Source organism: Phaethon aethereus, assembly GCF_964289735.1.
Source record: "Phaethon aethereus genome assembly, chromosome: 12".
Classification (NCBI taxonomy): Eukaryota; Metazoa; Chordata; class Aves; order Phaethontiformes; family Phaethontidae; genus Phaethon; species Phaethon aethereus.
In genome coordinates this window covers 16,071,513-16,141,903 of record NC_138588.1, presented here as the reverse complement: position 1 = coordinate 16,141,903, position 70,391 = coordinate 16,071,513, and the positions used below count along the sequence as shown (strand labels likewise).

Genomic DNA, 70,391 nt, shown 5'->3' with positions numbered 1-70,391 from the left:
AGTCAAATTGTCTAGCTTCCCACTGAAATCCATTAAAAATTGTGGTTTTTGTCTCATTTAGGCTATTGAAGAGGAAGGAGGAGATCCAGATAATATTGAAATAACTGTTTCTGCTGACACACCCACCAAGAAACCAACTAAAGGCAAAGGTTAAGATCTGTTGACATACGTTATGTTCTTAAGCGGTTTTTGTTGCATATGTCGTCTTAAAGAAGTCGTCTTTTCAAGTGTGGCCTGTAGGCTGGATACAGTTGTGACTTTACTGTTTACGTCTTCTGTCGTGTAAGACATCTTTTGCCTTACTCATCTGTTTTCAGTCACTGTATATAGGCAATGTATAGGGATTCTGGATATGTATGTAAAATAGGTGGGTTAAGAGATGTGTTATGAGGTAGTGGCTGTACTGCTCAGAGATCCTGGAGACTTGTGCTGTGTGTGCAGAGGCAGTGTAGAAGATCAGTGGGATTTTTGGAATATGCTGTGTTAACAGAGGTCCTGAACATGGAGTGTAACAGGTGCAAAGCAGATGTAGGAACTGCTGTGCAGCTCTGGTGCTGGAGATGGGTATCTCTGTAGTGTCCGAGAGTATCTGTGCAGCAGCAAAGGGAGAACTTGGAGGTTGCTTAGCCATGAGAAGATGCTGGACCTAGGCTAGTGATGAGTATACGATAATATGTGGTAGGGGGTCACTGCCTGAATAGGACTGCATTGTGTGGGTTTATTAGCATACTTCTTACTGAAGACAGGATTTAAAAATATGAATTTCATGAATGGGCTCTGAAGGCTTACTGTGTAATGTTTAATTAAGAGATTTTAGTTTTTCTGTTGTGAAAAATTATTACTTAGATTCTATACTGATCTGTTTGGAAGTGATTGTGTTGGCTCTTTCGCGTAAGTATTTAAATATTGTATTGGGAGTTTGGATTCTGGGGGAATTTTGTTTGGCTTTTTGTTTTCTGTTGTTGTGGGAGCATCCATAATCAAGTAATACTGGGAAAGGAAATGTCTGGTTTATGTATAGCATTCTTCATTGAGCATATATGCTAAGAATGTTCATGTGCTATAGACACCTATTCTGGGAATGATCAGTCTTATACTGCTGTCACTTGTCTTAGGCTGAGGTGGTGGAATTGATTATTCAGGCTTTTGTCTGGTGCTGTGAATGGGGAATTTAATAATCTATGTGCTTACAACGTTTGAATAACTTACCTGTACTTCTGACACACTAGAAAAGTGAGAGGAAGTAAACTATTTCACAGTGTAGTTTCATTTTCTTCTGTGACTTTATTCCCTACCCTGGAAATGTAACTGACGCTTAAGAAAACTACATGGAAGCTAAATGAGGAAACGCTTCCACAATTTTTCATGTCAAGATCTAAATGGCTACTTGTTCTGCTGTGATGAACACTTATCTGCTGCTTTTCATTCCCCTATTCTCCAAACTAATATCACAATGTGGATAATGTTCTTTAACTGGCTTCTTGTTTAGTTATACTATTTCGCTTCTGCAAAGCCTACTGGTCATGTTGCTGCCTGAGGCAGGGCTTCAGTAACTGTTCCCTGCCATCTTTTCTGTGGAATTGAATTGTAAGGCATACATGGCATGTACGTTCTTGGTAAACCTCAAAGTAAAATAAATCATGAAGTTCTTATCTGCTTACTTTGCAAGCTCAAGAGTTTTTTCCTCATTACTACTTGGATTACAAAAGTCTTACAAGCAAATTGTTTGCCAGAGGTATGAGAGGTTCATGCTGTATTAATTTTCAAGTGTGGAACAGAAAAACTCACTAATTTCTCTAGGGAAGATCTTTTTTCATTTTGCTGGTTTACTTCTAACTGTATGAAAGACTATATTCTTTCTTTTTAACTATTCCTTGTATGAGTTAACTGCTGATTCTAATGTTACTTCCCTCTCTGGTGCTTTCTGCTGAAGTATTTTACTAGTAACCAGAAAGTATCCCTCAAGATGTACGTATTTAGCACTTCAAAAATCCATTCCCTAATGTGTCACTAGGAAACTTCCAAAGGTCTGTGGGAGATGCATGCCCATCACCTGAATTCAGCAGAACTGAATTTTCATTTAAAATGAACTATCTTGATTCTCTTTGTGCTTGTACATGCTCTTCACTATAAGTAGTGTTGCCTCCTTTACTGATTTTGCTGACCGATTTTTTTTAGGCCTTTTGGTAATGCTTGCTCCCCCCGCCTCACCTCATAGCTTCAGACTAATACTAATGGGTCTTTAATTATTTTCCTGCTGTCCAGTGGTAAGATTAACAGTACTACTAGTCCTATAGTATTTTTTCCCCATGCTATTATTGCTGTAAAAAGGAGGGTAGGAATATTAGATATTTGTTGGGGTTACAAAGAAAATAGAGCCTCAGAAAAGGCCAGGGAGTAACACATAAACCTCCTCACAGCAGCCAGAGAGGTGAATGGGAGGGAGGGAGAAAGGAAGGAGGTTTCCCTTCTGAAAAATCATTAACTATGTCAGATGAATGTCTCTTGTAGCCAGTTTTACTGCAGCTCTTCAGGTCTGTGGAAAAAGTGAGATGGCGAATTCCCTAGCACTGTCTGTTAGAAAAATTTGATCTGGAATACTGATGCAGGCTGAATTAGAGGGGGAATAGTGTGTGTGAGTATATTTGTTTTCCCTCTCGTTGCTTTTTTGTGTGTTGGTTGACAAAAATGGAAAAGAACAAGAATGAAGCGAAGAGTGAGACTTTCATAGAACAGGATTTTGTAATGGCCTGATAAATTGGTCTATCAACAGAGGATATACTGTAGATTTTTACTGTACTGTGACAAGCTTTTGATAATATGATACAAAGCCAATTTACTATGAGATGGGAAAAAAAAATCTGTAAAACACTGAGTAGAAGAATAAGGCCTTGACTCAGCTGGTTTGAACGTAGACCTTCTTTCTCTCTTAAAACAAACAGTAGCTTGCCAGTATCCCATACCATGTTCTGCAGCATAAGATACTGTATGAAAAAGGAGTCATATTTAAAATAGGGCATTTACTGACTTGCCCAAAACTGAGCTAACACATAGGGAGCCAAGTGGATCTTCATCGTGAAAGTGTATAATTGGAGGATTTTTTTATCACGACTTAAAGAATGCTTGCAGAAGGATTCTGTAATCCAGCAAGAATCCTTGATGAATCCTGTATGCAAAGTTAGTAAAAGTCTAACACTTTTTTCAGAGCTAATTTAATTAAATATTTGGGTTAAAGAAGAACTGCAGAACAGCTAATCAGAAGCGCTATATAGGTGAGAGCAGTTGGTTTTGCCAATTAAAGTTTGAAAGCTTGAAGATGGAAAAAATACCAAGTACTCCATGTCTAATCACCTCAGCTGGGCCTCTGCACCCTGGAATTTAGTAGCTATGGACAACTTTCTCTTTTTGTAAAAACATAATAGTTTTTGGAAAAAGCTGTTCTTTTCAAGCCTGAACATTCTGATGCTTATTCTGGTATCTAGAGGAAGTTACTTTACTGCTAGTATGAAATACTTTTCAAATGTTTCTGATGTGAACATTCCTTTGAAGTATCTGCAGTCAAAAATACTGTGGCATATTGACACATCATAACTTGGTGATTGAAAGTTACTTTTCTGCCAAGTTTTGGAATTAGTGTGGATGAAGAACAGATTTTAGGCTAATCAATTTTAACCTCAGAGTATAAATGTGAGCAAAGGTGTTTATTTGCTGCTGCTTCAGGTTTCTAAGGCCAGTTAGGCACCTTGTTACTTCGTGTTCAAAAAAGGTGTGGACGTGGTGCTTCAAGACATGGTTTAGGGAACATGGTGGCGCTGGATTAATGGTTGTACTTGATAATCTTGAAGGTCCTTTCCAACCTTAGTGATTCTGTGATTGTGTGTCTTAAGTACCCCTCTAGTTTCTGGCTGAATTTCTAATTTGACAATGTTGTTTCTTAGATCAAATTGCTGACAACTGTCAGTGGCTTATACTGTTGCCCAAATCATTTTGACTTCCTTATTAAAACTGTTTAGTTACTTAAAAAAACCCAAACACCTAAGTTGTACACTGTTGGCCTTCAAAAGAGAATGGAGTGGGGGAAATAATCTGCCATGATGTCCTCTGTCCTTTAGGAATATCGAAATAACTATTTTACCAAACTGTCAGTTAATTATTTCTTTTTCTGAGTTGTTAACATCCATTACTATAGTTCTGTGATTTGATTTCTGGAACACTGTGCTGCGCAGCGAGCTTGCCCAGAGGTAGATCGTAGCTCTCCTGCCCAGTGAATCATCATTGGAGAAAGATAGGGATTCTCAACTGCACTGAAAATGGGCGTCTTATGGCCATATTACATACATACACACGTAATCTGTGTGGTACTAGTGCAAATGCCTTGATTTTAATCTTGGATAACCACAGTTTTCAATGTCTTCTAAATAAATATTTTTCAGAATAAATTTTCTAAATGAGACTTCTTCCTGAGCTGCTTTAACCTGCTTTTTAAAGTTCTTACTTATGGCAAGCAGGGAGCTTTTGTCACTTCTTTTCAGTGGCTGATTCTGTTGACCTGCTTTGCAGTTGCTGAGTAAAATAGTAGAGGTTGAAAAGTGACTTCTCCATATGTTTGGGGGAGGCTTGCCCTTGCACACAGTGCTGTTGCACAGTTAATTAGGCCTCTTAATGTTACAAGGCATGTCTGTCTGTCTTGAATCACAAAGTAGGTTTGTAATTTATTATTATTTCTGGATATCTGACTGGTGGTGTTCAATCACTCCATATATCCCTGCAAACTTCTAGAGTATTTCTGTCAAGATTAACCCAACTGTTGAGACCCTACTCTTTCTGAAGTGCTTTTACTCAAGAGTAGAGTACATTATAAGGAAATGAATACATTCTCCTCTTCTGAGGAAAAATGTGTATAAATTTATTTGTGAAGGGAACACTCCCTTTAAACTAGACTTCTTGCATGTTGATGAGTACATGATGTAGAGAAAAGGATCTCCCTCTGGAGGGAGGGAATTACTAAGCTAAAGTACCTGAACTCAATATTGATGATAGAAATGTAAAATATTGTAAGTTGTAGTCAACATTATGAAAATAACATGCAGACTGAACCTTAGAAACACTTCACACAAGTGGTTCCAGTATTGGAAAGTTGTTTTCATAATTTAAGTTATGATACATCATGCCTTATTGAAGCAAGATGTAAACAATGTACAACAAACTGTAGGTAACGCTTCCATGTGCCTTCAGATAGGAGGAAGTAATCTTGCCAAATACTTCCTAAGTGATTTCATTAAGGTGAGGGTGAGTTGATATCTCTGAGCTGCACTAGAAATTGTTATGAATGTTCAATCACGTGATTACAAATGATGGCAAATCTTATGAGCAAGTCTGTGATTCTCTCGAGAGATTCTGACTTTGCAAAGCACATCCTTTCTAAAAACCATAAATGCCTAAGAGCAATATCCTGCAGACACTGTAGAAGACTTAAGTATTCTTGTTACCCAATGATACCATTTAAGAGTACAGAAATGTACGAGGATAATTTACTCTTGTTAATATTGTGGCAAATTATACTATTCAAATTGCAGCAGACCTCTTAACTAAATAATGCTATAAAGAGTTTATTTCATTGTAAAGATTTTCTTTCCTGTTCCTCCTTTTTGTCTCCTGTCCCGTGTTTTTGATGAATCTTTAGCATCAGGTACAACAGAACCCTGTTGGGGGTTTCATCAGCAATACCAGAAGAAAGGCAAACACTAATTCTTCCAAAATTTTGTGATGAGTGTCACAGTACTTCTGCATGAGGTGCAGATGTCTAGTTTGTTTAAGATTTGTCTAAAATACTCTTCCATAATTATGTATACATTCAGGTAGCCCGAATCTCTCATGTAGAGGACCATGAATAGGTAGAACAAGCTTATGCTGCAAGGTAAGGCTTGTAAATGAGATGAAAGCTAAACCTGCATAATGTTAAACCAACATTTTAAAGATGTTCTAAATCTTCTACTTACTTCTAAGGAGAATATTCATTCTCTATATAAATAGTCTGTTGCAATTTTATGCTGTGTAGCAATTGTGCTTGCCAGAAAAGGGGTTGAGCATGGCTTGTAAAGGAGTGCCATCATTCCAAGGTAAATTAGTATTTGTGGTGTTAGGAATCCAGATTTGTGGTGAGTGCTGCCTACACCACTGACATTTTTCAATAGCCACTGCATGGATAAACCTGTACATAAATTTTTTATCATGTATTGACAACTTGTATGACTTGAGACCTGCTTATGCCTATTGTTCAATTGTCTGCAAGAAGGTCCAGCAGTTCTGACTGTAATTGTTAACATACCTTTTAATCCTAGTTATTTTCCTCAAAGTGATACTGGTCTTGAATAAGTTCACAGAAACAGTCAGTTTCTGAAAGGTGTTTGTTGCAGTCTGACTTTAGTTAGTGAAATCATGAGCCAAGAGTGTATTTTGGTAGCCCATTGTGGATGAGTATCAGCGTGGAAAAGTTCTTCCGAATTTTTCTGGATGCTGGCTTTTTAGCAAGTTCCTGTACCAACATCCGAAAACTATCTGTATTGGAACCTTGAAGTGCCACTTTTGAGCAGTGTGAGACTAATCAGATCAAGGCAAACTGAAGCACAGAACTGAGAGGGAAAGCAAACTTAGTACCACTTTCTGTCTTGAAGCTGAAAAGTAAAGGTCATTGTTCAGGTCTCCTCATGCCTTGGTACTCAGAGTAAATGGGACTTACTGCAAAGAAAAACAGACAGGCTAAAGAAAGGCTGATGAAAACATGTATTCCTGTTTGGCTTAATCTAGCAGCAAACAAAAGATATGGACAGCTTCATTACTTCCTCTTGATGAGGACATGTCAATAAAATATAGTTGTCTAGTTGCCGTTGCAGAATGGTGGGACTAACTTGAGGTAGCTTTGTCAATTTTTTTTTTCCTCTCTCTCTTATGAAGTCTGGGTTCTAGTTCACCTGCCAGGTTTCCTCAGGCAAAATGAATGAATTAAATGGCTTTCATGATAGTACATGCTATATAGAAGGCAGACATATTTATCAACTGCTGTGTGCGTTTGTCTGCCTCTGTGTATGCTTTTATGCTTAACTCCAAGGAAAAGCTTGGAGTTTCAGGCTTAACAAACTAAAGAAATGAAAGGTGAGAGGGGTAAAACAGAGAACAGTTGAATGCATGTAGAAACCCTTGTTGTGTCTCACTGCTTTTTATTTACATTGAAGACATCCATAGGTGTAGATTCACAGAATGCTAAAATAGTAGTACAAAATTTGGGTTAGACTTCCTTTCAGGCATCAGCCATGATGCATATCAAAACTGTCCTATCCAGTGTAAGTGCAATGCCCTTTCTGAGGAAGTTAGCTTCCCTAAGTATAGCTGTGTTGCTGCTTTTTGCACCAAAATCTCACAAATTGATTGTGCTACAAATCTAGAACGGGAATGTTTTGTTTTAAATGAAGTAAAATCATCGGCAAGATCTCTTTATGGCTTTAGATCTGAATGTTTAGATCTCATGTTTTGCAATCATAGATGTAACTTCTGCCATGGAGGCTAGTGTGCATCTGAACTCAAAACAATATGCTGTATATAGGAGTACTGTCAGAGTGCCATATTTCAGTGTAATGAATAAAACCAACTGGAATCTTAATTAAAACTAAAACAGTAGTCTGTTTTCTTGCCCTGTACTTGACCAGATACCAGCTTTGAATGCAATTTAAAAACTGTGGAAACTAGTCGCTTGATGAAAAGTGACTATTCCAGGTAGCAGAAATGTCCATACTGTATCAAACTTTGGCGTATGTTTTTCTTTCCTATTCCTTTTGAATATCTATAGAATTGATTTAGCCATTCACTAGAGGATGAAGGTATGAGGGAAGATGTGATGTCAAAAAATTAAAACATTAAGTGCTGATCATGACTGCCATCTCATTTGCATGTTGAATTGACACTGACTTTCAGTGGAAGATAGTAAACCTGCTTCCTAACAGAACTGCTTTTGTACCTTGAGCTACTGAAATCCATCACACAGGCTAATCTTTGGTAGAATGAATCAGAGAGACAGATGCTATACTAAGGGTATATTTCTGTGGAGATATTTATACCTAGTGTTCTTTGGTCTTGTTTTTGCAGAAGATTAAGGAAACACAATAGGTTCCAAAGGGAGCTGGTTTTAGTTGTCATTTCCACAGAGCCATCTTTGTTAGAGAAAAGTGAGCATGTGCTGGAAGAATAGAATTATTCAATGTACCCTTAGTACAGTAAAGAATATGTAGAAAACCCAGGTGCTTCACCTGACTCAATTCTTCTGCTGATTGTTCCCTCCAGTGAGGAAAAGCACTGAAAAAGGTGGCTTGGAAAGGCTGTGCAATTGCTGTACTTACGGATACTCAAAAACACAGCTAGATGAAACCCTGAGCAATCCGATCATACTTGGAACTTAGCTCTACTTTTGAGTGGGAGGTTGGGTGGACTAGATGACCTTTAGAGGTCCCTTCTAACCTAAATTGTTCAGTGATGCTAATTATCCTATTAAGTCAGGCCTTTTCGACGTCTTGGGTCATAAAGTCTAGTTAAATCCAGTAATTCTAGAAATGTACACTTTCATGTTCTCCTGAATTCCATTATCACTGAAAGTAGAAGGATTGGTATTAAAATCACTTTACTTGGATGTAACTGCCTGTTTATATGCAACAGCATTGATTGTTCATGCTCTCTCAGCTGACTTTTTTTTCTCCTCACTGTAAAAATACTAAGTTTTGGGAAGGTCATATTATAGTGAACAGTTCAGATAAACTAGAGCATATAGAGACTAATAAGCTAAGGCCCAACACATAATCAGTAGTGAAAGTAAGTCTGTTCTACATAGCAGCTCTAGTTATTAGCATATCCTATTGTTTCAGGTAAAAAGCAGGAGGCTGATGAATTAACTGGTGATGCTTCAGTTGAAGATGATTCCTTTGTCAAGGTAATAAACATAAACTGGGAAAAAAATTTACATACTTTTAAGTTCAATGTTTGGCTTTATTTACCAAAAAAAGCTTCCATTTTCTTTGCGCTAATTTATGTGGAAATTGAGAGCGTTGTTTTTAGTGTGTTCACAGCTGTGATGCCTAAGGGTGTCAAGGTGTGGAGTTTTTAAACATGCTATGAATTTTTATTATGAATGTGATACACTATGTTGCAGAAACAGTGATTCGAGCAGTGATTTTTTTCAGAATATAGCTAATGCCCTTAGTTATGCCAAATGTTTGTTGTTGACACCAAAAGGAAAGTGAATTGGAGACTCAAGATGCAAGTGATCAAGATGGAAACGATGAATTAAAGGATTTTAAAGAATCTGCTGAAGATGAGAACTTGAATTCTAAAGAACTACCATCTGCAGAAAAGAAAAGATACCATGACCTGGAGCCAGCAGAGACAACGGAAGATGCAGAAAAGGATTCTGAAAGTCAGGTACTTTGTTGTATTTTACATGCATTTTTGTTGGCAAAATGTACATTTTTCTTAGTGTGTCTGTGTTACTAGGAAGTCAGAACTAGCTTGTCAGTTTGTCTTGCTTATCTCTAAAAGATAATTTGGTGCTTTTTTCTTCCTGTTCTTCTTGACTTGTGTTTTGAATTGTCCTGAAACAAATGTGGCATTGATTGATAAAATCGGTTTACACAGAGTTCCCAAGTTGTCCTTTTCCCAGGTACTAGTAGTGACATACTGAACTGAAAGATGCAAGTCATGAGAACTGCTCATTGATGTTCACCTTACTGAGTGTATATACACTTAACTAAAATGTTTTCTGAGTTAACTGAATCTCTTGACTGTCTGAATGTTAGTGTCTTACCAATAGTTTGCTGAGTAAGCCCCTGTTATGTTCTCATAGGAAAATGAAGGTCAAGACGTAGAAGATTACACTTTTCCAACTGTCCATGTAAGTTCCGGATCAGTTCTGTTAAGCTGATTTTCATGTCTATTTAGTTGGAAAAGATCACTTTAGATTGTCTTTTTGCTCCAGCATGCATCTTACAGTCAGATGATGTAAAACAATAAAGGTAAACAGTATGGGAACCTTTCATTAATATTTTTTATAATGCAGATAATTGTGATTTCTAAATAAGGTGTTCTATTTAAATGCAAATTCCTGTCTGCAATTTGGGAGTATTCAGTGCATAGACTTAACAAGGAATATTTTTCAAACTCTCTTAAAAACACTTCAGAGGGCTGTGCCAAATGCTAACATAGTATATACAGCCTTTACAGGAGTTTAGAAGTCTTGCTTTAATATAGGAATTTGCCTGTGGAGAATGTTGAGTGGGCTGTTGGTTGGGGTTATTTTGTTTGTTTTTATTAATACTAACATCTGTAACATCTTAAAGTTCAGAAATTCATTCTGAGTTACGTGAAATTGATGTCTGAAAAGGGACATCTCCTACAGCATGTCTTGCTCAGTGAGGTTAATGATAAATAAAAATGAAACTATGATTTTAATAGGTATTTGCTTAAGTACTTAGTGGAGGCAGTCTACCTAGTTTCTGACTTCTGTCCTAACCTTTTAAAGCTAATGATGGATTGCTTGCATTTCACTGAAAGTAGTAACCAGCCATGTGATAGCAAGACAAGCAACAGCTTGGAAACATCCTGTTGAGTTAAGGGGAGAGAAGAAAATAGGTGTGTGTTCCAACCAATTGCAAACTGCAAGTGTTGCAGATAGATACCAGTGAAGTTTTGCACAAATTCTCAGTGATTTGACAAGGGAGGCGCACAGGCTTGGTTTCTAGATCATCTATCTTTTCTTTGGAAACAGTTTTCAGTTCGTTAATTTGCCTTCATACACTAAAAATTCTGTGGAAAATATGAACTGTTCTGCTTAAAGTTTTAAAGTAGGAGACATTTACTCTTGACTTCTTTTCTTGCAGGATGGTGAAGATGAAGAAAATGAGAAAGGTATGTTTAAAGTTTAATAGAGTTCAGAGGTCCTTAGTCTGGTAGAGCAGGCAACTTTCTCTTGTAATGTTCAATCTCTTTACTAATACGGTTTGTCTCCAGTATTAAGTACCAGTTGTGTCCTTTATTAAGCTCAGCGCCTGGAATCGTTGGCAGTCAGTGGATTTATTTCACTCCTGAGAGTTATTTTACTCTTAAGAGTTGATTACAGTACTTATCAGTTACTGTGGTGGATGTATAATATAATTGTAATACTATGATTCTTAATTAAAAAAACATAGTATTGAAGGACTCTGATTTTAATATACGGTAAGTCTTGATGCAAAAGCTTCCGACTTGCACTGCAGTAACTGATGTTTAATTGAGGGCAGTGATACTCCCTTACACTGAACTTGAACACCCAACAAATGTATGGACCATCATATGCTTGGCTTAATGTCACTTAGAGGTACCAGTTGTATATAGGATGGTAAAATAAGTGTTTGGAACGCTGTGGAGTGGCTACATTTTTTTTAAGCTGTGCTCATTAGTGAAACTACAGAAGGAATGTAATGCATTTGGGCAAACAGACTTCCTGGACAGAAGTCTTAAGGATTCTACGTATTGTGGACTAGAAAGGACATGGAACACCATCACTTTACACAAGATGGAAAAAACACACTACTGAAGTTACAGGATAAAACTACAGACTCCACGTTTACGAGGGACCCTATGGCCGAAGTGTCTCATCTGTGCAAATTCAAGAATACGGTTGGAGATGCCTATGAGGGACTGAGATGGAAAATCCAGTGGATGAAGACAGAACCGTTTGTCTACGAACTCTGGATTAAAGCCCACTCCTCTGTTTTCTGCAGCAGCCTTGTACAGCTAACTTGACCACCAAACAACTCCTTAGAAAGGAAAAGCAAAAGAGAACACCACTGTGGAAGACTGAAATTCTCCGAGACTGTAATTCTTTCGGATTTGGGAAGGTTAGAAGTCCTAGAACCAGGAAGATTCAAAGACAGATTAAATCAAACTGTGAGCGTCCAAAGCAACTATTTTCTTCTGGAACGCTAAATCCTAAACTGGAAAACGGATACTTCTTATGAAGAACGGTTATCTCCAGGATGGAACCATATTCTCCCTCCTAATGTTTTGGTATTTGTCTCTAGAAAATGTATTTTGCCATGAAGAATAAGTGATCCTGGGTAAAGGATTTATATTTGTGTTAATACACCTTGTGTTTTTTTTCTAACCTTCCATCAGTGCTAATAACTGGCTTTGTATTTTCTAGGTCCTATTCTAGCTTATGCATATGAAATTGTTTAAACTTCTTGTTTTGCCATATTTATTCCTGTTAAATCCTCTTAGATAAAGCAGGTTCTGGTGATGGTACACAAGAAGTATCTAAACCTCTTCCTTCAGAAGAAAGCCTAGCTGAGGCTGATCACACGGCTCACGAAGAGATGGAAGCTAACACCTCTGTGAAAGAAGCTGAGGATGATAACATATCGGTTACAATCCAGGCTGAAGATGCCATCACTCTGGATTTTGATGGTGATGACCTCCTAGAAACAGGTAAAAATGTGAAAATTACAGATTCTGAAGCAAGTAAGCCAAAGGATGGGCAGGATACCATTTCACAGAGCCTGGAGAAGGAAAGCAAGGACTATGAGATGACTGAGAACCATAAAGATGGTAAGAAGGAAGACTGCGTGAAGGGTGATCCTGTCAAGAAGGAAGCCAGAGAAAGTTCAAAGAAAGCAGAATCTGGAGACAAAGAAAAGGATACTTTGAAGAAAGGTCCCTCGTCTACTGGGGCCTCTGGTCAAGCAAAGAGGTTTGTTTTTCTATGTCAGTTCTTTACGATACTGAGTACCAGCATTCAATAAGATCACTCTACATTAAGGGGGTAGCAGCAAGAATCTTATAATTAGTATCCTATGCTCCTGCCTGTAGATTTTTTTGACCGCCATAAGTTATTTTTTTAAAATTCAAGATCTTCGTATAGACACTATGTCCTACTGATTGCATTGTCGAATTGTCAGCATTTATTTATTTTTTTCAAATTGACGATTTTTTTAAATGTCCTTGTGATGATGGTAATGAACAGCTATCAGTTCTAAGAACACAAAATGAAGTCAAGTCCCCGTCCTGAAATCTGGAGAAGATTGCCATATATCCACTGAATAGAGTTGTCAGAAAATCTAGATCTTCAGGCATCTTGGGGAAAATCAGTGCAAGAATCCATAAGGGAATCATTTGTTCAAACATACAGTCTAGCCCTTTTTTATTTTTATTTTTTGAAATGTTAACTTGTCTATTAGTGTTAGTAGTATAAAATGCAGTACTTATCAAATTCTGTATTTTCAATTTTCTTCTGATTTTGATTTGCTTCTCTAGCTCTACTAAGGAATCTAAAGAAAGCAAGACAACATCAAAGGATGATAAAGGTAACTATGACAAATTAGGGTAGTATTGTCTTGAACTGAATGCTTTCCCGTTTAAGAAGTAGCTTGCCGCGTACTAAAATGGCTTATATAATTGAACTCCTCCATCTGTAGTAAATTATGCTAGAGGTACAGTAGTCATTAGCTATATGTATGTCTTTTTTTTTTTTTTTTTTTTTTTTCCTCCCCTCCTCCTCATGCCGGATTCCTTGTAAGATCAAAAATACTTATTCTAAAGACTTAATGAAAATATATTCTCCTATTTCAAAATACTTCTGGGAGCAAATTCCACTTAACGTTTCCCAAGTCTTTGTTTTGATGAGAAGGTATAATTTTCAGATATGACTGCTGTAATTTAGATACAACAGTTTGGGTTGATGTTATACTTGGAACAAGTAAAATAGAATTGCAAGTACTTAAACATAGTGCCAGTGACTTTTTTGTCTTAATTCTAGCTCATTGTTAAATAAAGTGAACTCTCAACCAAATATAACAGCTGAAACGCCAGGTAGCAAAACTGCAGTTGTGGCTGTGTAGTGCATTAAAGCTGGACCTATTTGTCTACCTTGGAGTTTCCGTAAAACCCTGTATTATGATTACAGATTCACAGAGTGGAGCTCAAGAGCACGTTAATGTCGCCAGTTATACTGGTGCTTCATAGTTGAACAAATACGTTTGTATAAGCTTATGTGCCTCCTTATTTTGCGCCTACTAGCTCTCTGCCAAAAATCTTTGTCACAGAATCTCTTGCATATCATTAATGGATGAATGGAACTTTACCTGATAAATTTCTGAGGAGAAATTTGTGACAGACTTAATTCAGTGTTCTGTAGATGCATGTCTGTTCACAGTAGTTACATGCTTACAATGAAATTACATGAATATACAGCAAATCTGCTTTCATGTAGCATATGTGATAACTGTAACTATCATAAGCCTGTCTTAAAATACATAGCCAAAGCCAGTATAGTGGCACTTCACTGATATTCTAAGTGTATCCCACTTTATCAAGATATCTAGGATTATTAAGATAATCCTAGTTTGACGATGACTGAGACTTGTTGCCTTATGATCTTAGTTCATCTTGATGCATTGAAGAAGGAAAAACTACCTTTTTTCCTCAAATAGGTGAAATTCCCTTTTAAAACTGTGCATACCACCAGATTTTCCAGCTGTTCAGCTGGAGATCCAGTTCTGGTCTTGCCTGTATGACTGGCTACATTTTAACATACCCAAAAGCATTTCATACATTTAGCAGCAAACAACAAGCTGAACTAAATAATATAAGACTAAAAGATTTTGGGAATAAGATCACATGAATTTCTTGAGTTTTTAGTTCTATGTTATTGCAAAAATGGCAAATATGGCGCAGGGGGAGGGTTGGTCTTGAAGACACGTAATGTTTCTCTGGCTTTTCTTTAGTATTTTCCTTAGCATGTGGAAAATAATTTTGGTGGGTTGCATCCAGTTCTACATGCAGCAGTATTTTTAAAAAGTTGCTCTGGATGGAGGATAGATACTTCGAGAAGTTGTGGAAACTGACCACGTTATTCTGGAGGCTAGGATTAACCAAGTCTCTCTAGCTTCCTTTCTGCCGTCTCTTTGGTAATGTGACTAGTGTAAAGATGTACTAATGAAGAACAAACACTGGGTGCTAAAAGAACTTTCTTGTATGGAAGTTACCGATAAGAAACAGAAGTTGAAGCTTACTGTACACACCCAAATGAGGGGTAAAGCATGCCTTTAACAAAGAATTGTATGATTTTTCTAGCTCTGTCGTTTGGGTATGAGTTAGCCAAGCTTTTGGTCTCAGTACATGGGTAAATGAATGAAATCTTATGGCATATATTTTTTTTATATAGAAGTCTTTTCAAGAAAGGTAACCGGATAAACAGTTACTTAAAGGTAACAGGCTAAGTTTCTCTTTTCAGCAACAGTTTAGTTCAACGTTCGTGGTACCTCTTGTCTCCTTAATTTTTTGGCTGTTTTGTAAAACTTCTTTCAGGAAGCGCAAGCAGTGTTAGTGGTAGCAGTGGAAGTTCAACTAGAAACCTGTGGGTTAGCGGACTGTCTTCCAACACAAAAGCTGCTGACTTGAAAAATCTTTTTGGCAAATACGGAAAGGTATTTCATGGGGTGTGATAACATGCGTGTTGTGTGTGTCTCTTCCCTCTCTATTCAGTTACAGAAATTGAGTAACGCTTGATTTAAATAAAAGTCTGAGATGAAATGTCTAACAAGTGAAATCTAAAAAAAACCCCAGTACTTTCAGCATCTAAAGTAAGAGTGCATGCTTATGGGAAGGAACCATATGTTAATTTTATAAGAAATTTTTCTTCCTGTTGAGGTAAGATTCATGCAAAAGAAATGTCATAAATATGACTGGTCAGGACTGGCTTTAAAAAAAGTTTTTAAATTAAATAACGATGGCTCTGTTCTGCAGTAACTGTATTTAACCATGAGTCTAAGATAATGTGCTAACCAGTAAAATTATAACGTAAACAGTCTTTATAGCACTTGCTGCTTTGGGAGACTGTTTTTAAAATGTGTTCTGAGGACTTAACAAACGGGAAAAATAGGTTTAACAAAAAAAACCCAAACAAAAAACAGTTAATGCCTGTTCTTTTAGGGACTCTTTTAATGACTTAATGAATTTTTTTACAGGCTGCTTAACATAAGTCTGTTTTCCTGGATTTTGGTTTAATTTAACGTACAAATTCCATAGAACAATGCAGAATCCATATAAGCTAAGTAGCCTTCTGAAAACAGTTTTTGTTGCAAAGGAGTTGCTGATTGCTGTGTGAATTCATAGTGTTTCTACAAGCCTGTGCAGTTAGGATGTTATTGCATCTTGGGAACTAGTTAGAACCTTAGCGCTGTGAATATCAAGTATGTGTACTGATTTATCTGATATCTGATTTTTCTAGTGAATTTAGTAGGTGATTTTATGTAATGCGTTCACAAGTGTTGAAACCAGAGAGTGTATTTTTTTGAAACTTCAAATTCTTTGGCCATTTTTTGCTGTAAAGTTACTTGGTACCTGTATTTACTTAGCTTCCCAGTTTTAAATTAATTGGGAAATATTTAATTTCTAAATGACTGTATCATTATAGGCTACTAGAAAGATAAAATTGTTGCATTAGAGCATGACTACATCAGGAAAACTTGCTACAGTAGTTACAGAAATTCGAGCAAGGACCAGGAAGTCAAATCTTAATGTTTTCTCAAAAAGCCAGTGTCAGAGAGCTGGCAGCTAAAATTGCTTAATTAACACATTTGCTAGATGCCTTTGAAGAACTGGCTCCCTCACTAAGATACTGCTTATACCTTCCTGCCATTAATTGGCAGCTGCTGACTCTTTTGTGGGGGTTCGTCTGTCAGAGATGGACTGTCAAATTCAGATCAGCAGTGTTTCTGTGAGTGAATTCTGACAGTAACTGTCAAAAGAAGCATTTGGATGATGTGCATGGGGTTGTGACTGGTCAAAACAGGATGTAAGCATTAATTATGCCTTGATGTGCAAGTTGGGGTAAAGTTCTCAAAACTGCAACTTCCTGTGGAGTTACGTGCTTTTGAAAACTTGGAGCGTCAGTCTTTCTAGTGGGGTGGGTTTTTTGTTGTCGTTGGGGTGGTTTTGTTTGTTTTGGTTTTTATATGCTAGGATAAAAATATTATTGGAATACCATCACTTCCTTACTAGAAATGTCTCTCTCAAAACCTAAATTTTACCTGTTTATGTAGGTGCTTGGTGCAAAGGTGGTCACAAATGCACGAAGCCCAGGGGCAAAATGTTATGGCATAGTAACAATGTCTTCTAGTACAGAAGTGGCTAGATGTATTGCACACCTTCATCGAACAGAGCTGCATGGACAACAAATTTCTGTTGAGAAAGTAGGTTTAATAAGATGAAAACGTTTCCCAAAATAGACCATCTTATGCAAGAATCTGTATTAACCCATTTACTTCTGGAAAAAATACAGGTGAAAGGTGATCCCTCCAAAAAAGAGTTGAAGAAAGAAAGCGATGAGAAATCTGGTTCAGGTAGAAGCATGGGAGACAAGAAGAGTGCATCAAGTGATAAAGCCAGCAAGTAAGAAATTTCACGTGTCTTCTGAAGTTGTGAAAAACCTTTAAGTTTAATTTTCCTCATGGCATTTGTGTGTTTCTTTCCTAACAAGAACTCCATCAACCAAAAAAGAAGAAAAGAAATCTGAGAAATCTGAAAAAAAAGAAAGTAAAGAAGCCAAGAAAACAGAAGGTAAAGATGAGAAGAGTGATAATGGAGCAAGTGGCCCTAATCAAGAATCCACTAAAAAAACTGAAGAAAAGAAAAGAATAAGTATGCAATATAGCCATGTTTCCTCCTGTTGAATCTGTGTGTCTGACTTGTTTTAGGGGCATGTTCTTGCTCTTACTGGAAACCAGACGATTAAACACCTGTTCTCTTTTAGACTCCAGTAACCTGTATTACTTTAGAGCTGATGTTAAATCTTCCGTATTTTATATTGCCACTTAATTACAGACATGTGCTGGTATGCTTCTCCTACCAGTTACACTTCAATTTAGAGCTTTAGAAATTTCACCAAGGAAAATCTGTAATAGGCAACTAGGGATGTGTATGTGTGTGTTAAACCTTTTTTTTCCTCTCTTTTTTTTTTTTTTTTTCTTCCCCCTTCACTAGGTGGTAAAAGCCCAGGTCAAGTTGTAGTTTTAGACCAAACAAAAGGAGACCAAGGCCACACTAGGACAGTTAGAAGGGGAAGGTTTGATAAAGTAAGTATCTGTAGATTTGATGCAATCCTTATCTGATTTGATACTACCTTACAGTTGATATTTATACTGAAGAGTTAATAAACTATCACAAACTGTTAAGCTTAGATAGAAGCTTTGTATGCTTTGGGATAGCTAAGTAGTTAATGATACTTGAACATAGCATCCAGAAATCTCCCTAAATGAATGAGACTTCTGAAATAACCACTGTAATCTCTATCTATAGCCACAGATATTGAGGAACAAAGAGCGTATTATCCAAGATAAAGTGAAATTCAGGGAATACAGGGGTAGAAAGGATATCTTGCCTTTTGAAAAGATGAAGGAACAAAGATTGCGAGAACACATGGTTCGATTGGAAAGAATACGACGAGCTGTTGAACTCCGAAGGTAGTAATTCAACTTTTTGCTAAAGGTTATTTTATACATTAATTGATCAGATACTATATTTAGAAATCTAATTAGAATGCACTATGTTAAGCCTTTTACTCAGATGTTAAAGTCTGGGACTCTACCTAAACAGTATCTTTATATGAATTAACAGACTCCAGGTTTTTTGTTTAATCTTTCAATAGCGCTATGTGCACACATAGCTTAGTGGTTGGGGGGGGTGGGGGGGAGGATACCTCATACGTGTTGCTGCATGCCAGTTTTTGTTTTTTTTTTTAAAGATGAGAAGTTGACAGGGAGTTGTGGCCAAAAAATAGCATTTGGGGGGGGCGTTTTTTGTTTGTTTTGAAACAGAGACCTGTTGTGTATCTCGATGACAAATCAAGCATAATACAATGTTGTCCCTTTAAATAAAAAGACTAAATGGCTACACTGTTCTATTCTGCTCTTTTCATGTGGCCAGAAGTTTAGTTTAGAAGGATAGTTAAATGATTTGTGTTGTTAGCTGGATTTCCCTAAACAAAGGAACTCCCAGCAAGCATAAAGGTTAAAGGAAGAAATGCCTTTCCTGCTGCTTGTAAGCTGTACTATAGGGGGTGAGAAGAAAGCAAAATGAAGCTGTTGATAAGTGTACCTAACCTGTGCAAGTCATGAGTGGTTATGTTATTCTGTCTTATTTTTGGACATAGTAAATAAATGTTTGTTAGCTTGAGGAGGGTAAGAGTTAAAATAGCAAGTATTTTTAAGATCCAGATCCTATCTTTGTTAAGCTGTTATTGTCTGCCAGATGACAACGTAGAAATATGAATCCAGCATAAAATACATAACGGATGATGATTCTTAATGTAACTTTTCCTAGTATCTGTTGTCTCTATAAAGGGTTCTGTAGAATATGCTAAAACCAGCTTGGCTACTTGGGGCTAAAACGAGTAGGCTTCCGATGCCAGGACTTCTGTCAAGAGTTTACTCTCAAGTACTTTTGTTAATGTCTATGTCTAAGGTGATGTTAGTTTTGGAGGAGAAGATTTTTCAGATGAGTTTCTGCTACCTCTTTTTTTCTTTTTTTTTTTTTTTTTAATTAGGCGAAGAGAAATTGCTGAGAGGGAGCGTCGTGAGAGAGAACGCATACGAATAATGCATGAACGAGAAGAATGCTTGCAGAGAGAAAGGGAACGATTAGAAATTGAAAGGCAAAAACTAGAGCGGGAAAGGATGGAACGGGAACGTTTGGAAAGAGAGCGTGTTCGTATTGAACAGGTGTGTATATTTATATTTTGGACTGTAGTGCAATATAATTTTGGAATATATCTCAGCTTGCACTTGCAGTGAATTTTTCTCCACTCTTCCAGCCAGGCCATAAAAGAACCAACCAAACATTACATAATGTACATGTACACCAATAGTAATCTTTATCTTGTTACTTGACTTGCGAGTAATTTGATGGCAAATTCTTGCCACTGGTTTATGCAGTGGTTGTATGTGTCTGTCTCAAACTGAAGTACAGCAGATCGTACTGCCTATACTAATCTTCCATACTAGATTTTTTCCTAGAGAATGTCACTGCAAACTTAAGGAGATGTATTTCTGGGCAACAAATACAGTAGCAACACAAGAAGTTACCTGGAAGTATTTCTGTCTAAGATCCAGTAGCTTCTCCAGATCTGTTGTCTGCTTTTTTAGATAGCATTCCTTATGCTCTTTAATCTTAGATGCTATCCAAGGATTAACTGTATCGGATAGCCTTTATTAGAAAACTATCAACTTTGTATACTTGCTGACTGTTCTATAAGTATCTCTAATAAAGAGCTATTTTGTTTGATGTGTTTATTCACCCTTCCCTTTCATGGTAGGAGCGTCGGAAAGAAGCAGAGCGTATTGCTCGTGAAAGGGAGGAACTTCGTCGTCAACAGCAGCAGCTTCGTTATGAACAGGAAAAGAGGAATTCTTTGAAACGTCCACGTGATGTCGATCACAGGTAATCTAACTCTCAAACCATTTTTTTTACAGTGCTTAGTAAAAAGAAATAGCTACTAGCCTTGTGTCAGACTTGTTTCAGGGACAAATGCATTTTCAAGTCTTCACAGAAGTGGATTTCTAGTATTCGTTTATTTTGACAACAGTTTATGCCAAGTGTGAAACATAACCTTATCTGTAGGAGAGAGTTTTGAAATAAGAGAAGGATCCAGTGAATTAATTCTTACTGTACAAAAAAAGCATAATGCAATTCAGTGCATTTGCTGAGAAGAGCTGTTCTTCTGCCTTGATGGTTGAAATTTCTAACTTCTGCTTCATTAAGAGTTCACATTTTTGGTAAACGGATGGTTCAGGAAGTCAGTGTGACAGCTTTTAATTTTTACTGAAGCTGATGATCTCTATAATTTGCCGTCTGAGACACATGAATTGAACTAGCTTTGATCTTTATTTGATTGTAAGAATCAGAGTGAGACCATAGCCACAAAACTGACGTATCAGTGGTACGGTGGAAGGTAAGGGTTAGTTGTCATGGTAGATATAGTAGCAGAACACTTAATATTTCTTCACCAGAGGAATAAAGTCAGCTTCTTTTTTCAAGGCTACTGATTTTGCACTTTAGATCACATTCTTATCGTAGAGACTCTGTACCTGAATGTTTCTAGTGAGCAAGGCTGTGACATTTCCTACACTACTCTTTCCTGAGAACTCTGTTCTGATTTCTGGGTGTTGGGTTTTTTCCCCACTAGAAGGCAATTTATTTTTCCTAAAAGGCTATTTTCAAGGCCAAATTTTGCTACAGTCTTGTTTTTGTTGTTTTCGGTTTTGTTCTGTGTTTTTTTTTTTTTAACTGCCCAACATGGTATACTATTGCTTACATTTTATTGCATTTTTTTTTTTTATATTTTGCCTCTTAAATTTGCACGTCCAACAGAGGGATGTTTTGGCTTTTTTTCTGAAGTTATTTTGTTCACTACTATTTAAAGAGTCTACCTTTTTGTTAGTGGCTTTCCAAATGTCAAATGAGCATCTTTAAAACAAGACAACTGACTTTTAACAATTTTCTGCGTATCAGGCCTTGATTTGGATACCTGTAACTGATGAGGGTTCATTTGTTCTGCTTAAAGGAGAGATGACCCTTACTGGAATGAGAATAAGAAGATGGCTCTTGATACAGATGCACGTTTTAGTCATGGTTCAGATTACAGTCGCCAGCAGAACAGGTTTAATGATTTTGATCACAGAGAACGGGGTCGATATCCAGAAGGTGGTTCTGTTCCATCATCTTCTTTTGATAGGTAAGTTTAGATAATAGGGTAGGTATTTACCTGCCAACATCTCTGTGGATTTCACTCTTAACTATTCAAAATTTAAAATGGTGCTAAATGCTTTTAGAGTTCTGATGCAATAGAATTGCAGTAGCGTCCTGAAATTTCTTGTGTCTTCAGGACAGTCTGCTTATATCATGGAATCTAGTCCACTTTTCTCTGAGAATTTTAAATTAGCTGCCTGTTGGTCTTTTTTGAGTGACATCTTGAAATAATTTTTTTTGATTATTCCTCTTTCACAGCTAGTTGTAAGTGGGTTCCAATAGATTAGATCTGTCCTACTTGGTAACTTACCTCCTTAAGAAGCAAGGCTAAAAGCAACCGATTCAATGAGTGCATTTATGTGCACGAGTCGCATTCGTTAGGGTCCATGCAACTGTGCAGTAAATGCTGTTTCCACATCTAACTTCGTGTTTCCACTGAACATCTACGATAGCCAGTTACAAAGTTAAGACCACATAATTGTAGCTTCTGGTCTTACACTTCTATACTGCAATGAACTAGAATTGTATTTTCTAGCTGACTTGAGAAATCTAGCATTCCTTCTGCTTCGTACTAGGCAAAAAGGAGGCCCTACAATTGCTTAAATTATACTGACCAAAATGTGAACAGATAAATACGTAAAGAAATGTTAAACTGGCTGTGAGAACTCAAGCTCAAAATGACAATTGCAGAAATAAATATAATTTGGGGTGGGAAGAATCTTTGAGATATATACCACATATATAGTAATAAACACGTAATATAAAGATTAATAATATTTTTGTGTACTCATGCGTGTACTGACATGTGCAGAGAAATGGGAAAACGAGCGACAAGCAAATGACTTTTTCCTACTTCAACAACTTAGGCGAGAACGTTTCGTAAATCAAGGTGAAGCAAAAAAGACTCGCCCAACAGCACGACGGGAAGAGCCGGGGTTCGAGAGATATCCTAAGAACTTCAGTGAGTCTAGAAGAAATGAACCACCACAACCAAGAAGTGAACTTCGAGATACAGACAGACGAGAAGTGCGAGGAGATAGAGATGAAAGAAGAACAGTGATAATTCATGACAGACCTGAAATACCACATGGTCGGCATCCAAGAGAGCCTGGTTCAAATCCGCCTAGGCAAACAAATTGGAAGAGCGAGGGAAGCATGAGCACAGACAAACGGGATGGCAGGTAAATTTGCTGGCTAACCAACAAACTAGTGAAGGTGTTGATTCCTGTAGAATTTATCCATATTAGCAGTTTCTCAAGAATTGATGTGCAAAGAGAGAACAGACCCCCTCCTAAAGAATGGCAAAGTCATTTTCCAAAAACATTAGAAAAAAATTGTGTATAGGTTGTTACAGACGCTAAACCTCATCTGTAAACTTGATGCTGACTCCCAGCAGTCTATTCTTAATCATGTGTAGCAACATGTAGTAAGGAGGCTTTTGTGCAAGAATGCAGATGTAAACAAATAACATGTAAGCTCTAATTATTTAGAGCGCCACGTAGATGTAAAAGAATGTTTCTAAGAAGCTGAACCTGAAAAACAAAATGGAATCTTTGAAGTTTAAATGTGCTATGATTTGGTACCAATTCTATTAAACTGAAACAAAAATTTTGATAAAAGTAATTTTTACAGAGGTGAGAGGCCAGATCGATCAGGAAGAGAAGTGTCTGGACATGTGAGAGGCGCACCTCCTGGTAGCCGTAGCAGTGCTTCTGGGTATGGAAGCAGGGAAGGAGAACGAGGCGTGATGGGAGAAAGAGGTGGAGGACAAGTGAGTCATCTTCTTGTGTTTGTATGCATGAGAGACTGGAAAATGAAAAATCACACTGGAAAAATGACCATATAGCATCCCATAAATCACTAGCAAGCATTCTGGCTATTTTGAAGTTACTTTATTTTGAGGGTTCTTTTTTGTTGGGTTTTTAAATAAGCCAAGAAATTGTAGAAAACATACCAAATTCTTCTTAGGTCTAGCATCTCTCAGGCAACTGAATGAGTTGGTGATTAGGCTTTTAAGAATTTGTTGTCATCCTATGCTTTCAGGGTATTAACCTTACACTGCCTGCACTTCTACTGTGGTTTGTCACTGTAATCTGCAATGCGCTACTGAGAGGAGGAACCTTCTGCAAGACTTGTCTTTAAAGTCTGCAGACTAAATGCTCTGTTCTACTAGATCCTGAAGCTTTTGAAAAAAACACCACCAGTGTTTTTCTTTCTGGAGCTGTATAGAACACACTTGTCAGTGATCATATGAGATCAGGGCAGAATTGGGAGTAAAGTAAGAGTTAATGAACTTCACTCCCTGCATACCCACACAGTCATTATTGCCAATTAGTGCCTCTTTGTTACTGAGTTATTTTTAGCAGGACTCTTGTAAGCATGGGTTAGCTGCCTATGGACCGAAATCTTAAAAGATGCTTGACTTTTGTATGTTACATATGTAAGCTTAACATTCTTGAAAAGCATGTTTCCTGTTGATGATGAAATACACTTTTCATTCTGAAAATTACTATCACTTTATTACTAGCACTATAATGAGGACAGACATGTTGTTGAACGCCATAGTCGTGAAACTGGACCAAGAAAAGAATGGCATGGACCTAGTTCTCAAGGAAGTGGGTATCATGACACAAGGAGAATGGGAGATGGCCGTGGAGGAGGTGGCATGATGTCTCCACATACAAGGTACAAAAATTATTCCTTTCTCTCAATTCCCTCCTGAGCTCTCAAAGCTTTTCGTTATGCTTAGGAAGTAAATAGTTTCAGCGCAAGCAGCATTACTTTCTGTGGATGGGTTGCTGCTGCACACCATAGAAACCATCTTTCCATGCCAGCACATGGCCCCAACAATTCTTCTGTTGCTAGTGGCAGTATTGTTCAGCCGCACAGAAGCAAGTAACTTGCAGTCTTGCATGGTTTCAAGTTTTTTTGAGATTTTAACAGTTGAGTGATATGAGAAGTAACAATGTTCTTACCTGTAAACTGAGAGTTTAGATACTTACGATAATTTTTTTAAAACCTTTGTTTCCAGTAACTCTTCACCAATTAATAGAGTTGTACAGATCACAGGCAATTCCATGCAGAGGGGAAGTGGCTCAGGATTTAAGCCATTTAAAGGTGGACCTCCACGAAGATTCTAAGATCTACAGCTGTTTGGTTTCAAGATAACTTATTGAAATCTCTTGTAAACTTTCTCTGATTAAAAACAGGAAATCTTGTCTGGAAGTCCTGGTTAAATTTTTTTAATTTAACATGATTACTTTCCTCTCTATTTTGGAGGCATTTTAATAGTTACGTTGTAATTTTGGATAGTTTTTGTGTATCTTTGATAAGCATTTTCCCTGGGGCACTAGAGCTGTGTAAAAAGAACAAATTGGAACCAAAATATTTGTTAATCTGTATAAAAGAATAGTTTGCAGCTGTGTGCTAGTAGTTTGATTTACCAACATTAGCTCTGTGGTGTCATGCTTTAAAGTTAGCTACTTATCACAACATACACAACTATAAACCTCCATTTTGAAGGTTGTCCAGGCTATTGTCTCTGCTTTCTAATTTGTAGATAAATAAGATTGTTCTTTCATTACTGGGTATTATGTAACCTATTTTTGCAGAAGGTACTGTTACATTGAGTGCATTTATGTGTATTCTTGCAAATGTATTCTTTTGAAATAAACCTTCATATTCTGTATAGCTTCTAGTAAGTGTTTGAAACAGTCTTTGGGGAAGGAAGACAGAATTAAACAGACATGTTGGTATAGCAAATCAAAACATGGGTGCCATTAACTTCCACCTAAAACTTCTTTCATAGTCTCCTTCACTGTTACTGAATTGAAAATCTAGACGCACCTTTGAAAGCGCAAGAAAGATTAATACCAAAAAATATCGGAAGAGTCATGGGAGGCCTAAAGAAATAATTTTACACAGTTGGCTCTTTATGTATAGAGAAGCTCTGGCAGAACTTTGATGCAGGTTATTTAAAACCAGACTACCACAACTGATCTTTGCTTGTTAGTGCTTGGGGAATCCTGTAGATGCAGTCTTGTTCAGGTACACCTACTGTTCAGTGATGGAGTCTCAAGCAAAAGGGATGCATCTTCTTAAACTTTGTGTTTAACGTTGAATGGCCTGTGTTAAATCTGCCTTGACCAGGCCCCATCAGAAATGGTAGGTAATCAGCGTAAAACTCATCTATCAGCCAGTCAGTATATAGATACAATGCTGCTGTTCAGCAAGTAAAAAAAAAAGGCAAATTAATCCACTACACAGCTTTACCAAATTGGATAGTTACAGATTACCTTGCAAGTAGAACATAAGAAGAGCTTGTAAAATAGTACTTGAGTAAGAGCTGGAAGTTTTTACTGGTCCAGATTCTCTTTTCTAACTTAAATCATTCTTTAAGGCAAGAGCCAGTAAGAAGGTGCTGATGTTGCACATGGATCTTTGCTGCCCTCAGTTACAGTCTGTTTGCTGTGTGGAAGAACTGCTAAGTATCTGCAGTGTTCCAGAAGAATGAAGTAGCAGAAAACTAGTTAAACTGAATGGTTTTCGAGTAAGCAGCCTTTCAGGAAAGATGGGAGGAAAGCGAAACCTGGTATAACAGCAATTTCTATACTTAATCCTTTGGTTTAAACCTAAAGATGTCAGTTGTGAATATTCACAAAGAAATATGCTGTATCAGCAAATATGTCAGAACACATTTATCCATTAAGTAGCTTATCTTGATGCATTTAATGCATCCTCTCTGTTGTTCAATTCTTGTATTTTTCTTCTAAGAAGTTCACTGAGGTTCTTCTGCAGGAGTTTCCAAGAGAAAGTAGAAGTTAAGAGTGCATTTCCAAAAGTATGTATCCATTGGGTTGCAGTACATGCTTCATTAGGTGTGACAACACATACAAGAAGTATTTGCTATAAGATGAATGTGTAGTGGCTAATGGATCAAATGAGAAATACAAAAGCTTACCACCTTAAAAGACAAAGCTATAGAAATACAAAAATAAAACTCGATTTGTGACTTGGTATCTTTCCTACAATAAGCAGGTCTAGATGTACATTCCAACCGATAAAAGGTATAAATAGCATATCCTGATTTTTTTGCTTAATTAAATGAAAATGTGATATATTTAAACAAGTTAAGATGATGGGGGAAAAAATCTGATTGAAAACAAATTGCCAAAAACTTTGAGTTTATAAAATTTAGATCAGCAGAAGTCTATAGTTTTCTTTTCCACAGTGAGATTTGGTTTTTTATTTCATCCAACCTTTATTACTGTAAAAGAACTTAAATACCTAAATGAAATGTTTGGTTAAGTTTGCTTACTTAAACTTATCTATATACAATGAATTTCAGAAGACTGATAACCAAAGTAAATCTCAATAGGGTAAAGACCTTAAGCTATAGAGAAGCTGATAACTGGAGACATTTTAAGAAAGATAACAGAATTTAACAGTTTTCTTTTGTGGTACACAAGGAAAGAAGGATATTACGATACAGAACTGTATCTCTGAAAAGAGTTTAAGTGTTCAAAATTATTTTAACCATTTACAAGGAGAATGTTTCTGTGTAGTCTTTAAAAACACTTTAATACAATATTAACAGTTAAGGCTTTTAAAATGCAAAACATGCAGTAGTTGAACTTGTAGATTACAATGTTGGATAATGGTGTAACATCATGATGAAAAGAATTTGTTACATTGGTACAAAAAATACTGTATGACTAGATTTAATCATGTCATGCACTTGAAAAATGCAATTTTTTTTTTTTTTTAAGATTTCACTTCTCCCCTCTCCTGGTAAATCTATAGTAGCTTGCATTAGCTTTTATTTTCGCATTTCCTTTTACAACTAGATTTAGAATCACGGTTAACATTAGGTGACTAACCAGCTCACAACTAAACTGCTTATTTAATGCAGCAATTGCACAATTCTGGTGAGTCTAAGAAGCAGCATCTTGAAGACATCACTAATCTGGAGGTCTTTTGGAACTTTTATTAAAATACCTAATGTTTGTTTTATAATTTCATTGCAAAATGACCCAGTCAAGACAGTTAACGTGGTAACAAATATTGGACTTAACACTGGAGAACGAGGGCAACTTCTGTAGCATTCATTTTTGTATGTTTCTTTAATAAGCTTTCATCTATATGTAAAAGGTTATCAGAAGTTGTACAAATAATAGCTATACATCTATTCACTAGATAAAAGGCTAATCAAATTATTTATTAACTTTAAGAACTTTTCACTGAAAGCTATAATATGAAAGATAAACTAAACTCTGTCATTTAACATTAAAGCTCTATCAGGTTTTTGTGGGGGAACTGACGACAGTATTTTTCCCTCCCTTACAACTAGTTTGTTTGTGAGGTTCTCACATTTTGTGACTCTTTTCTGTAAGGATTAGTACTGAGCAATTAGCAAGAGATTTAGAATTTATTCCGGTCAGACAGGACAAGATACTTGATACTTTCAAGTACCACTATCAAATTTTTTGAGGTTTGACCTGTAAACAGTCATTAGACACTGCAAAAATGGGGGGGGGGGGGGGGGGAAAACATTCACAAGTGACGTAATTTGTCCAGTACAATTTGATAACAATGTGGGGGGGAAACATTAACTGCTTTCTTTTTGTACCAGAAGCAGAGTCCTGCTTATTTAATTAATGTCTGTACTGTAATTGTGTGACCAGTCACACTCTTTAACATAACGTAACAGCACTAGTGATTTCAAGAGTTACCAAAATACAGGTAAAGAAACACTTGCTACAACACACTTGTCTCTTGAACTCGTCATACCTATAGCCACTTTTTTCAGGGGTTCTCAAAAGTTATTTTTGCTTGCTAGCCTCAAAGAGAAAGCATGTAAAAAATCCAGAAATGCAAGCATATTGCTGTAAACTGAGTGTATGAAACACAAACATGTAATTACCACAACTATTAACATGGTAAAAAAATGCAAATGCTGAATTGTAAAGAGTTTAAAAATTCACAAGCAGGTTCACCGTATCTATCTGCACTGGTCTTTGAAGACAAGCAGCTACTACACTTTTCCAAGCCAGAGAAGGATTTTATTTCCACAGCAGTATTTTTTTCCTCTAGTAAATACAACTCAATTGTAGAGTGTACCAGGGCTGCAACTGGCCAAAACCCCCCTACTGTTATTTACTCACCTCACATACAACCTGCTTCCGAACTTTGAATCTGAAGGAGTGGACTAAAACTGAGTTGTAAACAAAACCAGTAATTAATACAAACCAGCTCCTTGTGGAGCTGCAATAACAAAAGCCCTAAAATTGAGACCTGTTGATGCCCTAACACCAAAATACTGAAGAGAAAAAAAAGTTCCATTAGAAATAGGCATAACATGCTAGAAAGCTAGCAAAGCTCAAGACACAGATTCAAAACTGAGCTTGTTTTTTCTTCAAAAATACACCACCTTTCCTCTTAAAGGGAAAAAACAAACAACATAGCATGCATTGGTCTGAGATTTTTTTCAGAAGACTGATACTGGTGATCAGCTTCCCCTACGTCCTTTGGACGCTCCGGCTAAAAAGTTAGAAATACAGATTTGTGGTTCATACTTTCTCTTTGCAGAGCTGATATGTTGGTAATTAACTATTTAAAAAGTTAATTAATTATGAAACGGGCTTGCATAAGTCTCCACTGAAATGTCATGTTCCTCCTCATGGCTGTATCTGGTAGTATGAAGTTGGACTGGATAAACATTTAATAAAAAAAAAAAAGATGCAGGACAAGCATTAAGTATCACAATACTGCTCCAGAATTTTAAAAGGACCTTAAGACACATTCAGCCACCGCTACTTACTGTGACTACCTGTTAGCTATTGCAATTCTCATTATTTTGTTTAGAAATAATTTTTTTCCTAATATTTATTAAATCCTTCCAGTGAAATTTCTACAGCATTGGTTTGCTACTGATGAAGCAGTTTGTTAGTTCTAAAAGGTGACTGCAGCATATATAGCTAAACACAACATTCTCATACAAAATAAAATGTTAAGGTGTTGGGTTTTTTAATAATATGTTCCATATAGATGTATTACAAGACAAGAAAAACAATGTGTCAAATCATTACAACTCTTCAGAAACTTTTATGCATTTTTTAATTTCCCAAGACCAAAAGAGACAGTATTACAAAGAACATTTCAAAGTCTGTTAGGAAAGCAGTCATCTAATTTTCTGTATGTCTTTCACAGAAAGTATATGCATAACAACATGGGCAGAAATAATCATGCTAGCTTTATTATAGCTGGCACATACAAAAAAATTATCATTTGGACTTAATGACACTATGTACTTGGAATTCATAATTACATGGAGAAGTTTGTATCATCATGTCCTTAGTATTAAAATTGTTAGCAATCGCTAGATAAAGGGGGCATGGTTACGTTTCATTAAGCTCCGTTGTGTCTTCATGAGCTGCATGAATTTACAGTAAAGGAACTGGGGCACCAAATGGGACTGCCTTTCAACAGTAGCTGGCTAACACAGCTGATCTTGTAAAACTGTACTCATCGAGATGCAATATATAACAGCTCTACTATTTCTTATACCCAATTTTATAACTACCATTAACTTACATAATTTACGATTGCCAGAAAGAGTGTTTTGGCAACGGTAAAAAGCTTTATTTAGAGTTTCCCTTTAACTGTTGTACAGCTCTTGTATTTAAAAGCATCAGAGTTGGTAAGTGTAAATACTGATTTCTGCCAGTGTTATTTCTGTGTCTGAAGGCGAAAATGGTAGTATCTGCTCGGCAGTGTTGACTGTATTACAAGCATAAACATTAACTCATCAGCTTCACAGACAGGAGCAAGCCTTAGGAAAAAATACTCAGTGCAAATATTAATGATTAGATACGGCCAGTTCATATAAAGGGAAAAAAATTGTTTTCATACTGTTATTTTGGAGTTTCCCGAAACAAGAGATGACAAAATCCAAGGTTATACCCATTACTCAGCTGATTTAAGTTTAGCAACACACTGATATTTCTTCTAATTGCAATTTTGACCCATTTTATGGTATATTCCAGTGAAGCAGAACAAAAGTCAATGGTTTCAGACAAAACCACCAGTTATCCCAGCTTCTTCTGCAACACACAGTTTAGCATTTTTAGATTTCTTCTATGTCAGGTGAAATTTTCAAGATTGCTTAGCATAATCTTAAGATTTCAACTCTAATTTTTCAAAGTTAACTCAAAAAGACTGTGGCAGTTTTACTAATGGCTTCAACAAAAGACCATGACCTTCTTTGTCTCAACCTTAAGTATCACATTACTTCTCCCTGCTCTGTGATGGAGAATCTAAGTTTGTATGAGCATCTCCCGAGACACTGCTAGATCACTTCCCATATTTATGAGTTTCACAATAGGTATCACTTGGATGGGACCTCAACTGAAACTGGGTCAGCACTAAAGGACAGTTCTCAAGAGATTAAAGAAATATAGAAGTTAGATGAGTTTGTTTCCCTCTATCTATATACATTTGGCTTAGTGTTTGACTACATCACACAGTCATATTTCACTCACTTTTGGCCCCAGCAGGACTGTTAACCACACCACCACCACCACCTGCTTCCTTACACTGTGACTGAACTAGTGATGAAAGTTCTTGCATTGCCTTATTTCACGTTTCATCAACAGATGCCTTTATTTTCATCATATTGTTACAACAACTTATCCTGTAAGCATACGGTTTATACTAAGCTATCAGACTTTTCAGTTAATTTGAGTACTGAGACTTATCCAATGGAATTGATCCCTATGGATTTCCCAAACCTAAACATTTTGTTGAAAGTTCATCTATGCTGTCAAGTAAACATGGGATCTAGACTTCTAAAGATAATTAACTAGATAAAGTTCTTAACCTCAAAAAACAAGGAATTGCTCACTTCCAACCCATGACGCTTCTCCGTAAGTGCAAGTATTCCTACAAACGAGAAAAGGAACTGTAAAGGCAGTAAAGCACTTCCAGGTTTCCACAAGTTCTCTAGAGCTAACTCTCCAGGTGGAGAGCGCTCATAGTGATAGAGCTGGCATAATGACCAAACTTTAACAGTAGACAACTGACATTTAATAAAAATATTTTGAGTTGTTACAGGGTCAGAACAGCTAGTCTTGACCAAGAAGCATTATGAAAGTGAAGAACAGTGCATACAGGGACAGACACTGCCAACCCACTATGAAATAAGCATGCTGGTCATCACCTGGGTGAGAAGATTTGTCCACTGCATGCTGTGCTGCAGCTATTTATGTGTAGGTTAACAGCAAAATTAAGGACAAATCCATAATCAAATCTCAAGAGGTGGTGTAGGGACTTTAATATTTCAGCCTGTCTTTCCTCCTCTGCATTTCTTCCCCATCAGAGCAGATGACAGTTGAGCTTAAATACATTGCTTTTCTACTGGACAACTGTAAGAACAAGCTGTGAAGAAGGAGCTATATGGAAACACTGTGGAAATTAGTATCAAATAGACTTCTGTGTAAATTGTTTTGTATGAGAACATGTCATTCATCTCACCAAATTTTCCCCACTCAAAACACCACCAACCATCTGAATCACAAGACAAAATGCGTATGTTTAAGTTCTTGCAGGTGACATATGCTAGCACTGGACTATATGAACATTTTCCAGTGTCAGATTTTTCTTGTTAGCAAGGTCTTACCATAGCATAGATGGAAAAAATGTGAGCATTGTACTGCAACCAAACTAAGGCTTGTTATTTTTTCTTTTCTCTAATAATGCTTTCTACTGAGGATACTGCATCAATGAACTTGCATTTCCCGAGTTACTTGCTGCTTAAGGTTACAACCCTAAAAAAAGTCTACTTTTATATAAAATAAATACAGCTCTTAATTCAGTATGTGGTATTTAAGGATGTACTTTATATAAACTCCAGCAATTGACTGTGGTAAGCATCCTAACGGTAAGAAAGCTGATCTAAGCAATGAGCTAGCTTTGGATTACAGATCTATTGTAGCAGGAAAGAAAGGTTCAGTTAAAAATAAATTAGCTTCACCTTTTACTGGAGTATTTCCTGCTGAATACACCAAAACATTCAATTTCAAGAACTCAAATTGCCTTTTATTACATACTGGAAATTTTTTTCAAGAACTTGTGTATACAAGTTTGAAGAAACATTTGACAATAACATGAAATATCAAATGAGTGTAGAGATTGACTGGCAAGCCAATGCAAGTGTACACAGAAGAGCATATGCTTCACGTTTAGCTTGTCTGTGATCCCACAAGAGCAGCTCCGTAAAGACAATCTGCACACAAACTTTGTTATATTAACTAGATGGCTAGCTACAAAATTTTTTTTTTGCATTGTGTTTAAGTGAATTTTCAGGAATGCTCATTTCGTCCTCTGGTGTTACAATCTTCCTTTGGATCTGCTTGGATCTCAGATTCCATATGAGTGTCACAAGAAAAGTTTTGTATTTGACCATTTACAAAGTGCCTTTTAGAAAAACATTTATCACTAGAGTAGTGCTCAATTCTTTGCGCTTTTTTCTTTCACAACTACAATGCAACAACAAAAATTCAGTGATCCTGTTTTCTGTGCTAGCTTTTATCTAGTGGAAAAGTTCTACTCTACTTTTCTGGACACTTGTATATTATGTAGGTAGTTGGAGCATGTGCATGCTAAATTGTATAAACAGATTTAAAGTATAAATCTGTACCCTTTCACCAGAACATGAGCTTCAAAAAAAAGAGGCAAATAAAGCAACTAGTCAGAAATGGACATAATCTTTCTAGCTGTGAATATTTTGAAATATTGTTTTCTAAGCTCACTATTGCAGATAAAAGCAATTCTGTTTTTTTTTATCATCAGATACTGTCATAAACAGCAACTGTGATACTTGCTTTTGGTTAGTCACAGGAGTGTATAAAATGAAGCTTCCAGATGCATTTCATTTTGGATACAAGCTCATCTGCTTACAACTTTTGCCCCTAACAAGCTCAACTCGTGCAGAACAATGCCCTAGATTTCACGAATTCTTTACCTTTTTCCCAAAGCTTCAAGACCTGTAAAGAAAAAAGGATATTAACAGATAACTGTTTGAATAGCAGGCCTGCCATCTCAAATAACATGTAACCTTTTACTTCTTTATCAAAAGAGAAACTGAATTATCTCAGAGTTCAGATTTCATGACGGGCATTGACATTTAACTCTTCTTCCTTTGTGACCATATGATAATATCACCATAACTACAGTATATTAGGCATCAGGCATATCTGTCTGAAACTGGAAATGTTACATGAATACTAATATGAGCAAGTATCTTAGGCAAAAAGATATACTCTGTAGCCACAATGCCTGCTCCAGCTGAATTTGTTTAAAAAGGAATTTGAAGTGGCAATACTGTCACTCAAAATAATAAGATAACAAACACTTAGCTCGACATATTTATTTTTTGAGGTCAATAAATAAATGTAAATACACAAATTTGGAAAAATCTTTAGTAACAGAATGTTTTTAAACAACATTCTGGCTTAAAGTCTTTGTTATTGACACTATTTGAATGTTTTCTGATCTGCTTAAAGTAGGTAAGTCATTGTGTTGGTGATCCTCCATCACGCTAATTTGTTTGAAGAAGTTAGGCTGCTGCAAAGGAAAAGACATCAACCTTTGCTTTGACATAGAAAGTTATATGAACTGCATACATCAGGTATTAAAATTACTTTTCTGGGCATGACTTTTCTAGAGAATAGATAAATTTTTAAATTTACAGTTTGCATATTAGAGACCTCCTACCGTTCATTACTTCATTATTATAAAAGGGAAATTGTAACAAAACTGGAAAAGAGAGAAAGGTATGGAAGAAAAAAGTGATACAAACTGGCCCTTGAGTTAGTAAGACATTCTTCCTTTATCCATCTAATTTTCATTCGAGGTTCATAAAAGATTTATGTGGTGACTGGTTCCCATCATTGCTGCAAGTCTGCTTGAAATAATTTTATAGCAGCTTTTTATGAGTGGACTTGTGTTTAGACACCCTCTCTCTTACAGACGTTCTCCAAACACCTGAAACCAGGCACATCATATTCCACCTGGCTGCATTCGCTTTCCCAGATGCTAATGCACTTGCCCAGGCTTAGAGCATGAATACATAATTCGTCCAGGAGAAGCAGCCTTTTTCAAAAGTATCTATAAATTGCTAAATAGAAATTTTTTATCAAAAAGGTTCAGCAAGAAGGTAGTTGTTACTGACTTAACAGAAGTGGAGTAAGATTTGTGGTTCCCTCAAAATTCAGCAAGTATTCTGTTTCTGTGTTCTACAAATACTACAAGACACAACATGTTTATTTGGTTCCCATAAATTAGAAAAATCTGGTTTCCAAAAATTCTAAATTAGTGATTTAAAAAACAAAATATTACACCTGACCACCTTTCCACACAATCTCAGAAAGCAGCCTAGCTTCCCTCTCACCCTTCAGAAGTGTGCTTTTTAAGGATACATGATTTATAAAACAAACAAAAAAGTGTTTTTTTAACTACAGTACACTTGCTCAAATATACAAGTGGACATGTTAACGTCATGTTAAAGTTCAAGGTACTTCTGGAAAAAAGGCAGATAGTTATTTTAATTCTGCATTCTTACATAGAATAACAATTATAGATCTTAGTTTCCTCTCATCATTCACCTATCATAAGGAGAGGTCAATAAATAAGAACTTATCTGGTCCAGTTTACCTACAAGAGAAAAACAATACTAAAAGAAAAAGAAGTTACCTATGAAATTACTTGTTTAACCCTGATAACATCTGAGTTGCCATACCCAGTTTGTAATTGCAAGAAAAGCAAACAATATTCATCTTGCTTACTAATAAATGCCCCATTTTCTATGACAATTTTTTGTATGATGCCTGTGAAGTCACATATTCTTGGGGCAAGAAAGCTGGCCAGGAGGTGCAATGATAGCAGTAACACAGTATAAATCTGGGTTCAAAAAACCAAACATACCAGATCCAGAAGCAAAGAAATCTGGACACATTGAGGAGGCAGTTCCCAGCTGTTATTTGGGCTCGTGTCATGAAGACTATACCCAGCCTAAGATATAGTTTCATACCATGGAAGTAACATAGAATTCTGTTGTGCTAAGGTACAGACTTCAGGAAAAAGTCTTAACACAAAACGAATTACCTCCTTTGTTTAGAGAAGATAAAATAGCTTACTAACTGATGTAATGAGTAATGGATGTCACTATGACACAAAACTTGCCATGATTTCTGTGTTCAGCTACAAGGTGCAGTATTTCTTATGACTAACTCAAAGCACAGCCGCATCCAACTGTGATTTGGAATTCCATCTTGAGCAGCACGCACTATGACTTTGAAGTTCGTATGATTGTAACAAAGTCACCCATCCTCTCTTGAAACATGAACAAAATCCATGGGGTAATCAGGCACAGGCGGCATCTAACAGGTTTGTCTTCCTTTTTACTCCTTGTTTTTGCTTCTGAGGACATGCACTTGGCTCCAGACTAAATCCATTTTCTATTACAAGAGAACACAGCTATTCTTCTCTTTTTCTCTCTCCTTCTCTCGAGGCTCTTTACGTTTGCGTTCATTACTCACAGATTGTCTTCCACTTGCTGGAGAAGCAGCACCTTGCACCTGCTACATAGAAAAAATAAAATCTTGACTGCAACACACATTACTATAGATGCAGGCTGAAGTATTACTCTATGTTCAAGTTCACAAACAAAAGTTTAACTATTATGCAAACAGCAGAATTCCGGTAGGGTCTTTCCACATAACTACTCCAGAACTGCCACAAAACTTCTTATTTCTAAAAAATTAAGTCAGCTGAAAATAGGTTTCAAGTCCTGTGTGTCCCTTCTATTGTGTCCACATATTCAGATCAGTTGTTTCAATAATAAAATTTGTCTTCAAGCATTTTCAGTAGTATTTTCGTAGTACTGTGCTGGCATTTTTTTCTAGTTTCTTTTACAAGAACATAATCCACATTTCAGAGGTTGCAGAGTAAAAGTGTTGGTTTTGACAGCTAGATATGGCAAAACAGCAGCTTTTTGTGACTACAAGCTAGTTAGGAACTTGGCAAGGGGCTTGGTATACAAAGGCAACTTAAGTTTTGTTAATTCATCATCTCTTCCAGCTGTTATCCATTCGTAGCTGCAAATAAGCATGCTGTTAAGTTAAGGTTAAGCAGGTTCTTCATTTTTTTCTGCTTTTTTTCAGCCAATAGTGAATCTTTGTCTTAGGAGTAGATAATGATGATTCTATTAAATCAATACGCAGCAGAAATAACACAACTTTTAATTGTCACAAGCACATCAGTTAATGCTTCTGAATTGCTCCACGCCATCAAAGATTCAGCCTTCATATAGATATTTTTTACTTATTTGTAAATAAGTGTCTATGTATCTATATAAATGTGTCTATGTAACTATTAAGTTAATACTCTCTAAAACTCATGATCGTATTCTGTAATAATGGTTTCTTACCTGGACCTGAGCAGCTGCTTGTTCTTGTTCCTGATAGTACTGAGAAGCTCTCCTGTCCTCCTCTTCTTGGAGCTTCTTTGCTAGCTCTAGATCACTGATTCCTTCTGGGATCTGTTCCCAGTTAATCTCCTGATTTTGCTGCTCTTGTTGTAGAGACAATGCCATCAGATAATCCTAAACAGTAAACTTGTTCATTAATGCTCTTTCACACAGAAAAGAGCCAAGTCATTAAGTGAATTTTTCAGCATGTGCAGCTACACAGTACCATCCCTTTTCCCCCAGTCTCATCTTCAAATACATTTATGTCATGGAACCCGGGAATTTGTTTCAGAACCTGTTCATAACCTGAACTGCAGAAAGGCTGAAAACAGCTACTTCACATTTCTCCTTTCACAGTGCCTATGGCACAGCATACAAAACACAAAAGCTAGTTAAAAAAAAATTGCTTTCAGGTTTAAATTCTGTTACCTGGACAGCAGCAAAAGACAGACAGTGTCAACTCATACTGGTTCTAGGCAGAGGTAAAGATTTTGAAGCTGTCTCTTTGTAATTTGCTATTTCTAATTAAAACTCTGATTTATGCTTGATGGGATATCTGTCCCCACTCTACTGAACAGAATTGAGAGTACATCAGTAAGGAACACTAACTCCTGTACAGATGAGAAAATAATCAACAGGTAGTTTTGGATACATCGAAACAGATAGCAACTCAAGATATTACTAGCCCTGTTATCTCTGCCAGATTCTTTATTCTACGAGAGATACAGTGTTTGAATTCATTAAAAAGCATCTGCTAATTAATTTTTTCCCAGTGTTTAAAAAGCATTAATGGTGATTATGATAAAGATAAATTTATTTTGCTTGTTCAGACTGTAAGATTTCCAAGGAGCCTGGTCTTGCTACATGCTTATGCATTAACTGGTATAGTTAAGTCCTGTCTCAGACACGACTTCTGGAAACTGTTATATGTAGTTAAGAATAACAAATAACCACCATCACACACAATCTGTTATGGCTTTTGTCCTACATTCAGCAAACTGGACATCAGAAAACAAAGTTCAGTTATGATGGTATTAATGAGCTGAAATGAATTTGTTATAAAGTTTCACAGTGCTGTTTCTGTTTCCATACACAAGGCAAATGTGACATTACACCTGAATAAGTTCTTTGCAGAAGTGGATTCTAAGAGATTAAAATTGGATTTTCCAAACTATTCACAGCTGGTCTTGCTCTTCCTCCCTTGAAGTCATGCTAATACTTCAAAGTAGCACTTTTGAGAACCCCAACTTAAGTATCTAAAGAATTTTTTATAGTCCTATATATGCATGAGTAAACATACATACACGTCCGTGTAAGTATACATATATATGCCTAAAAATAAGTAGCAATTGTTATATATAGTCACAAGCAAACAGAAAAATACAATAGAAATGCAGAAATCCAGTACTTGATCTATTTGATCCTGCTGCCCTCTGTAGACAGTTTCAGGGTCTGACGGAGGCCGTAGGTGGAATTCAGAATCACAGAAATTTCCATCACCATCCACATTGTGTAAGCTTTCCCAAACAACTTTCTCTTCTGTAAGAAAGCCCTGGTCTGTCACCAGCAGGTAAAGCTGACCCTATGCAGAAGAATAAAGAAAACCTGTAAAACTAAAAAAATTGGCTTTTACAATCTGATATAATTAGCAGAAATGATCAGCTAATACAACTGTTGCATTCCAGTAAAACATGCATTTAGGTTTTTTAGCAAATTTAAAATGTAAATGAATCAGTATACAGCATTAAAACACCAGATACTAGTGTTCATTGCTAAATTAACAACCACACTTCATTTCTGTATTCCATCTTGTAATTTTTTTATTATTAATCGAAGTTCGTATTCACTAAGAATTAATATAAAACATGAATATATATCTTGATAACTCCTTGAAAACACACTCCAATGTATACCTCAAGACTGGCAATGTAAATTTTAAGTCCCAGGACAAATGACATTAAATTCCAAAGGCAAGGTCTGGAGACAAAGGTGATCTTTCCAAATCATCCAAGAGGCATTACCTCAAAACGACCGCATCTCAAATTTCATGTTTTTTAATAGGTTTTGACAGAACGAGGTTTATTTCAACTGAAAAACCTGTATTTATTTTTCTTACTATCACTTCTCACCAATAACTACTTTTGTTGGATTTTAGTCTTTTTACAATTCCACAAGGCTGAATTTCTTGATTTCAAACTCTGAAATTATAAAATGGGCTGGTCTGGGAGTGAAAGAGACAATACTAACAAGTCCAGAAGCCAAGGTACAGGAAGGATGAAGTGCAAGCTGACATTGAAGGAATGGGAGAGGAGCTGAAGTCAAAATGAAATTATAGAAGTGGGTCTCAAGTAAAAGGAGATGGTGCTGCATGTTTGAGGGACAGCAAAGCAGCACAAAAATCCATGTTTAAATTTCAATCTTAATTAGTTTTTAATCTTATCCTACCCTTTTAATAAGGTTTTTAGAATTATACTGTCCTTGAAATACCCTCTGCTGAGGTAGTCTATGCCCAGGATGCACGGAGCCTCCGGGCCAGTCACAATGGGGTGCTTCTGCCACTCATTCCCAGTTAGGCTCACTTCAGCCTCCAGTACAGTCAGCTGTTGGGATCCCCCTGTCACTCCGGAAATACAGATGGGTTCTGCCCCTATATGGCTTGATGGCATCAGGGTACATTGTGCACCGGTGTCCACTAAAGCCTTATATTCCTGTGGGTCTGATGTGCCAGGCCATCTAATCCACACAGTCCAATAAACTCGGTTGTCCCTCTCCTCCGCCTGGCTGGAGGCAGGGCCCCTCTAATCCTGCTCATAGTACTCGTTACCCACTTCTTGTAAATAGGAATCAGAAGTCCCTTCAAGAGGATCAGAGGTGAGATCAGCTCTTCTATTCTTTCTGGGAAGCTGCCCACTGGAAAGTGGAGCGACGATTTTCCTCGAGGAACCTGAACCCCCTTTTGTAATTGTTTTTCCTTGCAGCTCGCGTACTCGTGCCTCTAGGGTCGAGGTAGGTTTTCCATCCCACCTCCTCATGTCCTCTCCGTAGTCACGCAATTGAAACCACAGGGTGGCTCGCGGTGTGTATCCTCTATATCTTCTCTCTTGAACAGAAGAGCGCTTACTCCTAATGGCTGAGACACTGGTCCGTATGGGTGGAGGGTAGGGCATATCCTCTTTGAATTGCCGGAACTCTCGGGACAGTTTCTCTATAGCAGAGACGCAGGCCCGTAGGGAGGAAGAGAGACTTTCTTCATATTGCCGGAGTTGGCCAGCCAATTCATCCACCGTTGGTCTCTCTCCGTCCTTCCAGGCCATTACTGCTAATGAGTTGGCATATGATGATGGTGCACTCCGTACAAACTTCCGCCACATAGGTTGCGTGCAATTGACTTCATCTGGATCTTTGGATGATTGTCCATTGTCCAAGTCACCATAAATCACTTCCAGCACCGCTAGCTCCCTCAGGTACTGGATACCTTTCTCCATGGTGGTCCACTTGCCTGGGTGACATAGAACATCTTCCTTGAAGGGATACCTTTCCTTCACACCCGACAGGAGTCGTCTCCAGAGGCTGAGGACTTGTGCACCTTTTCCAATTGCTTTGTCAATGCCCCCTTCCCTAGAAAGGGATCCCAGCTGCTTGGCTTCCCTACCCTCTAATTCCAGGCTACTGGCCCCATTATCCCAGCATCGGAGCAGCCAGGTGACAATGTGCTCACCTGGACGACGGCTGAAATCCTTTCGCATATCTCGCAATTCACTCAGGGATAGAGATCGGGTAGTTACCGTCTCTTTTATAAGTTCTTCCTCTTCCTCCTCTTCAAGCGATGACTCGCTCTCTTCCCTCTTCCGTGCTTGTGATGGCCCTGCTTCAGAGCACTCTGCCTCCTCACTCTCTTCCTCTGGCTCCTTCTTAGCAGGATCTTCCTCCTCCCTTACTAAACGAGCTGACTTCCGCTTCCAAGATTTCTTCTTTTGTACAGGGGCAACTGATACCGGGATGGGCTGGTCCTCTGGTTCAGCTGCAACAGTCTGAGTAGCTACAGTGCCCGCCGTGGGGGTTGGAGTAGTGGCAGTGCCCGCCGTGGGGGTTGGAGTAGTGACAGTGCCTGCTACAGACGTTGGAGTAGTCACAGTGCCTGCCACATTGCCATCAGACCCAGAGAGCCTCTCTCCCCTTTGCACAGTGTTAAATAGGGTTCGGTAGGCATGGGCCAGGCCCCAGCACATGGCAATGATTTGTGTCTCCTTGGAGCTGCCAGGCTGACAGCATACTTCTTCCAGATATTCTGCTAGTTTATCAGGATTCTGCACTTGTTCGGGAGTGAAGCTCCAAAACACCGGAGGTGCCCACCGCCCCAGGCATTTGCCCATGCTGTTCCACACACCCTGCCATTCATAACTATCCAGCCTTGGGGCAGATCTCCGGGTGATATTCTTAAATTGCTTGCCAACCTTAGACAAAACTGAAACCATGTTCCCCAGAAGTAGCAATAGAGGTATTTTAACCAGCCAAGGGTGTTCAAAATACTGAAAAATTATTGTGATGAAGGAGGAAATGTTATGATAGAGGGTATCAAAGGTACCATTCTGCATTTCCTCCATAAAAAACCTTTCAGAGGCAGAAGTATAATTGCTAATCGTCTCCACAAGACTGTAGCCAAAATACAGTAACGGCTTTAGTACAGAGCTCAGATGATACCACATTAAGCTCAAGGTCAGTGCTCTAAAAACAAAATTCACAGGCGAGACATTACTAATCATTGCAGAGTACAGCAGCCCGCAGAAACCAACACCGATCCTTAACATGTACAGCAAAGACGAGAGCATGATGCAAATCAAACTGATATTGTGACCTGCAACCGTTATTATCTCAAGCCTCGCGCCCCACGTTGGGCGCCAAAAAGGACTGTCGTGGTTTAGCCCCAGCCGGCAACTAAGCACCACGCAGCCGCTCGCTCACTCTCCCTCCCACAGTGGGACGGGGGAGAGAATTAGGAAAAACCTCGTGGGTTGAGATAAACACGGTTTAATAGGACAGAAAGAAAGAAGGGAACAATAATGATAATACCAACAAAGGAATGTATAAGAACAAGTGATGCCCAATACAGAAATTGCTCACCACCCAGTGATCGACAGCCCGTCCCCGAGCAGCGATTTCCGCCCCCCCGGCCAACTCCAGTTTATGTACTGGGCATGACGTCGTATGGTAGGGAATATCTCTTTGGCCAGTCTGGGTCAGCTGTCCCGGCTGTGTCCCCTCCCAGCTCCCCGTGCACCCCCAGCCTGCTCGCTGGCAGGCCAGCACAAGAAGCTGGACTGTCCTTGACGGCTCAGCAACAACCCAAAACATCAGCACATTATCAACAGTTCCTCATCCCAAATCCAAAACACAGTCTCACACTAGCTTCTGTGAGGAAAACCAGCTCTATCCTGGCTGAAACCAGGACAACACTCCAAAGCAAGAACAGTATTACTGACCATGCAGCACATTAAGCCTGGAGCTCTCATTAATATTACTGAACATACCAGATGAAGATAATGCAAAACTTGTTGCAGTGTTTTAGCTGTAAAAATCAAAGCAGTTTATTGTGACATCCACAAAAATTTGCATTACAACAGCACACCAAGGGTTCTCAAAGATCACTGTGCTAAAGATGTACCAAAAAGCAAGAGGCAGTTCCTGTTCTAATGATTTCACAGGCTGACCAGACAAAAAAATGAAAGCATTCCCTCTATTCGGCAAGCACAGAACTAGCTCACTGATTTCTCTCAAGTCATTAAAAGACTGTCTATAAGACATAATGAAATTAAAACCACATCTCTTCAATCCTACTAAGTTTACAGCCATCCTTTCTGTGGCTGGTAGGTCATATGATGTTACAAAAACATTATCTGAAGATTCACATGGAGCAATCTTTCTACTGTTACCCAATACCACAAGATACGCTAATACAAAAGGTCAAAAAGAACAGATAAAAACCCCACAAAGGACACTACTGTATGGTCAAGCTTTGGAACAGCAGTTACCCCGGCACAGGTGAGCTTACAGACATAAATACAATTGTTGGCAACAAGCCTGACCACATAACATGATCTAAGGAATCATCTCTCCCTTAGAAACCTACCTAAAAAAATGAATGGTACTTCTGATGCTTAAAAATCACCCAAAGGAAATGAAAGGAAATCATTTCACAACATTTCCAATTTGCACAGAATACCTATTTCACATCATCTTATATACAAGAAGTCTTTCAAAAAAATGTAAAAAAAAAAATCAAATCACAGAATCTTTAAGGTAAGTGTATTTGAACCGTTCAAATTTTGTTTTGACCAGTACATTGATTCAAACATACCTAAAAAGACAAAAAAAAAAGGAGAGGGGGTAGTTTTCCTCTGTTATGCCATACATTTTGAATTACTTTTTAAACAGCTTATAAACAGGGTAGCTTAATAATACTGAAATGGAAAAATGTTAATGCTTTCATAATTTCCCAACTATTGTAAGCTGAAGTTTTAACACACAAATATATATAAAGGTATATCTCTACGGGATTAGAACCTAGTATCTGTCATTGAAAAATATTTTAAAGCTAACACTTGTTTGAAATAGAGAACTGTTTCAATCTTAAATAAAATTCTTATTCTTACTTTCTGTTTTTAAGACTTCCTCAGTTGAACTATACCTGAACACCGATTTTTAAAATGTCATCTTAAATTAAAAAAAAACATTTTAATACAGCTCTCTCATGAAAGGCAATAAACTGCATCACTTATCACCACATTACCTAAACATGATTCCAATTCCAATACCAACTGCATAGTTTAAAAACATGCTGCTTCACTTTAACAAAACCTAGCAACCCAAACACAGGCTCCCTAGTACTTGTGAAGAGACAGAATTCCTTTTTACTTTATTGGAATGAAAGAACAATGGGAAAGCACAGATCAGAGATCCATCCAAAGTCATCTTTCCCCCTCCCCCCCCCCCTTTTTTTTTTAAAGTGCTCCAATCTCTAGTTCATGTTAGTATAATTTAATGGAATTTCTAAAAAAAACCCCACACCCCAAAGAGATTCCCCAGTACCCTCATAATATTGCTAATATTCATGTAACTTTTGGTAATAATTGGACAACTTTCATATACAAACTAAGAGGAATCAGCTCTTTTTGTTTTAGATATAACGTAGCTACTCCACAGAGTATCAATCTTCCTAGAACTTCAGTGTTTTTGTTCTTTCTACTTACAACAAGCAAACAGAGGCCATATCTACCGGACTGGTTTTACAGGCACTGTTTTAATGCCATGCACGTTCTCTTCCCCATCCTAAGGTCTCACAGGCCAACTTCACTGGCACACCCGAATCCCAGGGAGGGGTTTTTGTGACATGAGAAAGTCTTCTATCATGTGACTTTCCTCCTGCCTCTAAATTTGAGCTGCACTAAGTAATGACATGCCTGGTGTCAGGAACGAGCCACCAGACTCCAGCACTTAACCAGATCATGGGATCAGGCTAGCTGCTAAGAGCGATAACGAAACCAATGAACACTGGGGTTTATCACTTGATGTGTCCACATTTTTTACCTTTTTACACCACATTTGTAGCCTACCAAAGTTTCTGCACTTCAGCTCCACTCGGTGCAACACACAAGGAAGAAAAGGGCAAGAGGGACCACAGTGACAGAATCAGTAAGAATTACTAAGTGTAGAAACATTTATTTACACTGAACTAAAAAATTAGGAAGGAGGCTTAAAAAAAAAAAATGTAGAAAACAGAATGCATTTTCTACTTAATAGATCATGGCCTTGATTCTGCATTTGCTTTCTAGTCAGGGTTAAAGCTGTAACAGGATGATCAGCAACACTAAGGTCATACAATTCAGCTAACGAATGTACATAAATGTTTTTCAAGTACACCCTGCCAACGGCAATATTATACTTAACAAAATAAACATGTTTCTACCTTCATATAATCTTAACCAGCCATTTCTAAAATATTACCAGCTCAACTTTTAGGTCTACTTTTAAATGTGAGGGTTTTTTTTTTTTAATAAATACAGTCTCGTACATTAACACTGCCCATGAAAATGCTAGCACGTAATATACAGCAATAACAGCTACTAATAACTGTTGTCAGTAGGGACTAAAACAATAAAAAATGTCTCAAGTGCATAACTGTTAAAGTAAACTATGCCTATAAAAAACCAAATAAATATCCTAAAAATCCATATCTAAATATGGTAGACCAATGCCCAGATTTTATAGTTTCACATATAAAAAGCTTGAAATAAAGCTAAGGATAAAAGCAAGATTGTTGTCTTGAAGAATGATCTCTTAGTCTTCTGGTTTGCACAAAAAAAACTCTGAAATGCAAACAGATGTAGGCTGCAGGTGATGTTACTGATTATAAAACCTCCTTTCCTGGGCTAATTTAATGACCAGATTAAGTAACTAACATTCATGCTTTTAAACTACTAGGTCTGATGCCAATTACCAAGTTTCCAGCAGTTTAGAAAACTCAAAAGGAAAACCAAACACCTGTCCAATAGCTTCATACAGTAACGACAAACATTTTAAGCTTTATCCTTTAAAGTCTACGTAAATGTTCTCTTGGAGTTCTGGATCAGACCCCTTGTTTTTTTATGAAGGTGTTTTATGCTGATGTGCATGAGTGCTGTTATTTTGGGATTAGCTTAATCTCTCTGAACATTTTAACTGTTAAGAGAAAATTAAGATTTTTTTTAAAAAGTATACACAGTTTGATTCAACAGAGTAACTCTCAGAATAAAAACCGCACACTTACTAAAGATATGGAAAAATATTTAGACATGTTTTTAAGAAGTTATATACATTGCCTCTACAATGCCAAACTCAGACATCATCCTAAATGCCCAATGAAAAACTGCAATTATTGCTAATATACACTGTATTTGAATAAAAGTCTCTGAGTTCTGAAACACAAACCCAACATTTATAAACTAGAAAATATAATTGCAATACACATACTTAAAAATCCAAGCTGGTGTCTTGTTACTTTTCAGTAAAGAAAACAGGTTGTATTACGGTCACATCGGTGGGAAAAAGAATTCCAACTGAACTAAGATATTCTTACCAAACTGATCCCCTCTTTACAGTCCTGTTTTTCCTTGATCTAGGGAATTATCATTTGATGTATTTATTATCTGTATAATGAAAAGCAAAGGCAAAAAAAAATAAATCACATCTTTAACTGCTGAAAATGATTACTGTATAGTCACATGAGCCAAGACTATTAATATGCAATTACAGGGACAGAAAGTAGAATAAATGACTACTCCGGCAAATGGACAAGTACTAGTGAAAGGAGTTAAGAATCTGATAACTGAACTGCCATTATTGACAGATGTCAAATATATTACAGAACTGCCATATTTGCTTTTCTTTCATATGCAATAATGAATTTTTTATAGAAAAATTATGTAGCATATCTTTAAACATAAACATGATCTTAATACTCAAATTTGTTTCAAATCAGAAATGACAACATATTGTATTATGCAAGTTTCATCAATTTTCAGAAGAGGAATAGTGAAATTAATTATTCAAGACTATATTAAATAATGTAAATGGAGTAAAATTTTAATTGAACTGATGGTCTATTCTGAAATGCAATCTGTGTATCTTCACAATTACATTGTGGTATCAACTCAGCAGCTTTAAAAAAAAATGAAGTCTTTAGAGAAAGAGTACTTCAAAACTTTTCATAGTAATTTTTTAAAAAAAAAAATTCACTCCTCAAGTTCCATGATTTTCAAGTGAATGCTGTATCCAAACCAGAAAAATTATTATTGAATAAACCCTTTCCATTTAACTCTTACTCTGAGTCAGGAATTTGAAGGCTACATAAAAATGGCAAAATATTTACCTTCCTGAAGAGTAACCTTTTAAAAGTGTCCATATTATTAAATTGAACTGGAATATTTCAAAACAATAGGAAATATTTTGAAATACAGTGACAGTAACTAAAAAGTTTTCCCCCTTTTGCTTTTTCTCTTGTTCAGAAGTAAAATACTCTTCTTTAAATAATAAATATTTTTAAAGTGTTCTAATACAACTTCTCACCTATTATTGTCCAGCCCAAAGTATCATCTTCATCCCTGTAACTAGTGTAGAAATGACTTTTAAATATCTGCTAGCAGAGACTATTAATAAGCTTTTGCCTACAGTACATAACAGCACTGATATCTCCCTAATCTAACCAGGTATTCATGTTGCTGTATGTTCACAGCCACTCTATTTCTGATCTTGTAAGATGCACTCCACAGTAAAAAAACCCACCCACCTATTTTATTATTGTTACTTTAGTAACAACTGAAAAATAATATAAGAAGAAAGCCAGGTTTGTGAGGAGTCACTCCAGCTCCTTACAAATTCCTTTACTACACATGCAAAAAAAAAATAATCTTGCGGTCAACAGAGACACTGGACACAAAGGAAGCATCATACTAGCTGGCACTAGTATGCCAAATGGTTCCAAGGAGTTTTTGACACTATGCGACATCTTGTAACAGCAGCCTATGAAAAAATTTTCAAAGATGTAGGAATTCAGAATACTGCACTGTTTATTCACACTTTCACGTAACCCTCATTCCAGTAAAACAGCCCTCTAAAACAAGCAATCCAAAACCAAGGTAAAGATCCTTTGATCCGACAGTGGAAAGCCACTCTAAACGCAGTATAATTGGGTAAAGTGTTGTCAGTGTTAGTAAATCTTCTATTTTTAAACTGGATACTGTGAGTCAAATAATAAATACTGTGAACTCTTTTAATAAAGACTTAAAACTCAGGAATTTCAAACTATATGCACAAATGATGTTACCAGTCTTCACCTCACCATTTCTGCTATAAAATATCCACAAGGTTATCCCTTATTAAGAAATGACAGGTAAATGCATATGTCATATTCAAAAACCAGAACATATCAATTATCTCTAAAACAAGCTCACCAGATGGGATGCAAAAAGAACTCTAACACAACTTAAATAAATCTGATCAACGAAGCATGACAAATATTAAAAATGGCTCAGTTACAATCGTATGATTGTTATGTGGCACCAATATAGACCAGAATTAAGGCTATTTGGGTTCACCTGCTTTATTAGAGAAACATATGTTGAACTTTAAGATGTCTCCAATTTATAAATTTTGCCCTTTGATTTATTTCAGTATCACCAAGTACTTCTTTTTCTTAAGTTACTCACACTTGCTTCTCAATTCTAAAGCCAATTCTACAAAAAGATAAGCACTTAAGAGAACTTGGAACAAGTTTCTGCATTTCCTTTGAAAAAGCTTATTTGGTATTTTTTCTTTCCTCCAATAAATGCAGGTAAGATCAACCTACATTCTACTTACTTTGAAATATAACATACTGAAATCCAAGTCCTTTCACTAAAATACGGGCTTCAGAAAAACCCACTGAACTTAAGCAATATCCTCAGGGTACAAGTCATTGTATCAGCTGTACATGAAAGCTTCCAAATAAAAGTATTAGCTTCTTTAGAATAATAAACAGCCTAATGTACCTAAGGGATTTTCATTATAAATTCTTGCTAATTATTCAAAGTGTAAATGTTTGAAAGCACAAAAGTTTTATTACATGTACATAACATTACATGTATGCTTCCCTTTTGTTTCACTTCGTAACTGTTTTGTTTGTGTGTTTCCATATATTGGTTTGAAGGGGGAAGACAGAAGGGCAATAGTAGAGAAAGACAAATAAATTGCACAGTTTTTCCCCTAAAAGTTCTACACCTTCGTTTTCTCTAGCATATGTTGTGGCTTCAGTTCTCCTAATTGATGGACTTTTCTCCATAATCCAGCTACTGCTGAAACTGTCAAGTAAAAGAAACCTCACTAAAAGTTGGCAGAGTTAGCATTAAACCTAGTAAAAGGAAAGCATAAAGCAGTTGAAAAATCTCAACTCTGTGACAACAATGCATTTGACACTCTCATGAGCATCCTGGAGGTCTAAAGATTTTTGGATAGCTAATTTTGGCTGAAAGCCCAAGTCAAGTCTATTTCTGACTTCTTTGACATGAAAGAATACCTAGTCATATAGCTACTGCAAATAGCTAAGTAGGTTAGAAACAGACAGAAAGGTTACTGCTGATTTTAAAAAATAAATCAATAAAAAATTTCTGTTACCATGACAAGAGTTTCCGCATATCTCAAATTCTGTGATCTACCACTCACCAAAAATCACAGGCAAAATGAACACTGTGTAAAAGTGACAGCCCCAGGAACTAAAAGCCCGTAGATAACATGGAAATTGAACACTAGCTGCAAGTGAGGTCACCATAATAACTGTGAAACACAAGACTAACAGCCATATTCCAAAACTCAGCATTTTAGAAGCCTAAGACTTCTCAAAAAGGACAAGATTAAAACCATTGTGACTCAGAAGCAGTAAAGCTTATTAAATATACAACTCAAACATTTTAACTCAGTATTTCTCAGATCTTGGATTTTGTGCCCGATTAAACTTCAGACAGATTTTTACTCACTGCCTTAACCTGTTCTGTACTGTTAATATTGGTTAAGGATATTTAACTCATTGAAGTCTTGCGTTTTATTTCTTTAGGGGAAAAAGGATCTCAACTGAGAAGTGTATGTTTATAAGTATAAAGCTGATAAAGCACTGACAAATACACACCAGGTTTTTAGTCTTCAATCTAAATACTGCGCTATGGAAGATGACAGTCTACATTCTACAAACAATTCTGTATTTATAATTCACAAGGTCAAAGTGATACTCATTGACTGTACTTAATGGAAAGAATATCTTATATATTAAAGGTTTAATTATGGCACAAAAATGAATTATTTCCAGCAGCATTTAAGTATTTTATTAGGAATAGCCTTTAAACGAGGTAAAAAAAGGTTTCGTGCACCTTTAGATACCTTTTGTACCCATAAAGTACATCCGTACTTCTACTTAGTATTTTCTTTTTAAAACCAAATTGTTTTGAGGTTGGGGATTTTTTTCCTGTAATGAAAGCAACCATAAAACAATGTACAGGCTTCCATGACAAACTACTACCAACTACTGCAAGAGCTAAATTTAGAAAAATGGAGAGAAGCAAAACTGTGTCTCTTAAAATTGTGACATAGATGAGCTTCATCAGGAAACATAACAATTATAGTTTTGACCATAAGCACGTATCTTCCATAGCTTTTTATTTTTTAATGGAGGAAAGGAAGAGAAAGATACCTTTACCTGTCCTACTTCTTTAAGGGAATATCATTGTACACAGATTTAAAACAAAGCTTAGATATGCCCTAAGAAGCTATTACAAAACCAAATGTGTGACCTATTTGTAAAGTAAATTATTTATCAGGACTATTCAGAACTTCAGCTCAGCTTATGAATAGTTACTCAAAATGCCAAAGACGAGCACCGACAGTCAAAATTAACAGAGGGAGAAAAAAGGACTGGTACTGCCAAATGGAAGAGTTAGTGTCATTCACATGAGGTATATAACTTTACCAAATAACAGATGGCAAAAACAGCGGTTCCTTAATGCTTTTGTATGTTACACACTCTTTTTTTTTTTGCATTTATTACCATTATTCATAAATGCAAATGTACATGAAATTAAAGTCTTAGTAAATAACAGACAACCAAAATATAACTTCAAGAGTTCTATACAAAGGTAAAAACTCACAACATATGTTTGAGATAAATGTCTCACTAAGTATGATTTGACATTGAAGTAAACTTCTCATTCGTTTGCAAAGTATTCACATTTATCACTGAAAAGAAGAGAACGATTAAATCTTGGGAGGCAATTTGACCATGCCCCTTTCTACCCAAGTCAGATACATAAAAATCTTAGTAAAGGCAAAGTTGTATTAGAAGGAAGATGCTCCACAAATGATTGTAAACTTGCCAAGCCAGATTCTCCATTCCACAGAGTAAGGAGTCCCAGAAGCATTAACCAAATTGTCACTTGCTTTTCCTATCCTGGAATACTCCTTTCACAGTTCTCACCATTTTGCTTCCCCAGTTTCATATTAAAAAAAAAAAAAATCATCTCTGTCCTAATAAAAGGGAACAAATATTGTAGCTCATCTCAACTTCTCCAAACGTTTGGTATTTTGAGCACCATGATGGAGCTATTCATCTACTGGCCCAAATGTAAAGCAAAGTTTTAATACCTCAGAAAAGAGAAATTAAATTCATTAACCATATTATTGCCAATCACAAACTGCAAGTAAATTTAAGCCACATAAGCAATGTATGTCATTATACATAACCATAAAGGGAGTTAACACAGGGAGTGAACTGAACGTAAAAGGGAAAAGCTACAAAAAGATTTAAAGTGATAATGGATCCTGATATCTAAAACACTGCAATCAATAATTCACAAGTAACATTTGCTACGGACTTGACATTCACCATAAGCCATACTTACATATAACAACAAACTGCAATTTATTTCTATTTCAAGACAGGGGAAAAAAAAAAGATTTGCTTGGAAATGGGAATGCAAACGACAACAGTAAAGACAAAAATGCTGAATGTACCTTGTATTTGGTCATGGTGCTAAAATGGTTGTTCCTGAAGAACACACAAAGCTCTCCCTCCTGGACAGCTGAAGTCAACTCACACAGTCCATGGTATGTCAATTGTGTAGCTGTGTTATTTAGAAATTGCTCAGCTACAAATCCTACAAAGGCAATACATACTGTTATGGGTGTCTATTACATACTTCCTAATATAAAAAGCCTGGTTACAATGCTAGTATTTTTCCTATCTCCTCCCCACTAAGACGCCCCCTTACTACCACAAATTTAAATTCAGAGAGAGGAGAACAAGTTGAAAGTTCTAAAGCCTCCATATTGTAGATAACCCTCTCATGTTCAGAAATGCTGTATCATCTTCTAATATTACTGAATTTTCTTCCTTGTCATCATATGGTATCTAATTTATATTCCAATTATGGGAGATAATATATATCCAAGTTGAAAACTGAATGGTGCCCATAATACTTAACTCATAAAAGGAAGTTCTCTCCAGCTTTTTTTAAAAGTATATTTAATAGATCAAGAGAATGAGGCTGATCCTTGGTTTGAAATTGCGTCAGAGAAGTTCAGAAGACAGGCACAGTGCTGTCTGCCTGCCCAGGGAAAGAACTTCAGCAGACAGAACACAGCTCTTCACACTTGTATCTCTACATACCAAGACCCACATACAAAATATGTAACTGACATTTTGATAGGGTAGATACTTCAATAAAGCACAGAAAAAAAAGTTACCCACCTTCACTAACCAGTTCACTGTTGTCCGACTGTTTACAAGAAATTATCTTCTCCACTAGCTGATTGTAACTGCAGTTACCAACTGCTTTTACTATGTCAGCAACCTGAAGCAGGAAGAAACAGCATACAGAACAGAGAACTTACCTTTGTGAAGAGCAGAACACAACTGTAAGCCTATGGCAATTACTCATTAAAAAATAATAAGAGCTTCAACAAAGAGTACATTATCCCCCTAAAAAAAAACCTAGGCCAAAAAGTGTTAGTCCAGATTGTTACACATTTTGCAGTCTCAGATCCCATTTTAACTCCTTAATTTAATGCTTTTCATCAAAAGCTGTTGCCAAAGCAGAAGGAGAATGGGATATCAGTTGGCTCAGCGGGGACACTGGGGAAGTCCAAGGGGATAAGAGAACAGCAACTTTCATCAACAAGGCATGAAAAGAAAAAAAAATTTGAGGCAGCTTATTCCAGCCAAACTCACCAGTTCACCCTCCAAGTAAACAGTACCATTTTACTGTTTATTGAACTAATAATTAAAAATAAACTACGTTTGTTAAATATGCAGTTCTCTCTAACCTCTAATAAGGTTTTAACATCCTCAGTTCTCAAAAGCAGTGACTAGTAAATCAGAATTAAAGGAGGAAAGTAACCTTGCACTCCTTCCAAGTGTTCTCTAATGAGCTTTCAAAAACAATGACTGGGACACCATATCTGGCAACTTCCTCTCTCCCTCAGAACAACAATTCTTATTTACATCATCAGGAATTTAGCATAGAAGGTTTTCAAAGTTAGCTTGACTATAGACCTAGCCTCTGCAAAGTTACCACACTAAAAAACATGTACAGTCTGTATTCAATCCTCTGAGGAGAGCCCAATTTTTCTGACTAGATTTTAAAAAAATCCATTACCATAATCATTATTATTGTCTCCAGTTAAAATTCTGAAACATCTCTCCTCCCCCCAATAAAATTCAGAATAACTTACATTCTGTTTGAATTACTGAAAAAAGTAAGTTACCTGAGGGTCCACTAACCATCCATGGTACAAGGGGATATCAAGAAGATCAAACACTATGCATTCAGGTGTGTATTCAAACACTCGTACACCTGTAAACTTCACATTGACATCCAGACCCGTCTGTAACTTATGTAGAATTGCCATTGCATCACTCATATTCTGACAGCAGAAAGGAAAAAAAAAAAAAAGATGACCAAATAGAGCTTTGTACACTTGGTGGTTACTCTTGTAACCTTTCATCATTTAGTATTCATCAGTTCAACATTTCAAACGAATTCACAAGAGGGAAAATGAGCTAAACAACTGTTTCCACGCGTATTCACATTATTTGTTCTCATTGTGCCAGAAGAGATCTGCAAAGTAAGAACTCGCCCTCCGATCAGCTCTAGCTGTTTCTTTTTCTACACTCGTCAGCTGCTTCTAGGCAGCTCCTATTTCTTCAAGCTCCATTTCCCACAGCCACAAGCCAGTCATCTGCTAGAAGAATTGGATTATAAGGGAATCTCTAAGGGACTCAAGGTTTCTTCTCCCCTTTTAAGTCCTGCCTTATGAGTCAGGCTTAAGTACTTGCCACCACATAATGTATGAACAAAACAAACATAGCTACAGTTCTACTTGACAATTCTAATTTGGGAGTTCAGTACTTAAAGTGATGAACAACAATGAAGAATCTAAATTTTTTTGTTTCATAAAAAAAAGTTTTGCTATCTTACTTTGGGCACACCTTTCGATGGCCTGTAGGTTCTACTGTGGAAACAAATCATGAAACTAGCACTTATTATAGTAGTGATCTGAATGGAATTCTAAGGGGAATTACCAAGTTATGAAGATCCAATCACACAAAGCAAAGATGAGCCAAAGAAAAAGTGCTTTGGGAGACAGGTCTCTTTAAACCTACAAAAGTAAGTTTCCTGACATGCAAGAAAAAATTTTCCACCAGGTGAGAATAGTCCACAAAGTATAATCAGAAAGCATTTTCAGTATTTGCAGAAGATTCAGGGAAACTGAGGCACTCTTTTGTTTAGTGGGGTTTTTTTTGGTATGTTTGTTTTAGGGGTTTGGGGGATGGTGGGGTTTTTTTCCTTAGTTTTGCAATATTCTGCTGTTTAAGAGGAATTCATGATTGTAACAATGGGGAAAAAAGCATGAAAAAAAACAGAAATACAGATTGGAGAGGAGATGGGAGACAGACTAAAACCACTGATTGTCAGGAGACAGTTGCCTCTGTGTTGTCTTCTTTTAATGGTAAGACAGTTAATGACAAAACCCACAATTAATGGAATCAATAAGACAAAAAACTGAGAATAAGGATGAACAACTATACAGGATGAGTAACAAGAAAACTATTAAAGAGACAAGTAGGAAAATAAGGCATAACTGGGGTACATACTGATGAGTTATTTTATCAAATTAAAAGCAACTTGCTGAAATATAGGAGAATAACAAATAACTGGATCTATCCAACAATAACATAACCAATACATTAACTCAAACATTCACTTCTGCAGCACATTAGTGCACACATTACTAGAGCAGAATACCAACACAAGCCTGTATGGTAGAACGTAAGGCAGACCTTACTGTTTTTAAGAAGTTAAGAAAGTAGCCTACGTATCTTGTAACTTAGTATGGTAAAGAATATACCAATTAAAACATAAAAAACATACAACACTGACTAAGTGAACATGCTAAGTAATGTAGCTACATCATTCAATACTTCATGACCCAATTCTAAATACAGTTTTGCATCTGTTGGAAAGATGAAAGTTACCTAGATCTTGACAGAAGTTTTAGACATCTCTCAGCACGTGATAGAATTCTAAAACAAAACTTCTATGTAAAAAGTGTGTAAGCAGACATATATACATAAAATTGCCTTGCCTACAGATCTTTGCACAACACTTTACACATGCAACAGCATGGTTTCATTAAGGTGCATAGCGAAAACTTCCATGTTCACCAACATCAGCATTTTAGTGGAAGGAATTAAGCTACTCTTCCTACTGGTATGCAAGTTCAAATGTACTTTTTTTCTTAATAAAGTGACAGTAGAACAATAAGCTTGTTCCTACTTTGAGTAATTTCAATTTAGATGCAAGTTCTGCAAACTCCTAAGGTAAGTTTATAAACAGATATACTTCCTTGTTACTAAGCAGATTTAAACCTGGAAAGCTCTCAGAAGAGTTGAAGCTTCCACAGGAAAGCTTATAAGCTACTTGGTAAAGCATAGCTATAAAACACCGTCATGATCATTATCTAGTAGCTGCACTTAAGAGTGGTTGCTATGAATGAGAGTTTTACCGCTGGTAGCCCTTTAACTGTACTGTTGTGTAAAATTTCTGTTACCAGGAAGGTAACAGCTCCCACTACTTTACTACATGTCGCTTCATCCTTTTGACAATTTTGCTATTTAGAATTTAGCAAGATTTGCAAGTGATTCTCAAAATCTGGCTCAAACTTTTTTTTTTATTTTAAGTTTTTATCATTATAATAGCAAACCAAAACACCCTACTTAAGAAGTGCATTTCATTAGTAGGTACCAGATATCAAGTATAAAAACATATCAAAGGTGTTTTGGAAGAAATAATGCTATACTCTTACTCTGCTAAATTCATAGGAAGAACACCTATAGCAATTCAGCACTAGCCATCCACAAATTCAGATCATACATCCACAGACATTAGTTGCATTTATTTTGTAATGTCTATTTTTTAAACAAAGCAGGAACACATCAAACTGTCCAGAAAATTGCAGAAGTTTCTCACTATAATGTGGACACTATAATTCTATTACAGGTATATCTGCACCTTCAAAGCAACAAGCTTCTAAAAAAATTAACGTAAATAAGCAAGGATATTAATATACAGAATTATTGAGCTTGGAAGGGACCTTGGGAACTCCAATCACACGCCACACACCTCCCCCCCCACCCTTCTCAAGCAGGGCCACCTAGAGCCAGTTGCCCAGGACCATGTCCAGACAGCTTTTGAATATCTCCAAGGATGGAGACTCCACAACCTCCCTGGGCAACCTGTTCTTAAGTTTGTGCATTATAACTTGTGCCCCTTTTTTTTTTTTTAAATCCAACTTTCATTCAAATTCTTATCATAATTGAGGGATTTAAGTAAGTCACAGCTGAAATTAATATCTTGTCATGATGTTAACATTATACTAAAATCAAGTATTACCAATCCAGCAGTCCAAAAAATTTACTTGAATTTCTTGCATAAGAAGAAAATACATTGTTTTAGGCAAAGAATATTAACTGTGTGACAAGAAAAACACAAAATTATGATTAACACCAAGACTTGGTTCCAATGCATCTGAAATGTAATAATTTTGCAAGACTCAGTTGCCTAATTTGTCGTCCCATGTGGTATCACTCATGCACCTACAAGTACATTTAGAACTTTCCTAGAATGGAAGTTTTCTTTAAAATTGTACAGTTAAATATTTAATGAAAAGGTTTGTGACATTTACGTAGTAAACCCATATATTTAAGCACAAGAAAGCCAGAGAGGTTGTACTTTAACCAGGTATAGCTTTCATCACCCTCCTGTAATTCGATTATAGCTATAATCTTCTACAGCACAGAACTGTGTGGGGAAAAAATATAGCTAATTTTGGTATTACAAAAATAATTCATATAATTTGATGACATATTTTGGATTATTACAAGAATCCAGATTCAATCTTTAGTCTAATTTCAACTATCCCAAGATACTCAATTTTGTTTTCAACACTGAATGAGAGCAAGAAAAGACAACTTAATAATTAACTAGCTTGAAATCTAACACTTATAATAAATTGAAATCACTTTTCCATGAGTAATCAAAAAAACCAGCTGCGACCACAGACAGAGCTTGAAAAATTTGCTCTAAGATAATATATATGACATCAATTTTTTCTTAAACTAATTGCATTATCTTTAACATAGAAAGACTTCTGTGATGACATTAAAATAGTGGTCAGAGCAAATATTGCCTTTCATAATATGGAATCAACCTCTTTTCGTCCATCATCACTTAAGAACAGAGATCTTTCTTGCTCAGTTTACATCCTCAGAGAAAGTCTAGCAGGCACCACAGAACAGAGTACATTGAAGGATGCACAGCAGAAGACTTCAAAGAGCAACCACCCTGTTACATACGTCCATCTATACTTCCATGCTATAATTCCTCAATAAAACCAAAATTCTTTCCTTGTGTGAAATTCTTTTCAATGCAGGCAAAAAAAAATAATAGATACTGAGTTTTTCTTCACTAATAGGAAGTATTTGTAAATAATGCTCTACATCAAGCCTAGGTAAAAAGGAAAAAATAACTACAAGCAACGTTTCGTAGAACTTCTGGTTTTTAACAAGAAGATAAACATTTAAGTGAGAAGAAAGTTTTAGTTCCTTCAGACATAAGCAATTGTATTTTAGGAGCAGCTCCTTACCTGCTCATAATTTAGACGCTGAATTTCAGATATCTCTTTAGGTTTTGCATCAAGAATATAGTCTCCTAAAAAGGCAAAAATAAAATTAATTTTATTCCACACTCAAAGCTTCAAAACTTCTATGAACACTTCTGACTGAAGCTGACTGAACATAAATACCACCACTGAATTTTTCTATCAAATTAATGAGATCACGTTGTTTTATAACCTGAATTACAGAGTAAAATGTGAATATAAAAAAAGCATAGTAAGATCATATTAAGAAACAAAATTCAAGTGGCTAATGTTGTTACTAAAGCAGTATTTTATAATCTCTTGGAGCATCATATCAATCTCTTAATTATTCAGAAATCTACCTCCCTCTGTTCCTCAACTTGAAAATATGAAAAGGTCAAACCATTCACAGTAAGACATGTAACTGCATAACACAATTTAAGAATGCAACCACTTATCCTGACTGATACTATGAATATTTTGGCATATGTTTCCACACACCAATAATTCTGAAAGGCTTGTATGCCATCTGTGTCTACAACACAAAGGTAATTAATTAGTTAATCAGCACACTGGCACTGAAGATTTATAATGTTTTTAGTGACTAGTATCCATAAACTCTCAAAATTTTCACATTTTATTTCAATGCTTTCTGCATTTATTCCCTTGCTCCATTCCTAACAAATTTTTCTACTAAAAATAATCATTATCTATCATATCTAAAATATCATTACAGGTTTCCCAATTTATGATAACAATCTTAAGATTGTTCAAAGTGGTTGAAGAGCTTTTCTTTTTTTATTTTTTTTTGGCTATAGAGGAACCATTTGGCAACTGCTAATCCTGTTGACTGAATAGCAACCCAAATAATTTGAGAAGGTAATTTTGTTGTTCAATTTAGTAAGATATTTCCAGAAGTTAATATATATCTTCTAGAAAGAATACACACATTTAGCCAACTATGATTATGTAGTGACTTCAGACAGTATTATTCTATCAGTACAATTGGAAGAAACATTTAGACACAGACAGGAAGATTCCTTAAGACTTTTTTTTTTTTTTAAGTTATCCAATTAACTTTTTTCTTTCCCTGAAAGATTCAGCAATATGCTTTTGAAAAGAACAAGCTACATTCTTTACAAGCAAAAAGAAAGAAAATATAGTAAGTTTTTTTCTCCTGCTTAAGAAAAAAAATCAAACCTAGCCTATTAAGCTCAAGCGTTTTCAATTTGTTATGCTACAGAGTGAAAGAACTGTGATACCTATATCTTAAGTACTACGGCAACTGCACTTTTAACACCTGGATCATTCTGGGCTACTGAAGTTATAGACTTGTCAGATGAAAACAGCTGCAGTTTTGCTGAACACTGAACCTGATAATGGAGTAGTGTCTGCAAATGAGACCCCAATCACTGTGATGACTAAATTAATTTTTCCTTTTTTTTTAATTGTGTCATACTACCAAGGATTAGAGTTATTGCAGACAATTAAAGGCACAGTTAACTTACTACATTGTCAACTATAACAAAACAACATTGTGAGAGACATTGATAAGTTTAAAATCTACCAATGTCTTGCTCTACTAAGCCATATCAACTGCATCACTAGACTAACTGCTTAGGAGAGCGGTACAGAAAACTTTTAAAAGCAGTTAAGGAAAAGCATGAGTAACTGAATACCATAAGTAGTTTTCATGAAGCATGCGGCCAAGTAAAGCTGAATAAAATAGTAAGTTAAACAGTCCTCCTATATTACTAGTCACTAATAAGTATAATATATAATTGAAAACCATTTATCATAATTACTAACCTAAGTATTCCATCAGCTGTTCAGCTGTTATGATTTCCATCATTGGTGGCAGCTTAATCTGTGAAAGTAAAAGTATATTCTCTTCAAAATGTCAAAACAATACAATTTAGAAAGTATCAATAAGGTATTTCTAGACAGAAGTCTTCTGATCACATTTGCTTCATCAATTTATAAGAGCATTAGCGTACTGTGACCAAGAACCAGGACCTCTACTAAATAACAAGAGATGTAAAAAAAAAAAAAAGGCATTTTGGTTTTTGGAGAAGCCACATGCACACAGTGCTTTCTCTCACTTGCAGACTTCTTCCAACTCCCACCAAAACTTTTCACCAACATCCCACTTCACAGGAGTTCACACTGCTCGCTGCACTCGCTCACCTGCAGGCATCCAGGATGAACAGACTGGGAACTGTAGCCACACTTAGTTAAGAAAACTTCACCTTACTCTGAAAAGGCTTTGGCTCCCTGCCTTCATTATGACTCCTAACTGAGTCTTAACTCAAGAAGTTCCTGCATCCAGACAAGAGGCTGTAGAGAATCTGGTGGCAGCAGCTGCAGGGACAGGGAAGCCAAGAGTCACGCAGATACGAGGAAATGACCTCGCAGCCTCTCATCCCGCCCTCACGTTTCAAGGGTTTGGTTTAACAACTCCAGTACAGAGGAAAGCAGACACACAAAACTTGGTGGTCAAGCTTCTGTTCCCCTCTCCCCTGACCTATTCCTGTCATTGTCACCTGCCAAAACCAACCACCTTGGCAGCAGCCAGAGCCAAAACCTTCTTAGATATTCAACCTCCTCCATCCAGCATCCTAGGTAAACGTTTTGGTTGCGCACTGCCATTTACATATCTCCCTACAGTAATAACCAAAGCACAAACACATCCAAAGGCATGCTTCTGGCAATCTGAAGGAATTCCATAGGACTATATTGTCTTTAACCATAGTGTGCTCAATTTTTCTCTGCATAAACATGAATTTTATTTTTCCAGGGTTTTGGGTTTTTTTTTGGTGGGTTTTGGGGGTTTTTTTGGCTGGTTTTTAAGCTTTCTCTTCCATTTTTAATTTTCTCATCCTACCTCTCCAACATCTTACCACTGAAAGTCTAAAAAGTCTGGTATTTATTTTATTAGGAATTTTTAAATCAATTTCCTCAATACGGATCACCATTCTCCTTGACACTGATAGAAAGACATGATGTAAGATTGTTAACTCATGCTTAAGATTTAATAGGCTCCAACTACTTTGCTGGTTGTGGAGAGGAAGAAGTAGAAAGCCATGAGATGGAAGAAAAAAAAAAAATATATATATAAAAAAAGGTTTTGATGCAGCATCCCAAACTCAAAAACACACTATAGACACAAATGTTCAAATTGTGATGTAGAGGGTTTACTTCCCAATCTGAAAATTAAGCTATTTTAATAACTTTCCAGAGAAGATTAGGTGTGATTGGGACTAAAGCTATCTCACCGCCAATTTTAATCATATTTGACAAAAGGCAAATGTGTTAAATATATGGATTTACAAATAGTTTCATTAAACTTGGAGAAAGAAAGAGCCCCAAGTTAATATGGCCTTGTTATTTACATACTGGCTAAGAAATATGTCCATACTTAGGTCAGAAGTGGCCACACATTGATCAGCCTGTAGATGGGTAGACATAGAAAGAAGCTAACAGTCCTGAGATCTGGGCAAGGAAGGGAATAAAAGTATAAATTATTAGTGAAGCAGGAAATTAGTGAAGCATAAATTCATAAGAAAGAAGGCTTAATTAGTTCTGCTTATTTAAAAAACCCTTAAAATTGTATGAATTAAACAAGAAGAAAAATCAGTCATGCATGCATAGGCACATGAATTTTTGAAAACATCTTTTAAATGAGTGAAAACTTATTGTAACTTACAAAATTTCTTATCCTCTTCCCAAAATTTATCTAAGTTTCACTAATACTAAGTAGGCTAAAGGTTTTGATAATCTTTGATCCTCTTCATAACATTCATACTGAGTATCCAAGTAAATATATTATATCATCCCATGTAAATAACAGGACTACAGGTTCAAAAAGCTGATTCCTAAACTTCCAGTTCTTACACTAGCCATGCCTGAAGTGGTTCTGGGACTACAAACAGTACAGATGTGCCAGTATAATATGAATGAAAATTAGCGTTGCTCCTTCAACTATTAGCAGGACTACTGTGATGATTCTTTCAGGACTGAAGCTAGCTCTTTTCATTCTTTATTTAAAACCATTCGTATCAGCTCAGCCAGCATTGCTTGGGGGTTTCTGCTCTGCATCCCTTTCGGGAATCTAAAGTATGCCTACACTACAAACGGCAGCTGTAAAGCACAATCTACATACTCATGGCATAAATGTATTAATGTTGCAGACTTTATGGATTGAAGGAGGTGTTATTTGTACCATTGGTTAATAATCTGAATTCTCCCTCACAACCATAATGCTAAGCAGTATTTTTTCCCCTGCCGTGGAACCAAAGCAGTTTTACTTGTATCTGCAGAATCTCTTACAGTAGGATATTTTAAAAAAAGATAAATCTCAAGATTAACTGCTTAGTTAAATGCTGAACAAAGTTAATGGATTACTTCATGGCATAATTTTAGGGCTGGCATGTTTTGTAGAACCTTAATGACATCTTTAAGGTGGGCTAATGGGGTTCCAACATAGTCATAAGTACCTCTGAACAAAGCTGACTTAGGGATATAGAGAGAACATGACATTTCCTGACTGTTTAGAGCCTCAGTGACAGCGCTTAAGCTACAGGAAACGTACAAAAAGGAAACAGGAAAGAAAAACACCTTAAAACTTAAGGGAGAGAAAGAAAAATCACACAGAACCACAGTCATTCTCTGCAAAAATCAACAGAAGAAAACAGTGTAAGCAACAGTGGTGAATGCTGTTGCTGTCCATAACAATCTACTATTTTGAGGGACAAGTTTTCTCAATAGATTTCAGGGCTTAGTTGCTAGATTTTACATTAATTTTATGTTTTAGGAAAAACATGTTTTCTAAAGTCCCACCCATTTCCTGTACCCCTCTACTGCATTTTCCTGGTCTTCCACCTTGATCTCGCTTCCTAACTCTAGCTACATTTCATTTCCCACACTCAGAAGTGGGAAACTAAATCTTTCTCACCCAACTACAATGTGAATTACAGTCAAGCCCCCTTTGTAATTAGAAGACAAGATTGGTAAACAAATTTTCATATTGAACTGTTTGTCTAGTACAACTTACACAGTTTGTATGCATTAGACTACAAACTGGAAAACTACGTAACACTAATTTTAAATATTTTCCACTGTATTCTCCCAGTCTTCAGAAGAGCTTAAAAAAAATTAAGTGATATAGTCCTGCACAGAAGCTAACACTTCCAAAAATACTATGCATACAGAAAGGGACCTTGCAAATTTCTAACGGCTTATTATTTATAGTCTCAGAACACATTTATCTAAAATATGCAACTCCCCTGAATTCAGCGTTACAGAAAAGGTAAGGGTAGCTTCAAGCTGCCTTGACAAAAAACAATTAATACTCCCTGCAAATACACACCTCTTGCCTTGCGGGAACAGCTTCGTAAACTTATCAGCCTGATAGTACGTGCTGCCACCTGATAACCTTAACATCTACCCCCTCAAACAGGTTTTCTTCAGTCCCCCAGAGCAGGCTTCCTGTCCTGGAAAATGCACAGCTACAGCCCTACTGATCTGTAAGCTCAACTCATCCCACAGATGCAGGGAGGAAGGCTGCCAAGGCCTCTGCTGAGCGTTCATCAGAAGCTCACCAGCAACTCACCTTCGGAGGCTGAGCAAACTCATCTGAGCAATCTGTGCAAATTCTGGCCATAAGGAGGTTTAGCTCAGTAACAAGAAAAAGGAGGTCACATGAAAAGGGCCAGTGCCAGACCTCAGACGGGGCACTACCACTGCAGACTCTTGACAAATCAAACGGGTATCACTGGGAGTATACCGTACTCGGCTCTTCTGAAAAAACGGCCATCTTTATGAGATCCTAAACCGAAAAAGTTCTACCTAGAAATTTTTTACTCTACTTCTTCACTGCACCTCAGTTTGGATATATTTAGGCATAAACGGTTATATAATCATACAGTTCTAGAAGTTACCAAAATTTTAGAAGGCATGTAGGGAACACAGCACTCAAAACCTTCCATTCATTGAGAGGACTGCGATAGAAAAAAAATTTAAAGACACTGTCAAATATGCTACTGGGATTACTCTCCTACATAAAAAGCTGTAAGGATGAGATATTCCATATGCACTCACTTTTCTAGACAATATTAATATTATTTATATTGGTATTATGTTATTTTTTTCCTTAGGCTTATTTTATATGCCAAAACAATTTGTTTCTCTGTTCTCTGGACATTTCAGATATGTAATTTCTGTGCAATGCGTTAAGGTTCACAGAGTTCTTCAGCTACATGACATCACATCCTACCTAAGAAACGCAGAGCAGAATTACATGACACATTAAGCTTTCAGCATCTGATGATCACCACAGAGTATGTCCCGAGAAGGGCTACCCACACACAAAATTACAGTTTAACGCAATGCCAGAAGTTATCAGAAAGTGGTGCATAAACTATACCTAACAAAGGTCACAAAAAGTACCTAGAAAGGCAAGCTTTGCATTGCTGAGCTTAACTACATGGGGAGCCACAGGTCGGAGGAATACTCCTGCTTTCATTTCCATCACAGAAGACTAAATTGCTACTACACTGTTTTGCACAAGAGTTACTTTTTCAAGTTGGTATCATACTGCTTTTGTTTTCTTTTTACTTATAAGAGCATTTCTGTAACACTTCTGTAATTACAACTCCTCAGCTCTATCTCCTAAAGGCTAGACTGCAAGTTAAGCTTATACAGGCACTCTGCAAAAACACCTCAAAAGAAAAGTGATGATTTCATAATTGTAACTTAATTTAAGAGTATGGCTTCTACAATCTGCCACCTCAAAGTTGTATGTCCAAACTCCTCTGAAAGCACTGGATAAGAGAGGTAGCAGTTTTACTGCAAGTTCAGTTCCAAAACCTGGTACTATCAAAAAGGAATTTGAGCAGTTCCAATGGGTGCTGCTATTCCAGAATTTCCAAAAACCCAAGCACTGCCAAACCAGTATCTCACAGATGAGAACATACAGATGCAGCACTCTAAAAGAATCAATTATTAAGTAGTCTTTATACCCGTATCCCTAAATAAAGATCGTAACTCTAATGTCAAAAATGCCTCCAGAAAGCATAATAAAAACTGAATAATGAATAGAAACAGAGAAGAATCTTGCCCCGTTAATGAACAAGATTTTCATAACTAGGAAGAAGTATTTTGAGCATAGGGCACACTTACCTAAGGTACAGTACATCTTAAATCTTCCTGTTATTGCAATCCTTTAAGCAAAGCAACAAACTACCTATAGCCTCTCTATACTCAGTGAGGGCTATCTCAAAACACGTGTTTGGAACAAGTGCGACTGGGACACACAAACAGAAGGTCACAAAACTGTTAGTATATTTAAAACAATACTCTAGTGTGGGGTAAGAAGCTTGCATTTTGAGGAGCTGAAATATCTGAAAAGGTGAGTTCTCCTTAACACATTCAAGTGTTAATCTGAGTTTTTAGGCATAAATGTTGCTGTGATTATAACCTACATACATCCTGAAGGCTTCACACTTATTACCAAGCAGTAAATAAAGATTTTAATTCTAAACCAATTGATTATGTGCCACTTGTCACAAAAAATTATGTAAATTCAATTTTCACTGCTGCACAAGCACAGCTGATACATAATATTGGATCTCAAGGTTATCACTCCCATTCAGGAATAACGGAAGCATGTAAGTTGCCATGCAAAGGGAAGTACTCATGAAAACCTGACAACTGGTATTGCAACTATTGTTTCTCAACTTTGAGCACTTCATGTATTATATGAAGTTATTTGAAAACACATCTACCTACAGCATGACCAAAACTCTCAACCTCATCAGGATGGAGTTCTGGAAAGGAAAGTTGGTGGCTGATACAGGGAAGAGGGCCCAAAGCTTAACTGTTTACCGTCTTATTTTCTGTTGTAATTTTATTTCCCCTCCTTACTTCCTTCTTACTCCATTTTTTTCCCCTGCCACATAGCTGCTTTTTACCTAACACATACTATGGTATTCTCACCCTGCTTTTGCCTGTTTTCATCTCTCTCTCTTGTTTCCTTGTTCCCGAATTATATTTACCTGACCCAATCTAGTGTCCATCTTGGTTCAGAAGTGAGAAGAATGTGGCTGTCCACTCTCAGCGTTGGTGTGTAGCTAGCTACTGTCAGTGATGTACAGATGAGCTGCCAACAAGCTTGCCACTCTGAACAATGCCAACATGGTTCTTGACTATAAACTAGGGAAAAGAAAGGCTAATTTGGAGAAGCACTAATTTGGAAAATCAACTATAAGCAGGGACAATATACAACCTACTAACAGGAAAACTCTCAAGCATATAAATAAGTCATGTGATGGAAGTTTCACCAATTCAGCTGCCTGTCTGCAACTCATGTAAATTCTGCTGAGTTTCTACATAAACAGATTTATAGAAAACCCTTCCTAGCAATAAGAAATGGTTGGGCACTCCAAAGAGGCATTTTGATTTTCACCTGCTTATAAAATTGGATATCACCTTAATTCTCACTAATGTAATATTTGATCAAAGCTGAATGTCAGTTAAAATTATGGATGGAAGACATCAGAAGTAATCAATCATATATTCAAGGAGGCAAAGGAAAAATGCTAAGGAACAAAACCTCCAAAAACTAGCAGTTAGTAGAAGTACTGTACCATTATTCAATCAAAGCTTAAAAATGAAAACCCTGTAACCAGACACTTCTTTTAAAATGACGCTGCATGGAATGATAAGCAACTTAAGTTCTCCAAGGCCCTCCATTCACCCCTAGATGGGCAGGGAACATAGAAAACAAGCTTTAAATACTGAAGTCCAAGACAACCTTCACAGTCTCTTGAAGATGGAAGAACCAAAACAAGGTAGTAACTTAAAGTCACACACAACTTCCCTGTACTGCTTTCACTGATGGCTAAATATCTACAGCAATGTAGCCATAGCTTTCCTCCTGATGTATGAGCTGTTCTGCTCAGGAACATGTACAGAAACTGTAACTCAAAAAATCATTAATCTTTTGGAAAGTTACCTTCCAATAAAAAACTTCTTCCCTTTGATGCTACAACATAAAAACTATTCTCATAAAGCTTTCCTATTCTACAACTCCATTCTATCAGCTCACCAGTCTCGTGGGGTTGAACTGCCAGCATTTATTGAGAAGTACCCCCTCCTCCTTGTTTTGCAGTGCACAAGACCTCATAGCTCTTCTCCACCAGACAGTCCTTTCCCCTATAGATGTTTCTAATTGTATTATGTTTTACATTTTAATTGCTTCAAAGTTAAAAAGAATTATTTTAACACTACAGGAAGTCTGTATCCGCGACAGCTATTAGAACACAAGAACTTCCAGGTCTCAAAGCTGTGTTTGATCACAATCTGATTTACTAGTTTATGTAAATACAACCTATGCTGTGCAACTGTATGAATGTACCCTTATTATTCAGGCAGTTACTTGTACAAATCTGTATTTTTTACAGCTCTAGGTACACTTCATTATACAATACTAACCTAATTTCCCAATGTTTTCAGTGCTATAAATAGTAATGTTTACTTACTAGAAACCTGAGCACATCTGCAAACCATATATTGTTCAGTCTAGTAAAGCACCGCCTAGATTTTGATTTTTATTTTAAGGCGACAACAAAGTAAGTCCATATACGACAGCAGCATATAAGTAGTACACCGGCAACAGACTACAAGCCATCATTTACTTGCCAAGTTCTCTCTGCGAGATATGCGTCTAACAGTAGAAATAAGTCTGCGTCCTAATCAGCACAAACTTACACGGGTGCATTAACGCGGCTTTGGCGTAGGTGCACCGAACGCTCCTGGCACCCACGCGGAATGCTTCGCTGGCGCCGGCGGTGCCGGCGTTTCCAGGTCAAGGCGCTGCCCGGGCGGCACCGCCCGCCCGCCCGGCGCACACCCGCCATGGCGGCGGCCGGCGCCCCGGCGCGCCCGCACACACGGTACCTTCCAAGCCAGGAGCAGCACGTTCATGATGGCCAGCAACGGGCAGGGTCCGTTCTCGTTCTGGGTGATGACAGGCGTGTTCTCCTCCTTCCAGCGGACCCACTTGATGTGATAGACCGACTGGCCCGGAAAACGCTCCTTGGAGGCGGAGAGGAGCTGCGAGCCCGCCGCGGGCCTATCCCCTTCAGGCTCCGGGGCCGGGCCCCCCGAGGCGGCTCCCGCCACCACCGCCTCCTCGGCGTCGCTGTTGAGCTCGGAGCTGCTCGGGCAGCAGGAGTGCAGGTTGGAGAAGGACTCCAGCGAGTCCAGGCTCCGGGACTCGTCCCCCGGCGGGCTGAGAGCCCCGCTGCTCCCGGAGCCGGCGCCCGCGGGACTGCTCTCCGAGGTAGGCGCCGCTCCGGGGCTTTCCGGCACTGCCAGCCCCACGTCGTCCGCCGCTGGCGGGCTGCCCTCCGCGGCCCGCGAGGGAGACGCCGTCCGAGGAGCCGTGGCGGGAGCGGGGGCCGGCTGAGGGGAAGGGCTGCGCCGCCCGCCACCCTCCTCAGGCGCCGCGGGCCCGTCCCTGCAGCCGCCCTCGCCTGCCGCCGCCTCTTCCAGGAGGAGCTGGCTGGCAGCGCCCCCGCCGCCCCTCTTCAGCGAGCCCGGAGGCGGCGGGGGCTGCGCCAGGCTCTCCATGCCCGGCCCGCCGGCCGCCCTGCTTCTTCGCTCTCTATTGGCACCGCAGCGGCTGATCCTTCGCCAACAGCGCCCAAGACGCCATAACAGCAGCGACGGCTCCGCCCCGCCAGGGACGTGTGGGCGGGAGGGGGAAGCAGCCGCGGGTCACAGCGGCGCCCGGGGCGGGTGGGGCGCCCCGAGGGCGGGGCCGGCGGGGCGGGGGAACCCGGCAGCGGGGCGGGAGCCCGGAGACGGCAGCGGGGGCGCCGGCAGTTGGGGAAAGGGAGGGGGGCGGGGAAAGTGGAGGGGGAGTGCGCGCGTCCCCGGGCCGCGTGAGGGGCGCGGGGAACGCGCGCACCCCGGCGCGAGCCCGGAAGTAGGCGGCACGAGGCGCAGCCGCCGCGAGGCAGGGCAGGGCGGTGCCCCGGGCCCGCCGGCCGCCTCAGGAAGCCCCTCCGAAGTGGGGCAGGGACTGGGGGTGCCCCCTCCCCCCTCTCAGACAAGACAGCCCCGCACCCGCCCCGGTGCCTGAGGTTGCCGTGAAGGGGTGGCAGAACGCAGGCCCGTGAGCTGCCCAGCCCCGCCTGTTTTACAGGAAGCCGGCGGGGCCGGGGCCGCGCCTGCGCGGGAAGGGCGGCGGGCAGAGCCCCGCCCCCGCAGCGGCCCGCCCGCCGGCAGGCGCTGAGGCGAAGTGCGGCGGGAGGAGCGGCGCCGCGTGTTACGAGGAGTTCCCCTTCTCGAGCGAGCGAGTTCAGCTTTTCTAAAGGTTCCCGGTGGTTTTTATTGCGGTTTGTTAGATATTTGTATTATAAAAATACGATTGTGGTGAGTGTAATAGGTAATGTAAGAACTAATGCAGTTGCATTACTCGGATTTCACCCTAATGAACCTATTTTCTTCTCCCCCTAAGGAAACCTTCAGCTTTTAATCAAAAATTTTAAATACAGTTTTGGGAAGATAAGAATTTATCTGCTTTTTCTGTTCTCAGAATTTCTTGTCTGAGCTCTGCATAAGCAGTTGCATAAACTTAGCATCCTTATCTGAAGTATATTCATTGTAATTGTTCTTTCTACATACGTGTTCACGTAACTTTTCTCAACTGTAACAGTGCTGGTGGGGGAAGATGATTTTGTGCTGAAAGGGCAACAGGAATGGAAAAGCAGAAATAGAAGGGGAGTGACAGTAAACTGAGAAACTTATCACAAGCCATAATATAAAAAATAAAACTTTGAGGTAGCATAGTTGAATGTAAAAATTAGCATATTGAGAGACAAAAAATGAAACGTTTTGTCTGAATGGCTCACATTTTTGTCTTCATTGGAGGATTTTCCTTTGCACTTGAATCCTGAAGGTTGTTCAAGGCAGTCTCAAAATGAAGAAATCCCTGTTCAGTGGAGGCAACCGCAATGCTTCACAACGCGTGGAGTATCAAGAGAAATAGGTGTCCTAAAATAAAACTCGAAAAGTAAGTAAGTAAAGTAGCTTCTGCAAGGAAAAATGCATACCTGATAAACGGATAAAGGAAAACAGCTGATGTAATGCATGGTAAACAGCCTAAGGCTATTTGCACAAAGGTTCAAACGAACCGGAGGGAAGCCTGCTCAGCAGGTACCGGTAGAGTTTACACACTAGGCTCGTTCTTTCTCTCTGAGGACGTAGCTCCTCCTCACCCGCGCAAATATCG

At 37.6% G+C, this 70,391-nt stretch overlaps 2 protein-coding genes across 2 annotated transcripts in view; one reads left to right on the top strand and one right to left on the bottom strand.

The window, feature by feature from the left end:
* Positions 1-24,959, top strand: part of SLTM (SAFB like transcription modulator) — a gene marked incomplete at both ends in the record, with an annotated part of 25,842 nt that extends 883 nt beyond the window's left edge. The window contains 20 exons of the mRNA XM_082005263.1: positions 62-149; positions 8,910-8,974; positions 9,277-9,462; positions 9,884-9,931; positions 10,917-10,944; positions 12,298-12,766; positions 13,330-13,379; positions 15,382-15,500; positions 17,118-17,267; positions 17,357-17,466; positions 17,555-17,715; positions 18,058-18,149; positions 18,373-18,536; positions 19,619-19,793; positions 20,387-20,511; positions 21,635-21,805; positions 22,686-23,000; positions 23,452-23,590; positions 24,347-24,504; positions 24,851-24,959. Coding sequence (XP_081861389.1) covers positions 62-149; positions 8,910-8,974; positions 9,277-9,462; positions 9,884-9,931; positions 10,917-10,944; positions 12,298-12,766; positions 13,330-13,379; positions 15,382-15,500; positions 17,118-17,267; positions 17,357-17,466; positions 17,555-17,715; positions 18,058-18,149; positions 18,373-18,536; positions 19,619-19,793; positions 20,387-20,511; positions 21,635-21,805; positions 22,686-23,000; positions 23,452-23,590; positions 24,347-24,504; positions 24,851-24,959 — 2,922 coding nt within the window. The remainder of the gene's footprint in view (positions 1-61; positions 150-8,909; positions 8,975-9,276; positions 9,463-9,883; positions 9,932-10,916; positions 10,945-12,297; positions 12,767-13,329; positions 13,380-15,381; positions 15,501-17,117; positions 17,268-17,356; positions 17,467-17,554; positions 17,716-18,057; positions 18,150-18,372; positions 18,537-19,618; positions 19,794-20,386; positions 20,512-21,634; positions 21,806-22,685; positions 23,001-23,451; positions 23,591-24,346; positions 24,505-24,850) is intronic.
* Positions 24,960-36,335: 11,376 nt separating this feature from the next.
* Positions 36,336-68,725, bottom strand: MINDY2 (MINDY lysine 48 deubiquitinase 2; the record flags this gene model as incomplete). The annotated part of the gene is made up of 9 exons (XM_082005439.1): positions 36,336-36,455; positions 37,304-37,477; positions 38,751-38,924; positions 51,908-52,050; positions 52,644-52,746; positions 53,660-53,818; positions 58,100-58,164; positions 59,903-59,960; positions 68,051-68,725. The coding sequence occupies 9 exons, from the start codon at positions 68,723-68,725 to the stop codon at positions 36,336-36,338; spliced, it is 1,671 nt and encodes a 556-aa protein (XP_081861565.1).
* Between the last annotated feature and the right edge of the window lie 1,666 nt (positions 68,726-70,391).